The sequence below is a fragment of the Apteryx rowi genome, unplaced genomic scaffold, assembly GCF_003343035.1.
Source record: "Apteryx rowi isolate R43461 unplaced genomic scaffold, aptRow1 scaffold_241, whole genome shotgun sequence".
Classification (NCBI taxonomy): Eukaryota; Metazoa; Chordata; class Aves; order Apterygiformes; family Apterygidae; genus Apteryx; species Apteryx rowi.
In genome coordinates, this window is record NW_020448764.1 from 1,129,527 (window position 1) to 1,201,615 (window position 72,089).

Below are 72,089 nucleotides of genomic sequence, written 5' to 3' on the forward strand. Positions count from 1 at the left end.
ATAAAGATTATGAACAAGAGGGGAATGTACCTGGCTGCCCCGTTTACTGTTGTATTTACAAGCGAATAACTGCTGCTGTCATTTACTGATGATATGTAGTTGGTTCATAGATGAATAACTGCAATGTGCTGGTGTTTTGGATATGGAAAATCAGATACTTGCTAGACTGACAGATGTACTGAGAGATTGTACTTCATCTAGTACTTTGAGCCCAAAAGCAGCGTAGCAGAAACATAGGGTGAAAGAATCTAACCACAAGGGAAGATCATCATTATAACTTTCTTACTCCACATTGCTTCACCTGAACAAGAATACAGTAAAAGGATAAACTGAAGAGGGGGAAAGGCATTTAAGAAGAGCCTGAAAGCCATAAGAGGAGACACTAGTACTCAAGAATAAAGAAACAAATAAAAAGAAAAGTTAAAAAAAGGAAACTGAAAAGAAGGAGTGAAACAGGAATTATGCAAGCTGTTGTAATGTAAGAGCAGCAGAGCTGTTACTTCAACAGAGTTGGAGAAAGATGAAGTAACTCTGTGTCTTGGCACTTCTCATGGATGCTGAATAATGAAGAAGTTTGACTTACTTGCAGGGATAGTTTTCAGGAGTGCGACCATGTTTGTGAGGAGACTGAGCACTCCAGTGCTGACAGGTATTTCCCGATTCTGTAACAGATATCTTGCCTTGGTAGTCTTCTCCTCTTCCTGATAGACACTGACGCCCTGGTTTAGGAATTGGTGGGGGTGTAGCTATGCCAGAAAAAGGAACTGAAATTAAGTAGTGTCTTCAAGACATATAAGAAAAAACAAATTACTTTGACTTTTATAGTTAAATTGGAATTTCTTTGCAGGTAAGATATAAGGACTAAAATATTTGGAAAGTCTGAAATGTAGAGAAAATATCTAAACATATCTTCTTAACTCTTCTTACTCCCAGTTTAACATTTTCACAATCAGACTGCCAGAAGGGCATTTCCATCCACTTTTTTACAGCAGCCAGGAAACAACACAACCAAGTGCCCATCAGCCCATCAGAACAAAGCTGAAAAGTGAGCAAATGGCAATATTGTGAAGAAAACTGGGATGAAAGTGGTGGGCTCATCAGCAATAGATACAGGTTATAGGTACAGATATAAAAGAGATGTACTCTAGCTGGTGAGAGCTAGAGTCAGTGACGATGAGGCCTGGAGGAAAGTTCCAAGGAAAAGTATTGCAGCAAGGACAGGACTTGAGGGAAAAAGAAAATCTAAAATGGGAGAACTGAACTGGAAGAGCAGAACAAAGATCAGAAGATTTTTCAGGAAGAGTGATATGGTTTGGCATCAAATGAGGAACACAGAAGAAAGATAAGAACCACTGAGACAGCTGGTCATGGAGCAACACACGGAGAAAGAGAGATGTGTTCCAGGCAAAACCACTAGAAATGCCTATGACAGAAACCTCTATCACCAAAAGAGCTACCAGAGGTTCATTTTAAGGTTTTTGTTTTTTCCTTTAAGATCAAGGTTAGCACAATCTTTTATTCTGTCTTTTATGTTTGGGGCCTTTTTTATTTGTTCTAGCTCTTTGCAAAATGGCCTCTCTGTGCCTAGATCTCTAAAAGGCAGACTCACTGCAGCGAGGAATGTCACAATATTCCCAGCGTTTAGTGGAGCTGGTAGTGAAACACCAGGGTCGAGGTTCGCCATCAGGATTACGGCAATAATTCATTTTCAGATCCTTCTCTGGGAAACTGAACAGAAAAAATTAAAAATAGAAGTCATTGATGACTGACTGTAATGATTAGCCTGTCTGTGGCAGAGTGGTCTTCCAGCCACCCTGACAACAAATCATTCAGCACCGAGTCTGACTCACTTTTCAGGGAGGTATCCGTGAGAGTGAGGTTTCTGGGAATCCCAGCGCTGGCACTCAATCCCAGATACTGTTGTTGCAATTACTCCGTGATAGTTTTCTCCACTGCAGTGCATGCACTCCACTGTATAAACAAGGCAGAATGAAGCCCCAAAAGACAGAAAATCACTATGGAACTGGGCCGTAAACATTCACATTGATCTCACCTGAACATCAAGAGTCTGAACAAAGTGCAGGGCTGAAGGACAAGCCTTCTTTGGCAAGTAAAAGCTTTTTTTCTCAGTAAGATGACTTTAACTAGTTGAATACATCTATAGTATTCTACTTAACAAAAAAAGACTATATTTTTAAAAGGAGCTAAATTATAAGTATTAAACTATAACTGAAAATCTGTGCCTTGATGCTAACATGTTTTTGACTTTTGCACTTACAACTGTCATTTGGTCCAATTTTAGGATGATGGTAAGAAAATAAACTAATATACCATCCTTTATCAAGGAAAAAACTTGTATAGCTATTTGGGATTTTTGGGGGTATCTTTCTTGTTTGTACTGAAAACCTCTGAAAAGTTCTAGGTTGAACTAAACTCAGGTTTGGAATAAATCCTCACTTAAAACCAAAAATAAGAATAAGTTCACATTCTTAAACACATCTTCCAAAAAGAGGGAAAAAAAGGTATATGTATCCTGACCTTCACACTCTGGAATGTTACAATAATCAAATCTGGTAGCAGGATCTGTTGTGTAACACCAGGGTCCCTTTAGATCTTTATCGGGATTTCTGCAGTAGTTTTCCTCCAACCCTGCATTGGGATGGTTTTCAGGTGTGTAACTGTAATAGAATTAAAATGGGATTAGACGATAAGGGAAATGTCCTGGCTGTTCAGCTGAGTTTGAACTCTATAAATGAAATCTCTGTCTGAGGACCATTTTGTAGATGTCATTCATTAGAAGTCTCCTTATTGCTACTGAGTGCCACTGGTGACAAGTTAGAAGTGTCATAGCTACAGATTTCAAGAAATTTATTGTCTCAAAGGCTAGTTATGTCTCTAATATTTGCATTTACACCAGTTGTTCAGCTTCCAGTAACTTTTGTTCAGCTGAGGTATTTTTTTAACACAGAGAAAAGTCTCTGTTATCACGTGCAGGATGTTCCCTGGGAGATGCAGTGAGAGGATGTTCACTGAACATGTGAGAGCTCTCTGTAATCTGAATGTTATGTTATGTCAATAGGAGGTTACTAAGTAAACCCTGTTGGTTGTTGTTCATCAAATACCAGAAATACCGCCCTGTTAATAGTCCATGGGTTCACTGATAAAATGATGTACCTCTATCTCATCTGCCACATTTTATACCTTAAACCAGAGATGAAATTCTTGCCCCGGTGAGATTAATGAAAAAGTCTTATTTCACTTCAACAGAACCGGGTGCCTCCCTATCCAGTGTTTTGCTTGTTTAAGGACCAGCAAATTTAAACACAACATGGCAAAACTGACAGTGTCCCCTTTGATCATGTAATCTCAACTGCAGTTCTCTGAGTTATGAGTTAGATTAGAGAAAGATAAACATGGAAAAGTATTTCATAAGAAGAACTTGAACACCAAACAATTTGCCTATAAAATTACTTACTACATGCAAACTACTTAGAAAAAATTCAGAAAAATATATAAGCAAATATGAAAAGGCCATACTTTGGTTTATGGGGTACATTATCAGCCCACTTCTGGCATTGCACACCCTTCTGAGTTTTGGCTTCTGTTCCTCTGTAATCCACCCCATTTCCCTTCTTGCATTCTAGAAGATAAACTGAAATGATACACGTTTGATTAATCAGTATCATCATGTTTCTGTTGGAACTAAGTATATACAAAATCCATTTTCATGCTAATACGTTAAATACATTTGGCCATACTCTGGGTCTCTTATGTCCTTAGAAATAGAGAAGTGACATTGTAAAAACATGCTTGTTATCTGATGTCATTGTTGAATTCATTAGTATTGAAAAATTTATGCAAAAGCCCAAAGCTCCTAAATGAGAATTCTTAGAGAAACAGATGCAACAAAGCATGRCTATTTTTGATTTAAATCAAAATAGATTTTGATTTAAATCAGTAGATTTAAATATGTTTTTTATAGGCGCCATAACAAAATATAAAAACATTCTTTTTGTTGCCTCCAATGATATTATTATAATTATGCCTAGTAATTAAAATTAAGCCTTAAAATAGAGTTGTTCAAACGAAGAAGATAACAGTACAAAGTCAGAGATGCATACACACAGCATTTTACCAGTTTAAAAATTTAGTATTTTTAACTTGATCCCACTTGTTACCTTCGTATAAATACAGATGACAATGTTTCATTAAGGTTCACCTTGTCATGAATGAAATTTAATCAATTCACGATATTATGCTAAAACAATGACTCTTCACTGTACAAGATAATATTGATAGCTGGTTGAAGGTACATATTATATATACTTTGAGAGTTCTTAGCTTTTGGAACTTAATAGTGCCTCCACAAAAAAAAAGGAAAAGAAAGGGAGAAAGAATTAACAATGAAACTATGTCTTTATAGAAGTTAAGGGGAGTTCTTACTGCTGACCTAAGCCTGGATTTGTATAGCCTTGTATTGTAGTATTGTATATAGTATAGTATTGTATAGTATAGTATTGTATAGTATAGTATTGTATAGCCTTGAAAACATAAAATAATAACAAGATCTGAAAACTCTTCATGGTCACTTTTTCCTGGCTGGAGGAGGGAGCAACCATAATCGCATTGCAGCCTTTAAGATTGTCCTGGGAAGACTGAACAGTTGTCTTTCCCATCAAAGAGCTCATGGCTAAGACCGAGAGTAAGAATGCAAGGGTCAGCTCTGCCAAGGCAGAGCTGAAACAAATCAGATTTCCGCAAGTTACCTCAGATCTTAGATATCTGCGGTTTAGGAAGAGTCACTGCCTGGCAGTATGGCCTCTGGCTTTGAGAACTAATCAGCAGACTCATCTAATAGCTCCTTTGCCTAAAGTCGTGGGTTCACATCATGGTGCTCAGCAGCAATACTGGTTTCAAGTATTCCCAGCTCCCCACAGCTTCCTCTTTTCCCAGGGCTTCATCACATTGCTTTCACAGATGTATCTGCACAACTGTTGACAGGGTCATGCTGTTAACAAGATCTAGCTTGAAAGAAAACTTGAAAAAAGCCTCATGCCGTATTGCAAAACCGCAGCCTTAATCAAGCTATAGGGAACAAAATGTAAAATAGTGAGTGAGGAATGTCAAGCTTCCAAACCTAAAGCTGATGAAAACCAGCAGAACTTCAGACCCTTGTTCATGTGCCCTAACACAGATCACTTGTGCAAGTGTCACTCTGTGCAGGACCCATCAGTACAAAACATGTATATAAAGAAATGAATATATCACAAAAAAGTATCTATTGCAAGGCTGGTCCACAGTGCAGGTTTATGCAGTTACAAATTCATCATCTCTGAGTCAAGAGTTCTGTCATCTTTGCTTACTTTTCAAACAGCCAGTAAAAGTTAAATGATAAAATCAGTTGTTGCTGTAGGCCCACAATCCAAACACACTGGCCATAAGATTCACAAAACTTTCTTAGTGTCATTGTCTATTGTGTTTAGTAGCAGAGGTAAGGAATCGTTTTTGTCAGTCCCTTATTCGGTCACTTAAGACAGGCTTCACCATTCTTTTTTTTTTCTTAAAAAATATAGATCAAATTGAAGAAATAACCTGATTTTACTTTTTTCAGAAACATTCAGAAACCTTTATTTCTCCCCTCCACTCAAAATTTCCCTATGCACAGCGCATATTTCAACGGCCATTTCCTCCCTTCTAGTGGCAATCTAGAAAGAAATCTCTCTTCTAGGTTGTGACAAACAGATCTATCTTGACAAAAGTGAAAAGAATTAATGCTTGAATCTGAAATTACTTCCAGATCTTCTGTAGGCTGATAGGTAGTTTAGATCTGTATTTCTAGGTCTATCTTTAGGACCACCTTTATTTCAATGTATATATGGGCAAATGTGCAGTTTACTGTAGAAATTTTAGCTGGAAGCCATTTGGATCCCTCAACAGTTTTGCAATAAATTAACATTAAAAACTCTGAATAAATGAACATTGAATCGGTCAAGTGCTGACTCTTTTTGTTTGCATAAACTTTTGACCGTTTATATAACCTTTAGGTTTCTTTCGGTCTGATGACAAATAACCAGCTTCGATCCCCAAACTCAACCCATGTCCACTTGGGTTAACTATTTACAAACAGGTATGTGGATAGCAATTTACAAATGCAATCTTTACTTCTTATTACTCTCTCTATAACACAGACAAGGTTAACCTTCTGTTATACCCACAATAGGATAAACAATTAAAAAAACCCTGATTTTTGTGCCAAATGGCATCCACTTCTTTGAAAGCAAAGATAAAAAGTAATTAGCTCTCAGATACTAATTGCTTCTGGTCAAAAAAAATAATGTTGGTTTCAGCAACAGTATTGCAAAAACATCTGAACATGTGATAGAAATTTCCTTGAAATATCAGGATAGTAGCAGCTGCTAGGAGCAATGAGTGATCTACCTAGGTAAATGCTACATTTTTTCTTGTGTTCTGTAATACAAGAAAATTAAATTGATGTTATCCTTAGAATGGATAAATGATTATTTTTTTCACTTAAGACTCTCTGAAAATGAAAAGAGGAGTAACAGAGAAATCCTTTGACACACACACACAATAGCTAGCTAGCTAGCTAGCTAGATAGTCAGTCAGAACTCTATCATGCTTTGTACTGGAATCTTGGAAATGTCACCCAGCTGTAATCAAAAAGCTCATAACCAGAAGAGAAAACAGAACGATTGAAATGAACTTCATTTTTGATGCTCTCAATATTTAGGTCAATCTTTTGACTTCTGTAGGCGGATATGAGGACAATTTTTGGATATTTAGGTTCAGTAAAACTAGTTTTTCACATCTTTACTGATGGGGTTGCTCTGCTTTCCAAGGAACTAAAATCTATCTGTGACCTCAAAAGGCTTAAAAGGATGCAGTAGCTAATTCTCACTGAAAGTTGCAGGACTGTCTTTCAGGTTCTAATCTCAGTAAATCCAAATGACATCTCAAAAATAACAGCATAAACCAGAACCACAGTCCAGCTTCTGATCACAGTACTGAAACAGAATCAGTAAGGAATATTTAAGTATAAGTAATTTGTTCAGTCTTTAAGTTTTTTTACTTGCCAATGCATCCATTCAGTTTTCATTCTACAATAGGAACTGCAGAAGATTTGCTTAGTACTATTTAATTATGAGTTAGGGAAACTCCTGCCAACTTCTGGCTATAATAAAAATATCTTATGTTCAAAATATTACATTATTTAGCAATGATTCATAAACCRAAAGGCAGCTGTCTATATACTTCAGAACATTAGCTCCAGCTGTTACAGATGGCTTATTCAGGTAGAACTAAATTCTCTGTCAGAAAAAATAATTCCGGTAGTGATCTGACCATTTAAAGCATCAAAGGCTTTTCAAGCCAGGCAGTGATAATAAATAATTAATAAAGGCAACTGATTACTATTTTTCTTTAATTATAATAGTTCTGGTGAATTAAGCAGTTAAAATTAAATTAAAGTTGATGTGAAAATCAGAGAAAAGTCAAGTATCTCCTGAAAGATTTTGTAAAAATACAAGAATCACACAGAATCATGAAAAAAATTAGGCTGGAAAGGACCCTTGGAGGTCTCTGGTCCAAACTCTCATTCAATGCTGATCTGGATGAGATTGCTCAGGGCTTTATCCAGTCAATATCTGCAAGGCTGAAGGCCCCACAGTCTTTCTGGGTGGTGTGGTCCAGTGCTTATGCATCTTCACTATGAAAAAGTCTTTTCCTTATATCTACAATGTCAGAACAAAATCTCATTTGGATGTTCATCTGCAGTTCAGCCAAAGCTATTAATTGATTACAAGAAAATGCTCTTGCAGGTGCAGTATACATAGCATCACCTTATCCAACAGGGCTTTCAAGGAAGTCAGTAGAGGAGTAAAGATGCATTTTGATGGGGCTCATTGATATTTACAGTCTAGTTGTTGTAATTCTTGACTTTCTGTAAGGATCTGGCCTATTGAAACCACTGAATGATTTGCACTAGCTGAGAACCTGGAGATGAACTCCATGGTTGCTACTACCATTTCCAATCTCTGAATATTTTCAAATGTATCAAAATTAAAAAAACTTTATAAATCAACACACGGTGGAAGGCAATGTTTACAATGTCATTTAACACAAAGCAGTACTGTTTCTATAAAAAAGCTGGCTAATTATCTTATATGGCCAAGTTATCAATAAGGAGATCTTTTCTCCCTGGTGTATTACTAAAGCCAGAGAATGATACAATGAAACTTACTTTACATTAAAAATGAAATACATTCCGTCTTTCTCATGGAAAGTAGGAGCTCAGTGCTTGATTATGCAATTCAAAAATTGTTGTAGAACCCAGTCATATGTCTGCATTTGGCATATGGTGATAGATTTTTCAAAAGATGATCAAGAACTTGGATATTTGACATTTCTTAAAGAAAGACTTACTATCTTCAGATAGAATATCATATCAAATACACTTCAATCAAATCATCCCCATTTACGACAAAACTGAGTGACCAGGAATAAAACACATATAAATGGAGAATCCAAAATATCACCACAGTCGTTAATTATATTCATTACAACATAGAATAGGATTAAAAATTCACCAAAGTTCATTAATTAAAGAATAAAAACATCATATAACAATATACAAATACTATAAAAATAGACCATTTTTAACTGAAGCACGGTTAATACCTCTAATCCTTCTGACAATGCATGAAACTAAAACAATGTTGGTTTGAGTCCCGCCCAAGCAAACCATGAATTTTCTTCAGAGATATATATGAAATCTTCTGGTAGTTTCCATCAGTTTTCCAGCGGGCAAAGGCCTATCACAGAAACCATTGCCAGCACAAGTTCCTAGTAACCTCAGCAGAGGCAGGAAGGATGCAGCTACAGGTTACCAGGCTGGTTTAAAAGAAGAAGGGAGTCTTATGCACCTCAGTTACTCTGAGCGCCATTCCCATTCCCAGAGCAGCAGTGCTCTTTTCTGCCTTGTGGATCCTGCTATCTACATTTAGGGAGAAGGAAAAATGCTAGACTACTGATCTGGGAAAAAAACTGGCACCACTGCTTTATCAGCAGTTGTGGCAAGAAACGGGGGCTAAGGAAGGGCTGACCTATCCTTTTGATGTGACCCAGGGAGGACTTAGCCCCCTGTTTTTACAACAGGGTTAYGTGAGTCCCACTGGAAAGCAAAGCTCAGTGAAGTGATACCAAAATACAGACATACTTCTTTTTTCATAAAGAACTGCGTTTGTTCTTCTGAATATTACTGCTGTTTTGGTGTTCTCAGCCAATGTTAAACACTGTTGGTCTTTACTGGTGAATAAGAAGGCCCTGTTGAAATTAAAAGGAGAGACCAATGTAAGAAACAGTAATTGAATGTGTACATTATTTTTGTGAACACCTTTTCTAGTATTCAGTTATAATTTTAACAAGCACTTCACTTCAGCAATGTTTAAGATTCAGTAATGTTTCCCAAATCACTGAGTATCCCAGTTCCCATTTTCAGTGGTGACTTTGACTCCTAAGTCTCTATATCAAACTTAGGTTGAAGGGGAGCTACACGAACAAATTACAGCAAGGGAAATAAAAGAGGATTTATAACATTTCAGAGACACCAGGGAACATGCTAAAGATGGCACCTGCACAAGGGACCTTGACCTTCTTTCAAAAAAATTAGTGGTCATTCAAGAAGCAAGGTATTCTGCAGTAAATTGAGGCATGTCAGCAGTTACCAAGGAGTAGGCAAAACACAACAAGCCAGCACCTTAAATTACCTTATGATAACTGTTCTATCTCTTCATACTCAAAGCAATGAAGGGCACTTTGGAAAATACTGCTGTTTGTCTAGTCAGTAAGTGCCCAGTTTATAAGACATCCTGTAAAACTAGAGTGGATGGTGTAACCTGTACATTATTATCTAAGGAAACCTCCTGACAGGCTAAGTAATTCTTATGTCTGCCATTTATGAATCAGTAATGAACAACAGCAATATGGTAGTCAGTGGCTAGGTCTATACCAAGGAACGAAATACTGACAGAGCCCGTTTTCTAGCCCTGAGGACAACTGACATGGTCTAGATGCATCCACACTTGTAAATTCCCATAGCCTCCAAACRAGAGTGAACACATCTGAACTTACTGTTGGGAATGCTAACTTCCAAAAGGTGTCTATGAGTTGTCTGGGGAGTGCTAGCTACTCTTGATCAAAGCCATGCTAGGGGCTGTTTTCACTGCTCTAAGCCCAGCTCTGGGTAGTGTCTATTTTACAAATATAGACATAGCTAACAAGGATGGTCGAACACACTGCTAAGGCCTGATGACAAGATTGGAACATTGACCTGATTTCATTGCTCTGAAGTACTGATATGACTGTCCTGCAGTGATGGCGTGATTTTGAAGCTCTGCCTACCATTCACATTTCCTTCAGATTCTTCCTTGCCAGATATCATCCATTCTTTACTGACTTTAAGAAATCTCACTGATATAGCAAATGCAATTAATTAGGGAGGCAAGGATGGAACACTCTGATGTTATTCCTGTGTTAGAATCTCATAAACTTTGGTGATGTTGGATCTGATCTGAGGCAGAGGCTGAGGAATGATGGTATGTCTGAACATGTTCCAATAGGAAGCAATAATCCTCTACAAAGTATAAATGTATTATCTGAATATAAAGTCCCAGCCTCTCTGTCTTCCTTCCTACCTGCCTGAGCTAAGTATTACTGAAGCAGTGCCTTCTCTGTGTGGTCTCCAGAATGGGGAGTCAGATCAAAGGGAGCAGGTGATACCTCACACACTCAGACAGAGTACCTCTGTGATCCTTTATTGTTACATCTCTTTAAAATAAGTGTAATTTCCCTTTTGGTGCTGTGTATTCCTCTTTTTTAGATTTAGAACACAAAGTTATAGAACATGTCAAAAACTCAGCAGCAGGGTATCCCTGCCTGGCATAAAAGCCCTGACAGGGAATCAAAGGCTGGAAACAATCCTGTGGACGATTTCTTTTCAGAGTTCAAAAAATGTCCCACAGAAGTGGTAGATCAAGAACTCACGAAGATTAGAGAAGAAAACCTCTCCAGCCTCATATGGGAGGAAAGCCTCCCACTGCATTAAAGATTATCCCTCTTCATTACTACTAATGCCTGAAGTTCAATGGGCTTCTAGGAACTAAGAATACAATAGGCTTCACTAAGATAGGAGCCTGAGCAAAGGACAATGGTATAGACTGGCCAACACCCTCTGTGATCCCTAACCTCCTGGGCCTGGTTAAATGCAGATGTAGAGAGAAAGCTTGGATGCAAATAGGATTTAGGACAGTCAAATAATTAAAGTTTAGATGGCTGCCTATTTCTCAAAGTGAACAGAAGTTACATAACTCTAGTAAAACTCAGAATAATGGATGCATTTGCAGGATAATTGTTAATGCAATGAACCTAAGCAATGTCATTATTGTTGTACTAATTTTCAAGCAATTATTTATGACTGTTTATGGCAAAAGAAGTGTAAAAGCATTAATCAAACCACATCAAGCTGGTTTTCAATGTGCCAAACTGTGCATCAAGATATCATAATGTTTTCCAATAAAAATCCAACATAATTTTTAAAATTTCCTTATTGTTTTTTGCTTTTTTCACCCAAATCTCCCAGGCATTCACTTTCTACACATCTTTTGTTTCTCTCACAAACCTCAGAAACACATACTTCTAAAAAAGTCCCTCAAAAGTTCAGTCAATAAATAAGGCCGAATACTTCATCATCTGTGATGAAACATATGGAAATCAGCAGAAATTACCTGCAAGTAAATTTATTTTCAGTTTCACATTGCTCCGCGCAGTTTTCTTCACTACTTGTCTTATAAGTTTGCTTCTTTGGGCTAAGCAGCCAAGCCCCCTCTGTTCTTACATAGCCATCTAGTATGTCTCCTAGTGCTAAAAAAGAAAAGAGAAAGAGTTAAAAATGACAATGCTGATGCTAATAAGGTTTATTTCAAATTTTCTTGTTAAATTCTACGTCACCTCAGTGAGTAACATCATTTAATTACAGTAATACTGGGTTAATGGTGACAAAATATGAGTAAAGCTTGCTTCCCCTAGTATGGTAAAGGGTAGTGCCATTGAAGCAGATGAAACACAATGGAAAGCAGGACAGAGATGTGGCTTGAACAGTGTTTTGTACCATTTTGAAAGTCATAAAAAGTAGCACAAACCTAATGCATAGAGTGGTGGGAACAGAGAAGAGGACCCAAGGAGTGAAAAAAGCGACACAGTTTCAATGACAAAAAGAACTAACTAATAGTCCATATTTTGGATAAAGTGGAGAAATGGGACTCAGAGAGGATGTGAAACAATGACTGTCCATTTCTGATAACCACCCACATGAAATACGTAATCATTTCAGTTTTATCAGTCACATCATGGTTGCCTCTCTTCAAAGGCTTTTGCAAGAAACAAGCCAGACTCAATCACTGGGGTTACCACTGCACTCATGTTCAATTGTAACTCATGTTCTTGTAATAACTCCATACTTGAGCTCACATAATAATCAAAGCAGTGGATGTTGCCCTCCATTGGAATGAATTAACACAAGACAATAAATTAGTAAATAAATTAATCAGACAGCCTCTGAGCTACAGCTGCACATGAAATATATTAGATGAACATGCTAAAAAGTACAACTATGTGAACCAAGTAACTCCCAAAATGTTCAACTACCATCCTTCTTATAAAGGAATTTGCCATCTTTTTCTATTACACCTATTCAAATTCTGAATATTAAGCTATAGTTCACAGAACTATGACTTTAATGATTCCAGCAACAGGGTCATGGAGTTGAATGAGTCTTGTGATTTTTACAGTTTCTCTATCAGATGAAGATATGACTGTACTAACATTTGTCTCTGAGAGTTCCCCATTCTGAATGGTTTCAATCCCAAACACATACTTGGCCCACGGTCTTTGCAACACATCACAACCCTGCTTTGTGCACTGTTCTTGTGCTTTGCTTTTACACAACTGCTGGACAAAAGTCATACTGGGGAGGAATGAGACCCCCCCGGCTCCTCTCATGGGTGACAGCTTACCAAGGAAAGCTGCAGAGATAGACTTCTTCTTCCTTTGTCTTCTTCTGACCCTTTTCTTTCTCAGCAGTAGCCCAATACCAGCAGAAGGGACAAAAAGCAGCCTCATCCCAGCCTGACCTGTAGCCTGTGATTAGGGGACTCCCCAGGGCCATTCGGTTAAATGTCTTTTAGGTTGAGGAAGGCTTAGCAACTACTACACTTTCCTGTGGTGCAATACATAGGCACAAATGCTTCCTGATCCCATTAAATTCCTTCCCCTGTGTGCTACTTCAGCCTGCAAATTAGTACTGTTCTCGATCATTTTGCATCGACAAGACAGAACTAATAAAGTAGACACAAGGGCCAAATTATGCTTCCTCTCATACCGTTGCAAACCCAGAGAAGTTACTGGAGTGTTTTTTCTGGATGTATGCTGTTGTAGGATAGGGCGGAGTTTGGCCTTGGGTCCCTAACCCTAAGGGTTGGTACTTTAACAGTATGCAGGAAAGAAAAGAATAGCTAAGAAAAAGAAGATACATTGGAAAAGGATACAATAAAAGTTCATGTGACAGGCACAAGACTCACTGATTCCACTAGTTATTTCAAGCCAAAAATGAAATCAGAATGAAATTAGATATGAAATTAGAATGAAATCAGTTTTGGAAGAAATCATTAAACTAAGGTAGAACAATATTATAGGGATGCTGCAGTTCTCTCCCAAAAGGACAAGAAATTAAAGAATTCCTAATATATCAAAGTGTGGCTTCCATGCAACCTTAATTTTGTTCTGATCTGACACTTTGACTTGACCTTATCGTTATAATTAGAGCACTTAACTTTTAAAACATCAGTTTGGTTTGGATCATAAAAATATATATTTTCCCCTTTTCTCTTATGATTACATGGCAGGGCATAATACTTTCAGAAAAAAAAAGAAAATAGATGTAATAAAAACTCAGTAAGTTTTCTTGCTGCCATTTTTTTTGAAGCGTATGCAGTTCTTCAGTGTTAAAGAGATGTATTACTGCCTTATTCAGAAATACAAATATTTACAGGAATTTGACGAAGGATTTGCAGATAAAAGCAGACAACAACAGACAAAAGCCCAAATCCCATAAATTCCTGCCCACATACATAATTATTACTTATTCAAGAAGTCTCTTTTGATTTGAATGAGCCTGTTCACCTGAGAAAACACAGCTTATAAACTAGAATTTAAATTCTGGTGATCTCTCTTTAACATTAAATAATGTCTATAATATGTTATTCTGGGGCATGTCTGTAATATTTCTATTTCTAAAGCTAACTCATTGTCTAGATACTGAAGTCTATCCATGCATTTTACTAACATCTCTGACCTCTTTTATATTTTACAACTACACATGTCAAATTTGTATTTTATTGTTATTTTTTGCATATGTGCTGGCATACTTGTAACTATATATTTAACTGTAATTGCAGCTGGCCATTTCATTATACAGAATGCCTAAATGAAGACATGTCATCCGAATTCCCTAGTAAGTTTAATGTTTTCAGTACCTAGAATACCTACTTGAACTTTCTGTAAGAGTCACAATCTACTAAAATCCAAAATATATATTTAAAGAGCTTTACTTAGTTCTTAGCACTTTATGGATGATTGTATACCAGCTTTCACAAAAATGTTCTTAAAGCATCTAGATTACTGCAGGTATTAATACTGACCAGATTTTGGCCCCCCCTACTGAAATGAAATGAAAAATTTTCCCATAAGATTTTGGCTATGAAAAAGACTGAAACTTTAGTGCATAACGGAATTTTTCATTTTCTTTTTGATTTTGTTTTAAATGCTGCATTTAAAAAATTGTAAACTTCTGCCATAATGGATCAAAATCAGGATCACAGTGTTTGGCAATGCTTGGCAGGAAGAACAGCTCTGGGATACGATCCCAAGCTGGCTGGAATTAGAGGCAGCCAACTCAGGGACTGCGGTGGGCTTTGTTGCAGGCTTTTGGGCTACTTTCCGAGGGCGCCCCCAGTCCTGGCCCTCGGCCCACGGTTGGAGGAAGCCATTTGCTCTCCACGCAGATGCTGAGGACTGGGCCGCTGCTCTTCCGCTGCCTCTAACAAACGCGACCCTGCTGAGCCCTTGCCTTTCAGGGGACGCCACAACCACAGCTCTCGCTTTGCTCGACAGCAACCCTCACCGGCCAGCCACCCCGACGTCCAGCCTCATCCGGGGACGTGGAGACACATGGATTTTGGGACCTACCTTCACGACGTGGAGCTTGCAAGTGTTTGGTCCCCATCTCCCCTACTCAAGCGGAAGGCCAAGGACTCTTACCTGAGCTGAGCAAGAAAAGAAGGAGAAAGGCAGCTTTACTAATCCCCATTTTGGCCCAGCTGGCGGGTGTTGGAAGTTGCGTGTGTCAGTGCACAAAGTTTTATTGACTCGCACTGGAGTGAGGCGGCATGAAACAAACACAGCAGTCAAGTTAATCATTCTCCCACTCTGTGACCCCCTTTACCGTAGTATGGATGTTCAACCAACCTTGAATCGGATATATTACCAAATAGGACTCAATCATTTGTACTGGATGCTGTGAAATATGAAGGTACTCTCTTGGTTTTTGGGGGCCAAAATCTGATCAGTATTAATACCTGCAGTAGTCTAGATGCTTTAAGACCATTTTTGTGAAAGTTGGTTTGAAATCATTCATAAAATGCTAAGAACTAAAACAAGACAGATGAACAAACTTGTTCTGAAGTTGTCAGGCCTCACTTTGCTAAAAAATAGACAGGAATAATGTTGGTGAAAAGCATGGGAAATCATGTTTCCAGGCAGAACTTAAATTTCTCCTGACACTGTGCTTACTTCTAAGGTCCCGAAGATAATTTCAGTCATGCACATTTGTACTGATTTAGATGGACCAATTTCTTGTTTTCCTGTTTAATCTCAGGGTAAGCACTGTTATCAGATCCAAATAATATTAACTCTCTAAGATAGTTTAATTTTATTTTTTCATCAAATAATTCCTTCTCTCCCATGTTTCCTAGATCTAGGCTTTTTTTTTGTTCATTTTGGAAGTAAGACTTAAAGTTCATTTTGGTTCAATGTCTAGTATGCCATAACTTTAGGCTTAAGAGTCATAGATAGCTATTTAGTGCTTTCCTTCCCAGACACTTAACCTCATGCCTCATGTTTAAACTCATCTAGTGAGGGTGTCAGACTTTGCTCATCCATGTGTTATCCTGATTTCAACATCAGCTCACTCTGCATTTCCCAAGTGGCCTTTGCCTTGGAAAAGTTGCACTGCAGAACCATTGTGTGGATTCTCTAGCATGTTAGGTCACTGATGGAGCTTCAAAACAAGTTGTTGAATCAAATATGCAAGTGACTCACCAGAGTCAGATGGGGATTGCATACTGGATAAAAAAAACAGGCCTGAAAAGGCACTTATGCGTCATGAAGTTTAGTCCCATGCAACTGAAGGCAAAAAGTTCATAGAATTGTGAGCTCTATCTTAAAACTAGTGATGTTATTCATGTCCCTGTTGTCCCACCTATTTTAAGTAGAAATGACAATGTACTGTGACATGGGATAAGGCTAGGAGTGAAGGAGTAAACATGTAAGAGAAGGATTCCAGTATGGGTGCCAGATTAGTTGCCGTTTTACACATTATCCAAAAAATCTAGAGCTGATCCTGCTTGTAGTCTTGTGATATTTTTCTCCTGTAGGATGCTGTAATACCATGTTATCTAGTTTTCTTCTGCACCTGAACCCATTTTAATGCAACTTGTGAAGTACAGCAAAGTGTAGGATATCTGTAGAGGCTCTAAAAACTGCTAATGGTAAACTAGGGCAACAAAGCAGATAGGCCTAAATGAGGAGCTGAGGGGAGCTGGAGACAGCTCAGGGAAAATTTTAAAGGGTGAGAGAGAGAGGGTGTTAATGCCAACTCCTTTCCCTCTTTTTTGAAATGCCAGAGGCAACTGTGCTTAGTTTGATACTGTGCAATTACATGTGGGAAAGAAGCATAAAATGAAGGAGCAGAATACAAAGTAAGCTTCACTAGCAAGCAGACTTTTGAGAGCTATTCAAATCTGGTTTAGTCCCACATGGTCTTAACAGTCTTAACCCCATTTTCAATACTGTCAGAGCCAGCAGGGCTAGTGATCCCTCACTCCAGGCTTTTGCGATGGTTTTGAAAYGGCCCCTGGCTGTTAGGCAGAGAAGAGGCGGTCAGGATTCCTGAGCAGCATCCAGCATGAGCGTCTGCTCTACTACCCTCAGGACCAGRTTTTTGTTTTCAAAAAGCCCACAGCAGAGGTAGGCAACCTGGCTCTCTCCCTTACTGGGCTGTCCAGGCTATCACGGCAGTACTAGGGTGCTCCCCAGAAAGCAAACTCAGAGCAGCAGGCTGGATAGCCCAGGGCAAGGCTCTTATCAGAGTATACTTACAGGCAGAGCTATGATGGAGACTGGAGTCCACTTCATCCTAGAAAGTATGAGCAGAAAGCTGTTTCCTTAGTTGCAGCCTCTTCTCCCTTCAGGTCTGATCCAGCCAGCCAAGCAACCTCAATCAGGAAAGCGCTTACTCACCTCCTGTGTTCCCTGTCACCCACTCCACACAGACCTATGCTCAACCACCATTTTCTACCTTGGCATTTACAGTCCACAGCCACAGCCAGCGCATGGTCTCCCATTCCCRTGCCTCCTTCCTGTCAGCTCTTATGGGCTAGCCTGGGCAGATATGTCATTTTTGAACAGGTATCAGCACTGCCTGGGCCAGTATGCAAGAATACACACATGCAAACAGCAACAGAAAAACAAAAGAAACATGCTCTGTTTTTTCCTAACTCCCACACAGCATTTATGTCTCGCTGTGCTGAACTGCTAGCTTGCCTATCCCCTCCCGGCACACTGGAGGGGTAGCCAATGTCTGGTATATGCACAGCTGCCCCATTTGCAGCGCAGGCCTGAAGCACTGTCAGGGCACTGGGGGCAACCACAGAGGGACCTGCTGCCCCCAAGGTGGACATGGTGGCTCATGGACAGCCCACCTCTCCTTCCTCCTCATCACAGCCCTGTCCTCCTCGGTACTGCATGGCACCGTCCCCACCACAGCCCCTGCTCTCCCTGTTTCCCTCCTGTTTCCTCGCAAGTATCCGCTGGGTTACCACATTATCATACATCTCTGGTGGCTAAAGTATAAGAAAAAAGCTGCATATTCAATCTACATGCAGCTGGTTTTTCTGTGATGTCTGGCTCCAGTCTCTCTTCCTTCAGAGTCTTCTTAGTAGGGCACTGGGGGCCATCCTCAGTCCTAATTTTCACTGCCAGGGACCACCTGGACTCACCATCACTGCACGCTGCAGAGAGCCATGGCTGGCCATGCTAGCCTGGCCTAACCTCCCAGATGAGTTCCTCTTGTGASAGGGAAGGTGTAAAATCTTGGGAGAAAGCCTTGGCTTTCGGAGTAATGCAGGAATGGGCTCCTTCTGCCTAGATGAGGTCAGAGCATTCATTCCCCCAGCTTGGCCATGGAGGATGGCCTCTCCTAATACTGTCCCACACCTTCTCCAAAGCCAGCTCCAGCACAGGGAAATCAAGTCAGAAATACTGAGGAATGTGTGAGTTACTTTGGATTTTATTTGGGGTTTCACATTTATGTGGGGGTTGTTCTATGCTGCTCAGCTGCCTATGTGCCAGGGCAGTGTTTGGGAGGCCAGGGGAAAAGGAGTCACAAGTGTCTGTGGGATCAGTGACATGCCTGAAATACTCTGTACTGCTTCTTTTGGGCCTGATGTGTGGCTGCAGATGGAGCACTCTACCTGAAGGCATTTTTCCCACATGGCCCTCCAGATCAGTGTAATAAAACCATGAAGATCTGGTTCTGCCCTAGACTTTGCTAGTGGTGACACTGGTGCTCTCAGGAGCAAGTTATTTATCCCATCTGTGGCTCAGTTTCCGCTGGTTACAAATTAAAAATAATTTCTCAGGGACAAGCGGGAAGGATTTCAAAAAGCCCCCAGTTAAGTTTACAAAACTCTTTGATAAACATGATACTTTACAGATTTTAAACAGATGAGCTTTTTCTACAGGCTTTCAAAACCAAAGTAGTTATCTGGAGTAGCCAAAGTCATGTTAACATGTCGCTCTGTCCAGGATCATTTGGAAACATCTGCATGTATCATGTAAGTAAGTAATCTTTTGTTGTCTTTCTTCATGTTAAAGGTCCACATATACTCCTTCAGGTCTGTAGTATTTTCTTCTTTTATATTTGGATCTGGTTCTCCTCTCAACCTTGTTGCCTTTAATCTGGTTAAAACCCATTTACTTCAGTGCAGTTGCTCCTGATTTATTTCTGAGAAAAGTAAAGAAAAGCTGGGTTTCCATTTCTTTCAAGGATGGTAATGCAGATTTGGAGAAACATTATCTACCTCTGTCTTAATGGATCAAACCCTGGAGACCTGGACATGGGGATATTATCACCAATTGGTCCTGATATAACAATGCACATTCTATAAGTTTTCCACCTGAAAACGTCAAAAAAGGAGAAGTATCATTCATCTCCTAGGCCGATACTCCTCGCTGCTATCTCTTGACAAGCATGTGACCTCTCAAGGCATAGTGTTTAAAATGTGCTGTTGATTTCTTTGTCTCATATTGTGTCTTTCCTCCTCCTCCCTTTTCTCTCATAAGATCCATATACTGTCTGAATTTTTCCCCAGTTTTGATCTGGTAGTGTTTGTTCTCTTTTATTTGACAACTGTGAGGCCTACCTTAGGTGGGAGTTTATCAGATCTTATTTCAGAGTCAGGGTACTTTAGTTAGCACAGTGGTTAAAATATAAACAACAGTAGAAGGCTTTTTAAATAGAAGTTGACCCTTGAAATTAGATTTACTGTAAACTGAGAAAAATCCCCTGCAAAAGAAATTGTCAACAGTGTCAGAACACAGGTCACAGTTTATGGAATAAATTTACATAAATATAATTTCCTTAAATTTTGAACTCAGAAAAAGAAAACGTTCACTTAGATACCAATTATTTGCTAAGAGAAAAAGGACCAAAGTCAAGATTCAGTTGTTTGTAGGGAGCGATCTCAAAAGGCAGCTATAAAGGAAGGGCACAGATGCTAAGACCGTGGTGAGTGTGAGCTAAAGGAGCTCTTATAAGAGTTCCAAAGGGTCATAGTGTGGCATAGATCCATGGACAGCTGGGAAATAAGGAGGATATTTTTACATTCATTTCAAAGACAACTAGAATATGTGACAAAAGAGAGATTTACATAGCCCTCATTAATGGAGCCTGAGTGTACTTGGGACAGAGAAGCCAGAGAGATAATGTGGATGGCTTCTAAAGGCAAGAACATGTATGTAAGGTGCGAAGTGGTTAAGGAATGAAAAAGTTAGCAAAGCTAAAAATAAAAGCTGTCCTTGCTCTAGACAAAGGAACACAGAGGGCAAAATAACTGCTGAATAATTTCATCTCCACAACTTGTGGCCATAGAAGCTAATGTATCTGCGAAAGGGAAAGTGACAGTCACAGTGAGGTGAGACAGAGAGGATGTCCATTCCGAAATAAAAGGGTTTAGTCCTTGAGACATTCCCTTTTTCTGGCTGTTAGTGGATGCCAGGAACCAGTAGAATAAATTCAGATAGACATATGAGAAGCAGAGAGGTTAGAAAGGGAACAAACTGAGTGTCATCTTTATGGCAAAAAGAGTCAAAGAACTAACAGCTGCGGTTTCTGTGTTGCAGAAAAACTATCTGGAAAAACAGGGACCCACAATTGCCTTTACTAGAGCTGTAAAGAGGAAGAGTGACATAGACAATCTGGCAGCAGTCTTTACTGGAGATAAGTAAGAGAAAATGCAATCCTCTTCCCTGCCTTAAAAGCAAGCAGCTGAAGAATAAACTCAGCTGTAAATATTTACTCAGAAATAATACCCAATCCAGTAGCAGTTGTATTTAGCACTCAGTGTGCTAGAACTCTTTGTAAATGGGGAGCAATTTCATCATATCACTGCTAAACAGGAGGGCAAAAGCAGTCTTCATTTTCTAGACAGACACTTTGGAGAAGCTGTGCCAAGGCTACAGGATGGTATACAGCAGAGTGGCCCAGGAGTCCTGTCCAAGTGTCCCAGCATGTAATGCCCAGCAGTAGCACTGCTTTGGGAAAATGGTTCAGTAAAACCATTGCAGCGATCTGTTGTGTGCTGCCTGCAATCTCATCCTTTCTTGTTTTTGTCACTCTCTTAGTATACTGCAATCACCTTGCCACCTGAAGGTGCTAGTCACTCTTTACATGTGGGGATGCACAACAGAAATGGAAAAGACATTTCTAATAGGGCCTGAACTTCAATCTGTATGTCTTGTTTTGTTTTGCTCTGTTTTCTTCTTGGAAATGTCTGTAAGAAAGTGAGGCCCTGTCTGTGTTCAGACTCCTCAAAGACTGGTGCCCAGAGAGGCTCATGGCTACACACTTCTCTGGGTTTAGCAGGCAGATAGTTCCTGCCTCTGCTGCCCCAAATCAAAGGACTCAGCTGTGACTGCTGTTCTGGAGGCTGTGCAGAGGGAGGGCTGCTGAACATTTATCAGTCCTTCTTCTCAAACATAACAGTGCAGCTTAACCCTTTAACCACTCCAGGAATTGCCCAAGTGCCTACAAAGGCCACAGCAAAACTCTGCTGTTTATGAGGGGTTATTTTGGTGTTTTTCTATGCACTTAACACAGCTATATACAGTGATCCCTGCAGTAGTGTTTTGTTTACTGATGGTTCCAGCATCTAAGGAGAGCTGGCACTCTAATCAACTGTTTACAAATGTCACTGAAATAGGATGAATGTTTACAGCTCCTTGCTTCTATGACAGTCTCACAAATGAGGGACAAGCCATCTCTATTTTCTGCATAATGTATATATTGAAATTGTCAGTGCAGTTTCTACTTGTCATTTAGATATAGGTTTATTCCCATGCTTATTCTTGACTCATTAACTTGCATAAAGGAAGTAAGGTCTAACCAGTTTAATCAAATCAAAATGAAATGCTAAAAGGGCAAGGAAGTACATGATGTTATATCCCACTCAGGACTGTTGAATGGGATCAGTTCAAGCCACTTGAGTCAATGAGATTTTTACCAATATTTCAGTGGGTAAAAATATCACCTTCATCATATCTAATTTAATACTTCAACTAGAAAAATGAACAGATTTTATATGTGTGTGTGTGTATGCATGTGTGTTTTTGTTTGTGTGTGTGTGTGTGTATACATGTATAAGAAAGAAAGTGATTTATGTCTAGGGTATTTGCACTGACACTGCCCACATTCTCAGTCTATGATGATAGTCTGGGTGGTTTTCATAGAATCACTCAGGTTGGTGGGGACCCCGGGTGGTCTCTAGTCCAACCTACTGCTCAAAGCAAGGTCAGCCATGATCACATTTTATACCAATATCTAATCATTTAGTGCTTGTTATTTAACAAAATGAACAATACCTTCATTTTACCACCCTTTTAGAGTAAGCCAGTCATCTGAGTTTCATACTCTTTGCATCTGTGGAAGTCAGAAGTCATTTTGCTTAAGTCCCCTGGACAAATTGCCCACCATTTGCTACCTTAAATTGATATGGTATTTTGCTAAATAGATATTGCATGGGCATCTTCGGGTGTTAACATTTGTGATTTTTGTGAGTTATATGAAAAATATTTAAAAAATAATATTCAAAAATATATTGGAATCAATAGAGAAAAAGGCAGTATTTATAATAAGCTTTTAGATTATTTGTGAAATTTCAGAATTTTCCCCACATTTCAAAAAGTGCTATAAGGTATAATAGGGTAGTAGAAACAGGACTTAATGCTCTAGATGCACTATAATGCTAATGCATCTGTGCTGCTTTTTTGGCCCAGAGTGAATATTTCCATATGCACCACTATCTGTTGAGCAAGGGCAGCCAATACCTCTGCAGCTTAATTGACCTCAGAGATTACTTCATGGAAAGGACAGAAGGAAAACTTCAGCCTCCATTTTCACAACACAGAGTGCATTTACCCAGGGCCTCCCTGCTAAAGTCCCTCCCTGACTGTGAATACTGAACCAAAGCCTCTGAATTCAATGTCAGTATCATCAAAATCACRAAAGATTTGGTAACACATCTTGTAGTTCATTTCAGTCAAAACCTTCATCCTGTCTCATCTAACCCTCTTTGTTTTTATGTTGAAAGCCCCTGCAGATCACTTAAATACAATTTCACAAGCAAATTTTCCTGCTTTTATTTCAATTCAGCTTCCCCACAGATTTTTTTGGTGGAGCTCAGGGAAACTGCAAAAGAGGAAGAATATACATTTTTCCAAAGCTAGCAATAACACCTTCTATGTTTGCAAGCAGTTTATAAAACTATTTATGACGGTTCCAATTTAATAAATTTTGTATAATAAGTCTGTTAATCATTTTTATGTTCCTAAAAAGCAAAAAAACCCAAACCCTTGCTGTTTAATTCCACAGCTTGCATTTGCCAGAGATAGCAATAGAAAAGGTAATTTTTTTTCCTGAGTCTCATGCAAACTCCTAAACTAAGATCAGGAAGCTTTACATGGAAACTTTTGCTGATCAGCTCTGTCATTTGCTCCAGCTCTGTTTTGGTGCAAAGTAAATTTCTGAAGGATACACAATTTATATATGCCATGTGTACAAAAGACTGTAGCATATCATATTCTATTTTTACCAAAGAAAGTGCAGAAATATAAGATCCAGCACAAACAAAGAGTTGGAAGGAGGATGAAAGCAGGGTGAAAAGTTAACCAGCATATACGATGAGCAACTGGAAATATTTTCCTAACTTCTTTTCAGAACTTGTTTTCAAAGTCTGCAACGTCTTCCCGAGTTACGAACTGTCCTGCAACCTTCCAACATCTTGTATAGAGTAATTTCCCAAAGCTAACACATTGTTAGCAGTCAAAAAGATTAGAAGTGCTGCAGTTGTCTACAACCTTAAGGTAAACAAAAATGTCCGGCAGTACATTTGCAGCTGTGAGACAGATTAAGAAGCTAGAGTGCACTGAAGGAGCCTCCAGGAAGCTCAGATGAAACAAAAAGGATGGCATGAATGATGTGCCAAGGATGGAGGGTGCCAGCTGATGACAAAGTTCTGGTGTTATTATCAAATTCAGGGTCCAAAACCTACCTTATGTGACAGTATATTGACAGACCATCCTAGCAAGTGATGACACTAACAAGCTGCACTGTAAATATAAAAATAGATTTACTACTTAAACATATCAGAAGAGTGGAAAATGCAAGAAGCTCTCTTAAAAGTAACGTACTACCATGTGCCAAAACCAGGACAGATGACAGAAAACAAGCCAAGAATCCCCATGCTGACAGGAAACAGCTAAAACCACCGTCATTTTCTCAGATAGAGAATATAATGCAGGATTTCCAGGCTGTATTCTCATAAAAGCCCCCCCCCCAAAAAACACCCAAAGTGCATTCTCAGACACCTACAGTAATCTTATCCAAAAAGAAAGACATCAAGAAAGAATTCACATACCTGCAGAACCAAGTCAAAGATCCAGAGAATATTGTAAAGTGAAGGGTGAAGAGTGTTCAGCCCCTGAAGAAGCCCTGTAGCAATAGGCTGTAGTGCTAATTGTAATGTATTGCATGGATTTCTGGAAAAGAAATATGACTTCCAAATGTTATGGATAGTCACATGAAAATTATCATATTTATTAGCGTGTTCAGGGAGAGCTACATCAACAATCACCCCAAATCTAACCAAATGGTATTAGGACAATACCGTTCTCTGACAAGAACATCATGGGAGAATGGCCTTTTCTAAACCTTGAAATTAAGAACAATAGCCTTTGGTTTGCATGAAACATCAGCAACATTTCAGTGACAACTGCACAGGATCCTTTGGTACTCTGTGGAATGTGCAGCTGCATACGTCTGTGATACTGTGAATGGCAGAAAAAACATACGAAATCTTTGCAGGCAAAGTCATTGCTTAGGGAGGCAGACCAACAGCTGGTGCAGTTCAGCATATATCAGCAAAAGATGATATCGAATACCTGAAATTTCCGTCAGGCAATGCCTGCAGGCACTGAGGAATGGCCTTACAGGCACCAAGAGACACAGGTAAGACCAATTTCTAGATCCGGTCAGTTATTAGAGAATTTATGCTGAAGTTTTTTGAAGGAATAGGCTACTGGCAAAGTTTACAAAAACAGCAGTTTCCTTGAGCCTTTCATACRCTCAAGGAAACACTGTACTAAACTAGTTGTAACAGTATCCAAGTTTACTAAGTGCATTTTGAGAGAACTAAGGAGGGAAGCAGCGAAAACTATACCTGAGCAGGAAACTCTTGCAAGCAGAGACTGCATGTTGAATTATAGTGGTGACAGAGCAAAAGGAACTGTTTCTGGGTGCACCACTTCAAGTTATTTTCCAACTATGTCTCACAACACTGGTTTGGTGAATGATAAATACTTCTCACTAGAGGTGAATGACAGGCTGCAGAAGTGGTCTCAGCGTGAAACATGTTCCCCTGTAACAGCCTGTAACATGTTCAGCTGACCGTCATACTGGGAAGTATGGAAGAGAGCACCACTATCTCTAACTCCTCTTGGTCAGAGGACAGAGATCTGTGATAGTTTCAGAAACTGCACACTAAGGGTCATGTCCTTTAAAAAGGTGGCCTCTTCCTATGGCCATGGAGGGAGTATACAGCCAAGGGCAGACTGGACATAAGGAGAACAGGAGCTCAGAGAAGGGGACAGTTTTCAGGATCTTGAATGAATCCAGGAAGAAGATGCTGTCAACAAAGACTGGGTTAGAGAAAGGCTATTCAAACAGTACCACAATGACCAAAGGAAATTGCTGAGTGGGACATCTATAGAAACCATAAAGATAGAGAAGGTCAAGGAGTGGGTAGGAAGTCTGCAAATACTTTTTTAACTCTAGGGTTTTTTTAAATCCAAAAGTGGGTTGGTAAAGCCTGATCTCTATAGAGTTCTTGCAATAAGGATGATGATGATGATGATGTTAATAAAGTATTTGAATAAAGTACTTAAATACTGGATATAGATTTATAATACACTTTAAATCAGGCATACAACTAGAAGACTGAAAAATATAGAAATCCTTGTTCAGATTACAGATTCATTATGAGGTATACACTTCTGCTGCTATTAGATTAGTACACTTCTTTTTTTAAGTGGTAAATTTTTAAGCAGTACACAGAAAATTAGAATAGCAACTGAAAATGCTGGAGCTCGCTTCAGTAACTGACTTGAAGTCAATGGAACAGTTTGTTTTCTGTTGATTTCTGATGCCACTGGAACATGTCCCACTCAGCAATTTCCTTTGGTCACCGTGGTAGTGTTTGAATAGCCTTTCTCTAACCCAGGTTTTCTTGACAGTGTCAGCAGCAGTCCTCGTCCATAGCTCTTCGAACCGACTGGCCCGCTTTTGTGGCTCTGTGAAGCTTGACCAATACAGGGATGCCATTTTTTTCTCCACCACCCTGCCACAGAGTGCAGAAGTGCGAGTTGCCAAGCCTGATGGGGCAAAGCCTGGCACCCCAGTGCCCTGCTTCCCTTGTCCTACTTTCTAGCGCTCTGAGGCATCCTTGCCTCTTCTGGAAACAAACTGAGAAAGGCAGTTTATTTTACTTCCCACATTCTATGTCAGGGCTGAACTGTTGGTGTCAGAGAGGACAGCAGGATTTTAGTACAAGTATCTCACAAATATGTTAACTGTACCAGAGCCCATCAGGCTCACTGCTTTGCCCATTGGAGCTGATGGCTGTTTTTCTCATGCAAAACTCTAACCTCTTTTTCCTTCCTATGCAGCTCAGCACAAAGCTTGGCTTGGGTGGTAACAGTGGGGGAATTAGACCCAAGAAGGAGCAACTTCACTATGCTTTTGTCCAGCTCCTGGCAGCATAGGTTTGCCTGGCCTCTCCTGTCCCACAGCAGAAGCTTATTCTGGTTGTTACTTCCCTTCTCCAGGAGCAGTGGCAGAAAGGGGGCAGATGCCAATGAGGGGGACAGGGACAGGCCTAATTTGGGAGAAAGTTTCTTGCACAAGTTTGTAGGAAGACCTTATATATACAGAAGGGCCAGTTGCTTGCATATACACAGGAGAAAGGGGGATGTCTGAACAGAAAAGGAAGTCACTTTCATGAGTTGGAGCACATGTCTCAAAAAAGAGAATTGAAGTAGGAACCTGACCTCTGCCACTGCTGAAGCAGCATGGTTGACTTATCCATGCACAACACAGACACATTTAACAACAGTAATAATTGGTCAGCTTGGCTATTGCTTCACAATAACTGCTCATTCTCTGCCAGTAATGATATTTATTTAAGATTCTTATGAATTATCTCAATTTTAAAACCGTACTTGGAATGCTGTTTCTCTGACAGAGAGACTGCTTTCCCAGTAAAGTCAGCTTGCATCCAGATTCAGTGGGCAACCATTATATTCTTGATCCAAGAAACAAAACTAGAAATTTGGACAAAAACAGTAGGCTTCGATGGCTGGGTACAGTCTAGTCCCCAAGAGGTCACTCCATATTGGACAAATCTGTCTTCATCTCGGCAAACCAGAGGTCCTCCAGCATCAGCCTAGGGAACAGAAGAGAGGAGTAGGTGACTCCTCTGGTGATGGCACTAGACATGCAAACAGCAAAACATTAGCAGGAATAATGTTGTGGTAACTCTGAAGGCCTCAAAATATAGCTGAGGCAAGAGCTGTAGAGAGGGGGAAAAATTTTTGTTAGACCAGATAATAGAGTTGGGAAAAAAGCTGTCTCCAAGCATACAGGCCATTCTTCTGGTCTAAAGAAGAGAGACTCAAGTACAAGTCACTGATGTGGGAATATCTTCAGATGACTGTGAGGCCAAGTACACATCAGAAGGAAGCTTCTTAATTTTCCACATCCTCTGACATACTTGATACCGGACAAAATGAACATAACTGTTAGAATGCTATTTCTTAAAATCCAGATGTGGCAGGGTGCAAATGCATATGTCCAGTGATTCATGTGCCTAGCAATGCAATGTCTTATGCTCTCAAAAATATCATTTTCACTAGCAGTCCTGAATATCTGCTCAGACAGACCAGCTTTCCRTCTCTGTCACCAAGTAGTCACCAGCTTTTTATTGAGAAACTCCCAACATGATCCCCTCCATTAAGAAAATAAAATAACATTTTAAAATATTTTCATATATTTGTGAAAACTGGAAATCCAGAAACACTTGAAGCATTAGCAAATTAAGGATAAAGTAAAGCGATACAACTATATAACTATGGACACTGTAAACATTCACTAGTTCCCCCTCTTTCTCTAGGAACAAAGGAAAGTCCAGGTAGTATATCACAGGCTTTATTTCAGGTGGGATGTGATATGCACAATACGGGGCTACTATGAGTAGAATACGTCAGCATGCAGTTACAACCAAAAAGAGAAAATGCACAATTTACCTGCTATTCCAATTGACTGTGTGAATGAAGAAAAGATGCTATGTATGACTCAGTTCTTATACTTCATGTGGAAGCCTTGATTTGCTGAAGCTATTTCTGAGCCTTGAAAGTACAAATTGTCTTTTGATTTACTTGTGCTCAGAACTAGATCGTTCTTACCTCACAGTAATCTATGCTTCCAAAAGTAAGTCCACCACAAAATTCATGATTTTTGACGCTTCCATTCAGAAATTCAGGGCGATTGCATACTCTGTTTTCAAGCACGGGGAATTCAATGTCCTTTAATCTATTATCTCCATCAGTATCTTTGCAAACAACCAAGAAAACATAACAGTTATAAATGGTAGCCTATCCACTGTGACCCAGTGAAGTCTGAGAAATAAAAGGACTGGGATCTGTCCCCAACTCTAATATAGACTCTGAGGTCCTGAAGTACTTGGTTAAATCTTTTAACTTCTCTGTACTTGGATTGTTCCCACTCTAGAATGGAGATAGCAATGATTATTCTCCTTTGCGAAGTGTTGCAAAATAAATAAAAAGCAGATGCTTAGTATTCAGGGCCACTCTCTTCCACCACTTAGACCCAGAAGTGGTCTATTGACTTTCCACCCTAATATACTTCCAGAAGAAATCTAGTGTGTACTGTTTTCTGACAGTGACTGACTAGAAGACAGGAAGCCTCTGCCACCTTGTGGCAGCCTAAATGGAAAAAAAAGCAGAGTAAGGAAAGGAAAAGGTGAGTGGAAAGCCAATAAAGGCTGTCTACTATGGAGAAAAGTGTTTCTTCATAATGCTAATGTGTTGGACTAATGGTATAACGACTACTCCTAAGCACTATTTGAGTAGCATCAATTTTGTAGCTAAATGACACAAGGGAGGGGGGAATTACTGTGAAACTCAGAGACAGGGGCACATTCTGTTCAGATTTTTTTGTTTTAGTTATGGGATACACACACAAAGAAGGGTCTATTGGCTTACTTTTAAAACTGGGGTCTTAACAAGGTGCTGTCTTACAAATGGAATGGGAACGACATCCCTCGTGTTTGGCTCAATGGGAGCAAATGTGCATGCGTGGGAGCAGAAACCAAACGATGACAGGCACCACCATCCCTACTGGAATCTGCAGGGATGAGAAACAGTCTCCTGCTACGGTAAGGACAGGTCAAAAAGGGCTGGGGTATGCTCCAACCCAAGCACTGGTGGAGAGAGAACCGGGCAGCAGGAAACCACTTAGATCAGTTTTTAAGGCTAGACGGTGAACAAAATTCAGGTAAGGGCTTTAGTGACATTAAAAGCCTTCAGCTTGTGCTCACTTTGCCTGTGCCACAAAGGTAGCTAGATCTGAGCAAAGGCTGACTCAAAGGCATCATGTTTTCGGGGATGTTGTCTTGTCTCAAATGCAAGGTCTTGGGGCTGGGGCTTGCCCAGGTACCCTATCTCTCTGACCTGAATGTAAGTCCCTACAGAAGTCTCTGAAGACAGTGATGTTTAGACTACAGGTAGCCAGCTGCAAACTTCACTCAGATGTTTAAAAATTGCCTATCTGAAGGTCAAAAGGGCATTATTTGACTATTGCTCATATTTATACAAATAGAGTATATGCAATGTATGTCTTAGCTGAGGAAAGACTAAAATAGAAATAAAAGATAAAAGTCTTAAGTCTCATTCTCCTCTTTCTTTTCACTTGTTTAATGAATTCAGTTTATGAGACTGATGAGGAAGAAAAATCAAACTCTAAGAGAAAGAAATAGAAAGAATAATGTTGCCTGATGACATCTGGCTTTGTTAAATCTTAAGTAAAAATCGTTTTTCAAGTCTCCTGAGTATTTATATTTCGGGACAGGATTTGAAAACTATCCTAAGCTTTCAACCACACTGAATATGTTTTACCTCTTGTTTTTCCCCAGGCAGTTAGAAAACATACTGTGTTTCTTTCCGCCACCAGACTTGTTTCAGGCAAACAAACTGGTTTCACATGGTCAGTAAGCATTACAGGACTGGAAAACAAACAGAGAAAAATAAAAAGATCCTTAGAAAATAATCATCAGCTTGTTTATTCCTCATACTCAGTTGATGTTTTAAAGAAAGGAGGGGGTTGGGGAGAGAGCAGAAGAAGATAGTGCCTTAAAACCATATAGATGTTTCTAAGCTGGTTCGTGGTCACTTACTGAAAAAGAGGTTACTTACCAGCAATTGAAAGTCTCTGAGAGGTGTTTGTGGACACAGTCACAGTGTTAGTGTGTTTGCAGCATAGTGCTAGAGCGTTGATCTCTTGTTACCCAAGCAGTGCTTGTAGGAATGTGCACCAGCCCAWGCCCAGTGCTAGCACCCCTTGCAGGTGGTGGCAGCCTGACTTCTCTCTGGTCCTCCCTGTCTCAGAGGTCATTGACACTTGCAAGGACTTCACAGGAGGAGGGAAAGATGGATGAATGAGTAAATAAGCGGATACAGCTACAGCTGCTGAAAATTCCTTTCTCCTCTGGTTACATGTCTATACAATTACACCGTGGATGATTTCATGCAGTATCTAACACATAACTAAGTCAAGCACCCTAGCATCCTCAATAAAATAAAGGCAAAAGTACAACTGTTCCTTATTGCAGCACCATGCCTAGAGGTGTCAGCAATGGTGTAAGAACTGATGCTGAGTGAATGGGGTCCTGGGAAGCAGTTCTGCAGAGGATGAAAATGTTGTATAGGGAGGTCACTGGCATTGCTTATGCTCAAGTGACATGTGTTCCCTCAGAGCAGGGTCTCCACTTTAGCAATTTCATGGCTGTATTTTATACAATGAATCATCCAGTGAAATAGTCTTCACCTGACTCATGAAATGAAGGCCTCTGCAATGAAAAGTTCTGAATGAAACATGAATGCAAGAGTCCAGGAGGTTAGGAAATGCTAACCAGCTCCTGTATTGAAGGTACAGTAGTCCCAGTGCCATCATCACTATTTTGAACTCTATTCTCCAGCTCTCTAAAGTCCAAGATGGGGATTTCCAACCTCAACTCTCACATGGTTCCAGGAAATTAAGGCTTCGTAACCCCTTATCCCTGTGTGGATGGAAATCAGTTCTGTAGCTTCCAAAACTGGTTATTCACCTCTCAATAAAGCACATGTTTATGGAAAGAACCCTGAAAATAGATGGGCAAGAGGAAGCTAAAGTGAGATTATCCAGAACCTCAGATTGGTGGTTTTTCAGTGCTATTCCTCTAATGTCTTTGCTTTCAAGGTAGTATTTAGCACCTCAGGTCTAATTCCACCATTAGTATGGTCCTCACAGCATCTCTGTTTTCTGTCTTGCCTGCTGTGGTAACAGTAGCCAAGAAAACATTTTTGAACTGAAGCAACTGGGCTTTGCACCTTCTGCTTCCCCAACTTCAAGAAGTTAACTTTATTTCTACCTATTCTGCACCAAGGAAATTCTAGGTCTGTCTTAAGGTGTGACCTCACCTCAGAAAGCCTGTTGGTACATAGGAAATGGGGCTTTGAGGAGCTTGAAACTAACATAGAGTGGTTACTGGCAACTCCTCAGAGGCCTCTGATGTTTGTTTAGGCAGGTGGGCAAGAGAGCAGGGAACAGGACCTGAGGATGTACCAGAATATGGATGATAGGACACTGAAGAAGAAGTATAAAGTCCCACAGAGCAGAGATCTGCTCAGGAGCATGGCACATAATTCACCTGGGACTAGAGTTGTTCCTCTACTGAAACCAGGGGTCCTCCTCATTCGATCAGCCCTCTTTTGGGATGTTTTTAGTCAAGATCTTCACAGACCCACATCCATTCCCTGACAAGTCTTGTCTATTGCCACAAAAGGCAGGTACATGAGTAGCAACCAGCCTTCTCACATCCTATTTTCTTGGGTGATCTGTTATTAGAATAGACATTGAAAAGTTGGAAATAATGGGATGCACAAAGAAAAAAAAAGACAAGTATAAAGGGGAATTTTAGGCAGCTAAAAACAAGCAAAGCTGATCTAAGCCAGAAACTGAGGGGTATGATGTCTACATCTGCTACTTATGGCATCTTGCATGTAGAATGTGTTCACATGGTGAATGCTACTGACGCAAAACTGACTCCAGTGCTGCTAGAGCACGCATGTATCTGCAGAGTAGAAGTCCATAGAGCACCCAGTGGAAGAGCGATTGGATGCAGCAGTTACATGCAGTAGCAACAGTAACACAGATGGATCATGAAGTCCTTCTACTCATCTGAACTCAGTGGGAATTGTTCTTGCATAGTATCTTCATTAATCAAGCACCATAGAAACTGGGCTGAAATTTAAGTAAAAAGTTTTCAAGTTGCTTTTTAAAGCTGAAAATAGTATGGTGAGAGAAATGTCGTTTCAGGTCAGACATGATCTTTTCATGATCTTTAATCTATGTGTGGTGAGTATAAGAGCAATAGAGAAAACCATGAGAGAGCAGAAAAGTTGTAGGAGCATTCCAAAGGGAACAAATTAGATTGAAATAACCGCACAGCTTTCAGAGCAGACTGCTTCGATGTCTAAGCATGACACAGAAGAGGGCTTCAGGCAATTACAAACATGCACAGGAATTTTCACTGCATCACAAGCAGGACTTGGTTTCACTGAGTTGTGGGCCAAGTCTGAAGCTCACGAAACAAGCATGTGGCRTGGCCCTGAGCACTGCCAGGAAACTGGACCTTTCCACTTGCTCCATGCAGAAGCTGTGGTCCCTCCTGGCCAGCACTGCAGCCATGGCTCAAGATGCTCAGGGCTGAGCAGTAAGAGCCTCTGAGCAGAAGATCCTCCAGCTACAACCCCACTTCAGTTTGCCTCCTCCTTCCCTGCTTCAGTGGAGCTGCTGCTTAGTGGGTGGTGAGTGGGAATCCTCCACAGCAATCCCTCCCATCCTAACTGGTCCTTGCCTTTCCTAAGCTGTGTAAGTAGCTCACATGGTTTCTGCCAGCAAGGTCACTCAGAAGGAGGGGAGCTCAGAGTTCGCCCTTAAATAGATGCCTAATCTAATACTCAAAGAGACTCTCACGCTTGTCCACACCATCCACAACCAACTCTCAGAGCCAAATCCAGAGAAAGCTAATTCATGACTTCACAATAAAAACATTGAGGGGGAGAACCTGGGCTGAAATTGTACCTGCTCATCTTCAGCAAGCCAATGTCTGCTCCATTGGGTTCCTTGAATAATTTCTGAACACTACGGATTTGCAAAGATGTCTCTGCTGCCTTCAGGTTCTGTAGCCCCAGAAAGACCCTGTAGGAAGAAGGCTCTGATGACCTGTAAGAAATGACAGTGGCAAGGTTATACATCCATACATATAATCAAGAATTTCACTCTTACAAAATTTGGTGATATCCCTGGAGAACTGTATTTAACAAGATGGCCAAGCTGCTGCTTTTGACAATAAACACACACATTAATCTTGGGGAGGAAGGGGAATTTTTTTTAACAGTTTGGTTTTAATGACTATGGAAAATCCCACAGGCTGTAAATAATGAGGCACCTTCTTACAGTGTTCACAGGTCCTAAAGCCCAGTGGGTCAGCTGCTACTTTTCCAAGCATAATTAGCACCAGCACAGCTGCTTTTCAGAAAGGGAGAAGGCAGACGAGAGAAGTTATCTCTATGGTGCTCTGCTGCTGTTTGACTGAGGCAGAAGCAGCAGAAAAGTCAGGACATGGATCTACTTGCTGGCAAGGAAGACAGAAAATAAGTAGGTTGGGAGCATATAACAAGCAGGTGGAAATTTCTTGACAAAAGACACAACTGACACAATTTTTGCTCTAGCCAGCCTCAAAAGAGAAAGCTTATTTCTCCTTAGATTACCAAAAAAAAAAAAAAAAAAAAAGACCGGGAAGAGCAAGGAGGTGAAGCAGTTAAACCACAACTTTTAAAAGCAGCATGAAGAAAAGAAAACTGGGACCCTGGATATGGGAGTGCGAAAACAAAATGCCAAGACTACTATGTTTGTAATGTCATTAACTGTGCAGTCAGGCAACTAAATCATGGGATATGGCTTTCCTCTTATAGACACTCTTCTGCTCTCTCACTAGAATTTAGGAAGAGACACTTTTCTTTTTTTAGTCATCAGCCATCATTGTTACATGGCTTTAATTTATTAAGTGATTTCCCAAGACACAGTGTTGTTCACTTCAGATGTTAGAGCGGCTCCTTGCATGTTTTAACATGGAAGAACTGTGCAGATGTTGCACAGGTCAAGCAACTGTCCTCCAAGAACAGCAAAGGAAATGCCTTATAAGGTACATCTTGCTTCTCTGTTGATTTTTTCACCCAGCTGTAGGAAACACCTGCTACTCATCCTAACAAATACTCACTGTTGCAAGCACTGAGCTGCAGTAAGAACCCACAGTGGATGTATCAGAGTGCCCACACAATGGTGCACATTGGTACTAGAATAGAGAAGACAGTAATCAGATTAACTTAAGACTGCATATGCAATTATCCATCATCTCTGCTGTGGACAATAAGAAATACTGCCAAACTATCACTATGGCCCTTATTCAAGTCTTTATTATTCAGACATTGTATTTTGTTGATGGCATGAGAAATCAAATACAGATTTCCAAGGGACAAACTATTTGCTCCAGAACATGAGACACATGAAAAGAAGTTTGATACCCAGGCAGAAGTTTTGCAACAATGTTCCAGTTCAACAGAGCACTATAGCTTCCCGAAGTATAATAAAAATAATGACATTTCCTAACAATTTCAGTTGTCATGTAATGGGTTTGTCCTGAGCTAATAAAAGGCTACATCCGGGTGATTTTTGGGGTGCTGGCTTGTACTAGTTCTCTAAATAAGCATGTCATTTATGCCTTGTTGTGGACTTTTAACTTTTCTTGGGATAAAATTTATTATGGTGACTGTCAAAAACTCTACAGAAAATTTCATAAGCCTTTCTGTTAGCACTTCTATATCCTCTGTTCAGCCATTCTCACTATGGTTGTGAAAACACTATGCATAATGGTGTTTTTATATTGAGAGATAATGGCCTTCATATGACCTCTAACACAATTAGGGCAGTCTCAAGACCAATCCACATTTGAACCGGATTGGATACCATGTAAGAAGGGATAAGCAAAATCCATTTGTACACATCGCAGGTTGGTGGTTCCATGCCTGGATTTAACTCCCCTACTGCAGGCTGCAATTAACTCTCATTATGCTCAGCAAGACTTATTCCCTTCCCATTTCAGTAAATCAAGGCATACTCAAGGTCTGCAGTTCAAGTCTGCCCTCTAGAGATTCAGCAGAAACTGGAGAGTTTTGGGATAACTACTCAATAGTAACTATCTGTGGCCATTATGATAAAAAAAAATTACATTTTAAGGTATTTTATATAGAGACCAAGGCCAGTCTCCAGAAGCCCATGTACTGTTTTGTCCCAGTCTTTCTAACGCCTGTTCCTTATGAAACCCTGCTGCTCACAGATGGTGATGCAGTCTGGAATATCAATACCTTGTCCTGAGACTGACGTGCCAAGGCCAAGACCCTGGAGATGCATAACACATGCCATATGGCTCACAGGCTCGCCCTCTTCTCATTGGGAATTTTCCACAGTCAGGGTGAGAAGAAGCTACAGAATAAAAGAAAGCCACAATGAATCTGAAAGCAATTCTGTAATGTCTTTCACAGGGCAATCAGATGAAAAGAGAAAGGAATAAGGCCTCTATGTCCTCTTTAGGCTTTCATTCTTTATGCAGGTTAATAGAAACTAAGGATAAAGAAACAAGCAGCACCCTTTGACTCCATTATATCATTATTACCATGAACACTTTAAGCTGGAGTTAATATATCACTTTTGACATGACAAGACATTGGCAAAAATTGTCAGCTATGTCAAGTATTTGGATGCCTGTGATCAGCTAATATAAGTAATATAATATAATCAATAAGTAAAACTATGATGAGCCAGGAAAAAAAGAACATCTGGGTGGAAAGCTGAAGGGAAAAGAGAGTGAAAGGAAGTACAAGAGTTTATGGCCCAGACCAATTAAACGTAATAACTCTCTAAATTCCTCAAAACCTTACAGGCTGCACCCTGGTTGAATTTAAACCAATCTGTAAATTACCGTAAATAAAATTGAGTCACTGTCTCCTCATCACAAAATATTACAGTTTTGTCTTCACATTGCTCACTCTGTTTTCTTGTTAGTCCAAATCTCTCTGAACTTCTTTAAATAAATGGAGCTTGGGTGCTGAGTAAGGACCCAAGCAACTCTTTCCAGAGCTGCATATGTTGCTGTGAACATGAAATTTGTTAGTTCCAGTAAGAGACAATTAATAAAGCAATCAAAGACAAAAGGCAAGGGACTTTAAAGTTCCCATACACTTGAAATTAAAAATCTAATATTCAAGGCTGCTTTGAAAAGAGATCAGATCTCAGAAGTAAAGATTCACCACAGCAGTTCCAGAGAGAGGATATTTTTACAGCTGTGATATGTGTTTTTGTATACTGTTCCTTATTCTTTTTGCTTGTGTAGTCTTAGGTCTGGCTGGCAAACTTAATATGTACAGTCATAATGCATTGCTGTTTAGAGGAACACATTAGGTGGTCAACATTAAGAATATTTTATACTGCTGGGAGAGAGACCTCTCTACTCAGTTTTATATTATTACACTGTCAAACAGAGTTGGAACATGGCTTCCAGATGTTATTGTAGTATAGTTAATATATAAAATAAAGAAATAGACTTTTCATCTTGCTGCCAGATATACCAAAAAACGTTTGTCAACATTCAGACAAGGCAGGGAAGAACAAAGCAAATGACGTGACTGACAAATACGCCAAGCAGCACTCCCAGTACATTACACCTCTTATTGACTCCCATTGCCAGGGCACCTTAGTAGCTAAAAATTCTTTTGCTGTTGAGTTTTTACACGAGGACTACACATGCATGGTATGCCAATTAGTATCCCAAAATAGAAGGAAGAAATAAGGAATCCTATATAAAACATCCAGGACTTAATCTACTCCCCACTCTAGAGGAAAGGCAAAATGCCTAGGGATGGATTACTTTAACATCCAGATCAGAACAAAAATTATTTCAGCAGAGGATGAAAAGGATATTCATGATGTCTCTGGTGCTCTCCACTAACAGAAAAAGTGTATGGTCAGGTTCTACAAGTGCTAGTTTTGCCACAAAGTGCATAGAAAGACTAGGATGAACATCAAGTAAATCCTCTCCTGTGCTTGAGGACTCCAGGGAATGAACACCTCTGTGCAGCTTTACCGAATATTTTGACTTCAGCTAGCAGCTCTGAGTGCTTAGCTTCACTGATGATAAAGAACACATGAATTGTTATCTACAAAATCATATAGATTATTCCTAGCACTGGGTTAACTAAACTTTGGCTGACTATTACAGGCACCTGTCTGTGTCAAGCTTCCATGCAAACCTAAATTCAAATCTCAAGCTACTACCTACTGCAGTTTTTTGTTGGTTAGATTGAATACATCTTGTAACTATCATAGCAGACTGTAGAAAGTGAAGACAGAAAAGTTTTAAAGATAATTACAGCAGCGCGGGATTTCACAGTACTCCCATTTTTTTTCTGGGTCTGTTGTGAAGCACCAAAGACCATTTACATCTCCATCAGGATTCCTGCAATACTGTAATAATTACAAAAACAGAGAATGAAGACTTCAAATATTAGCCACAGAATAAAAAATTCTAGTTGTGTATGTTTTAAAAAAATGTTAATCTAAAGCTTTGAAATATTTTCCCCAACTACTTTTCCACTGCCTTTCTGTTAAATGCTTTCTACTTCTGCTAACCACAAAATTCTTTGTTTCCTCTATCTCAAAACCATTAGATGAAATTATGGAAATGTGATAAATTCATATCATCTTCAGCCACCAAGAGTCAGTCTAGCTCTAGCACTTTTTAAGGCCTCATAAGAAATAAAGTTTGACATAGGATGGGATTTGCTTTAGTAAGCAGTTGGTGTTGGCCTAATCATTCTTCCGATTCAGTCAGTGAGAGCAAACAAGGTCAGCTCTGAGAATTTGCCAGAACCCTGCTCATTTTGTGACAAACAGCAAAAGGCATTGCTCTGATGTTTGCAGAAACCAAGCAAGCACTCTATGATCTCCTTTGCACTGCTTGCCTGTAAGCGTCAATGCCATGGTATACTTCAGTGCTCGAAATACCAACAACCTAGGTAATGTGCAAGGCATCTTTCCCTCTCCACCACCATTGTTAAGTCTGGGCTACCAATGTGATGACCTGCAGGTATGTTGAAGCTGGTCTATAAAGACCCAACACGAAATGTTTGCTGAGAGGTCATGGAGAAAAGAGAAAACGTTCAATGACAACAATGGCATGAACAGCTGTTTACATTTTTATCCAGGCCTGCTCTTGGATGAGTCACGGGAGTGAAATAGTTGTGGTTATGAGGTGTCTGAGAGCTCCATTCTTGGCAAGTCCTGCCCTTTCCAGTTTTTGCTATTGTGCCACGATAATCTTTACCGTTACCGTTAATACAGTCTGTGAAGAAAGAGGAAAAGGAAGTAATGTTAGCTGCTGAATTCATATGTTGTGGTGGTAAGTAGAAATAAGGTGGAATAAGTAATTCTAGGACTTGGATAGTCTGCAGTTACTATAGCAGACAGGAAGAGGAAAAGGTACCCTGGCGTGTGATTTCTTAGTTTGTCAAAATGGATGAGGTATTGGATGTACAGAACAACTGAACTGGAAAAAAATTCATGRAACTTCAGGCCAAATGCTTTCTGTAACGTATCACAAATATCTGAAAAGACTCCAAGATCCTTGCTGAATTAGTGTCAGCAAGCGCCTCTCATGAGAGAAGCATATTTCAGAGTTAGCAACCCATTAAACTGAGAGGACAGTTGTTGTTTTCAAGGGCATAGCTTCAGGTACTTCCTTCTGCCGAATGTGAGTAAGAGTACACAGCACCATTCAGGAATGAATCTTTTATCCAACCCTGCCACTTTCCTTTGCAAAGTAAATATCCAGTGGGATGCTCTGCTGTGTATTCAAAACAGTCACAGTGCTTTGACTAATGTGGGCTTTTCAATCAAAGGAGCAATAAAGCAGGATAGAGCAAAAACCAGCGTCTCTTGGTGCACATCTTTTGCAAAACACGTTTGCGTATGAACAAAACAACTCCACTCAAGCTAAGGGCAACATCCTAAAAACAAAACACAGCACCAGCAAAATTCCCCAAATACCGACACTCACTGTCATCATATTGCAACAGCACATGGCTACAAAAAAACTAGAAATTTTGTCTATGTTCCTCTTGTTTCCCTAAATGAAAAAGGTATCTTCCGGGATATGCTGTAAAATGATACAAGACGCAGGATATAAACTGACTACAGAACATCTGCTGCAAAATTCAAAGGTATGGTTCTGAAACCTGGAGAAGGGATGTGACTGTCTCTTGTGTTATAGCACTACTCAAGAGTAATTTTGATAGATTATCTGCTTTACCCACAGATGAAACAAGGAAGTGACACTTATAGCCAGCTTTACCAGATGTGGTGGGTGTAGTTGGGCCAAAGCTTTGTGCCGTCATTGCAGGAAGGTAGCTTGGTGCATGCTGTTGTATCTGATCATCACACCTCATTAGACTGCAATACTCCCATAACACGCTGGGGTCAGTGGTGAAACACCATGGATGTTCATCAGCATCTGGGTTTCTACAATAGTTCTCCCTCAAATCCCTGCAAAAAGAAGCCCAATATTCACATTGCATAGCACTGAAGGTAGTCATAGGAATATCTCACCAAAAAAATGTGGATATGTATGATGTAAAAATAAACATATTTATGTATTTTTTTACATATTGCCAGATATCTTACTACCACCATGCAAATTTATGGCTGTGATATGAGTGAAAAGTTTGGTTCACACACACATCAGAGGGGTGAATATATTTAAACCTAAGGAAACATAATCTGACTATTGACATAAATTCTGGCTGCAATATATCAATGTGCTGAGTGCCTGAAAAAATGACTAATATCACAGAATAGCTGGGGTTGGAAAGGACCTCTAGAGATCATCTGGTCCAACTCCCCTCCTCAAGCAGGGTCAGCTGGAGCAGGTAATATCACAATAATTTTATTTCTAAGCACATATGAATAAGCATACACAAGTATGTGAATGTGCGAATTATTTAGCAATAAATAAACAGCAACATCCATACTGTTGGTGGGCAATTACGCCTTAACAAAATCATTATTTTTAGATGTTAAAGGGTTCCTTCTCATATTCTGAAGAATGGCAAATAAATAATGATGTATACGAACCATTTTTCTGCAAATACACTTCCACTTAATTCAGTGGGAGCACTGCCATGCCTATGTTTGTTGGGGCATGGGGAAGTGGAATTCCTTTCTCTAATAATCTGCAAAGTTGCAGTGTTTCCCCATCCTGCATCATTGTAGTTACAGAATTAAAAAAATGAAATGCTTTTTTCCAAATATGGCATAACATGCTGCTTGCATGTTTTCACAACTTGCTTCCAATTTTTAAAATTATTTGTGAAAAACAACACCTTCTCTGAGTATGTTTGAGTTTCAATACATCAATATTTTTGATGCAAAAACGTGAGTGAAAATTTCCAACCAAATTTATTTAGGGTGAAATCATAAAGAAAGGGGAAAAAATAGAAAGGTATCAACCTTCCTGCTCGTACTTGTAACCAGCCAAGCAATGATGGATTTCCTAGCAATTGTCTCCTTGTTGCTTTCCTACCCTTGTTAACAACTGGCACATTAGCAACGATGATTAGCTCTGGAAGTCATCGCTGGTCCAATTTGTTAGTCCAAAAAAGAAAGTAAACAAAATAAGTGAGAAAACTCAATAAGTGTAATTCTGGGTGTCCAATTTAAACTGCAAGGAGCATTTAATTTGGTAATAATAATCATAATATAACTGACTATGTTTTGCAACATACATGTTGTGTTTGCCCCAGATGAAACAAGTAAAAATGCTTAAACAAAATGCATATTTCAGCAGATGCCCAGAATCTGGACACAAGTCTCCTGTTGTCAGTTACCAGCAGCTCAGGTTCCCACATGTAAAAGGACACATTTACATTTTGCTCAGAATTTAAATAATGGGAAGACACTTTTTTTTTTTTAATGAAACAAACAGAAAATAGTTTCACATCTTGAAAAAATGATGGTGAAAAATTCTCTTTTATTGCCAATATTTTAAATCACAGAAGTGTAAGGATAATGCAATCAATGTCATTTCCAGCAATGGCCATTGTCAGATAAACCGAAAAAGCTAAAATAAACGTACGCGTTTGGGAATTTGTCTGGGGTTTTTTCATGTCTGTGCGGGAACATGGAGTTCCAGGCTTGGCATTTCTTTCCTGACACAGTGAAGGAAGTTGTGCCACGGTAACTCAGGCCTTTGCCTCGATAGCAGTGCTCTGGTACAGGACTCTGTTCGGGCACATCAGTGCCTGCAGAGAACAACAGAAACCAATGCCTCACATCTTAATTTCATGTTCATATTCAGTAGGCACAAGAAAGCACCAAACACACAAAAGGATAAAAAGGATTGATTCACTTATACAGATGGCTTCCAGTAGCAGCATCTCAGTCAGCATGGAAAACAGAAGGACATTTCCAAAGATATTTAGATAACCTTCATAGATTTTCCTCATATGTCAGAAGCTGTTCACTGGAAGGGTCATCCTTCAGTTTCACTTTGGTATGTGTGAAAGTGTTTGTGTTACATATTCAGAAAGTTCACATGCAAAATTCCTCCAAGATAAGAGGTATTTGTGATTTTGCTTCTTTGATGCTTTGAAAATGCCCTACTTTAGGGAAAAAAAAGAATACAAAGAAATAAACCTCTTTCACCCTGTAGTTTTTCTAATGTATCACCTGGTGACTTATACCTTTCACTGCAGTTCCTCATCATTAAAAGTCCAACTTTCCAGAAATAATATTTGGCAGATTTTGCAACATGCCAAGCAGAACAACTGCATAACAATAGTGACAAAGTGACTGAGCAAAGATTTGACATATTTACAGTGAGAAATAAGTTTCTCGCTGCTTTAATGTCCTTGTCTCAAGTACACCCCATTACTCATACCAGCAATCTCTTGTTCTGTCCCATCACAGTGGGGAATTGCACAATATTCCCACCGAACAGCTCTGTTGATGGTGTAGCACCAAGGCCTTCTCTCTCCATCAGGGTTTCTACAGTAGTTTTCTTCTAAGTCCCTGAAACAGAAACACTGATTTAATGTTACTCATGGAAATCAAGAATGGGTTGTGTGGAAGACTAATAATTACTGCATGCAGAATTCAACTCAGTGATTACATTTATTCATATTACAGATGAATTATCTTGTGCACCACTATTCTGGGATGAGTYAACAGCTTTTGTAATTACAGTCTAGATGTTGATAACTTATGAATAGCTTTCCCAGTGTTACTTGTCCACTTTCTGCCTTTGTTTTGGAGGCCAAGATGGGGCTGTAAAAGCTGACAGGAAAACACAAGCCACTGGTGCACTGGACCCTCATTGTCAGACCAAAGGGAGGCTGGATGTCACACACTGCTTCTTGGAGGTCTGCATGTGCCAGTGCACACTGCTCTCTGCCCTACTGCAGAGGTGTTGGACAGGACTCCACATGCCCAAGAAAACTTACTGGATCCCTTTCACAGCCCGCAGGGTCCAGTTACAGAGCTAAAAGCCTTGTCAGTCCCAGCTACTCATGCTCTTTGATAGTGCTCCACAGGCCAAGCTTCTCTGACCTTGGAGCCTCAGAAGAGGGAATAAGAGTATGAAGAGTAATGCACTGAAAGCATGAAAAAGCCATGGGACCATTTGAGCCACAGAAATTTTTAATAGCGAAGCAGTAAATACTTACAACTGTGCAGCGGGATGAGCAGGAATACAAGTACAGGTGAGATAAGTACATGAGAATAAAGAAGCGGGTTAAAAAAAAAAAAAGAATCCAGGAAAAAAATGAAGAGCAAGACCTGAACAGCAATAATGAGAGTTGGAAAAGGGAGAGAAAATCACAACACAGTTGTAAGAAACCTGTGCTTCTCTTGCCTATGTATCTGGACTGGTTCTTTGGTACTTGTTAAAGTCACTGAAAAATGAAGAGGTTCAACATACTTGCAGGGATAGCTGTCAGGAATCCAGCCGTGTCTGTGAGGAAACTGTGTGTTCCAGTGTTGGCAGGCATTTCCCGATTCAGTGATGGCTATCCTGCCCCGATAGTCTTCTCCATTACCTGAAAGACACTGGGAGCTGGGTCCAGAAACTGGTGGGTGTGTAGCTGCAACAGGAGTTAAAAAAAAAAAAAAAGCTAAGCAGTGCTTTTAAATATATAAAAAACACCTAGTTTTTTGTAATGTAGAACATGTACATTCTTCTTTCTGCAGAGGTGACATTGGTCAAAGCCATGGCAAAGCCAGTGTACATTTTCACAAGCAGTCAGGCTACTGGACAGATGTTCTGTGTCTGCCCTTTTACAGCAGTCAGTAAACAACATTGCTGAATCACACGTGACTTTGCACCTGCAGTCCCATGAGAACAAAGCTGGAAAGGGAGTAAATAGCCCTTTACATTCTTGTAAAAAGATGTGGAATGAAGGGAGCACATTAAGATGACACATACAGGTAGGATGGAAGGGCAGAAAGAATAAGACAAGGCCCAAGAAGAAGTTGTGAGAGAAAGCACAGCAGTCTTTGGAGCAAAGGCTCCAGAGACAGTGAATTGGGRCAGTGGGGCAGGAGGAAGAACGAAAGCAAACCAATTGATCTGGCAGCAGAAAGTAAGAGTCATGTCAGAATCACAGAACCTGAAGAGGGCAAAGAGAAAATGAACATACTTTACATATGTGTTACACATACATCACATGTGTAGTTTCTTGAGGAGAGAAATATGAATTTTTCTCAAAGTGCAGTCCAGTTCTATAAATGGCAATGTTAAACTCATTATTCAGGCCTTGGGAATGTCCAGGCCTAGTATACTCAGCTTAATGAATTAAGCTCAGGTTTTCTCCTGAGGCCTGAACTTGTTTCACAGGATTTATCCCCCACTAAGAAAATGGGAGCATTTATCCTGTGTTAGCTAACACCAAGTGAAAACTCACACTGTGGCGATGGTGTTTATGTTTCCCACAAGTTAGCAGGTCAGGTGAAAGCTATAGCCTGAGATTAAAGCTGAGTGATATGCTTCTAGGGTTAATTGAAAAATAAGGTTGTTGAAGACAAATTAGGGCTTCCATAACATCTGTGGCAATGTTGTGCTTTGTGGCACCTGTGTCCTCACCGAACTTACGTGATTTAATGTAACAGAAAATYAGAGAATGATTCTGCTTACTGATGTCCACTTTCCCTGGTTCACAAGGATTTCCTCAGGATGCTTGAAGCTGTGATTTTTGTCTTTCCCCTCCCTGCATCATTTTGATGAGAAGGGCTACCCTATGGAGTGATATCTATGTCAGACTCACTGCAGCGAGGAATGTCACAATATTCCCAGCGTTTAGTGGTGCTGGTAGTGAAACACCAGGGTCGAAGTTCACCATCAGGATTACGGCAAAAATTCATCGTCAGATCCTTCTCTGGAAAACTGAATATTAGAATGTAAGTTAAGCTTGTGAGTCAGTTATGGTTGGCTGTAACAATCAGGCTGTCTGGAGGCAGTGTCTCCCAAGCACTGTGGGTATGAGTGGGACAATTCAGCACTGACTGTGACTCACTTTTCCAAGGTATATCCATGCATATGAGGCTCTTGGGCATCCCAGTGCTGGCACTCAAACCCAGACTCTGTTCTGGAAACTTTTCCACGGTAGTCTTCACCATTACACTGCATGCACTCCACTGTAGGGCCAAGGCAGAAGGAAGACAAAATAAGGTTAGGACCAGCGCTTGAAATTTGATCCTGATCCATCAATAACAGAGAACACTGGAAGGCAAATATAATGATGAAAGAAATCCAGAAGTCCATGTGTTACAGTCTAACTAAATAAATGAAGCTTTAGGAATACATGTTATTTGCAGGGAGGACTTCGTCATGTATCTGTATGTACTGATGGCGATGGGGATTCTGAATTTAACACAGCATTGGGTCAATCTTTACTCTTGCTAGAATTAAAACATTTGTTAGGGTTTAGAGAAGGACAATATCAGCAAAAGATTAAAAATCTTTATTTCCTCTGTATTTACAAAATCACTTTGATAATCAGAGCCAGTTAGGAAAACAACCTTTGTGCTGAGAACTTCTTAAATTCCAACTTGATCTAAATTCACATCTCGAATCAATCTGCAGTAATCAAATAAGAAGAAAGCATGAATAATAACACCTACGTGAATACACCTTCCCCGAAAAATAAATATACCTTTTTCACTGTGTGTGTCCTGGCCTTCACACTCTGGGATGTTACAGTAATCATATCTGGTAGCAGGATCTGTTGTGTAACACCAGGGTCCATTTTCATCCACATCAGGATTTCTGCAGTAGTTTTCCTCCAACCCTGCACTGGGGTGTTTTTCAGGCGTAAAACTGTAACAGAATTAAAATGGCAGGAGAGCGGGAGGGAAATGTCCAACTTCCTCAGCTAACTTTGGCCTCTAGTCATTCACACTAAAAATGAGAGAAACATAACCCATAAATGGAATCTGAATACCATTCTGTAACTACCTTTATTAGTAGTCTCTTCCTAGACCCAAGCTGCCAATGACAAGTGAGCTCAGTCTGTAAGAATTATGACAGTCTCAAAGGACAATTACTAGCTTTAATACTTGCGTCCAGCTGATCTAGTTAGCTCCTTGCAACCTGTGGCTCTGTGACATAATTTTCTTAATGCTTCATCTACTTTAAAGATGGAGTATTTCAAGAGGCTATTGACCAAACACATCTGCATCCCAACTTGCAGAGTCTTTTAATCAAGTGACCCTATACGTCTTCCTACAGCAGTCCTTCCAGGGTCTCCTGAAAGGCTTTTAAACTAAAAAAACAAAACAAATGCATCCAAGTTTCATTAGAAAACAATCAAGAAAAAATAACTTTTCAAACAGTTAAACTCCACACAGATCAGAGAAAACAGAAATAGAAAGGGGTCATTATCCAGTTTTCCTCTTATCCCCAGTGTCCTTGCAGACAGGCCCCTGGCTTCCACACTTGTTTCAGCCAGCTCAGTGGCAGCCAGCTCTGAGAATCCCCGTGCCCAGATCCCTCTCAGCCTTAAATGCTTTACTGGATGTTTCTTCTTGACTGTTTCTGGAAGGCAGGCAAGGGGTTATAGAGCTGGACAGGTACCACTGCTCTTTCACTTGCTCTGTTTTACACCTCATATAAAAGAGACAATTCTGGCCCTGCTCCCACCAATGGCAAAATTTTCATCATGTTTTGGTGAAATCAGCATTTCACATTCTTAAGAGGCTCAACATCAGGTACAACTTCTCTAGCTGAAGATACACCCTTTTCTTATCCAGCACATTGCAGTTCTCTGCCAGTAGAGTCAAGAGTAACAACAGGAGAAATGAAAAGAAAGTTGTGTCTTTTGAAGTCAACTGAAAACCAAACAACTTGCTTTGATAACAGGCACTACAACGTTATTTGGATGCACTGAATAGGGGCAGCTTGGAAAAGATTCAGAACAACATAGAGACAAATATAAATAAGGCCCTACTTTGGTTTGTGGGGTACTTTTTCAGCCCACTTCTGGCATGGAATACCCCTCCGAGTTTTGGCTTCTGTTCCTCTGTAGTCCTTCCCATTTCCTCTTTTACACTGTAGGAGGTAAACTGAAATGGAATTGTCTTTGTTGGTTCAACAGTGTTACAACATTGCATCTCTTGGAACTGAGCATTTACAGATTCAACCATAAAGCTCATCAGTTTAGACACATTTACCCATGCTTTGACTTTCTTGAACATGCAAATACAGCGATATGATTCTATAAAGTATTTAAAACCAAATTAGTCAGCAACTACTAAGGAACTCCAGAGGAAAGTTTCTGAAGTATTTTTATAAAGGTAATAAAATCAAGTTAAGAAAATAGATATAACAAGATTATAGGTTTTTTGACTGTATGACATGCATGTTTATATTATCGTACTACTGGGATAAAAAGGAAGGTCTTTCACCAACAGCTGGAGATGCTTTGAAATGTGTTGTTCATAAGTGCATCTGTAGTATGGGTATTATGCAACTATCCGTTCAAGCCAGAGACTTTTTAGTTATCAGAATACGTGTCACATAAATGAACCCTACGCTTTCAATTCCTCTTAGCCTCAGACTCCCAGATACTTTCTAATGGTATTCCAAGGATAGGAAACACAAAGCACATTGATCTCAACTTTGTTATTAACAACACAGACTTATTTAAAAAACTCCAGTTATTGGGAGGTGACCTTCATTTCCCCTTCCAGTAATTTGTATCCAAAAGAAGGCTCTCCCTAAACCCCAAAAGGTCAAATGGAGATGTTAGAGCAGCGACAAAAGACCCATCTGATCTGAAGAACTGAGCCTCAATTTGACACCTTACAATAATTACTGCCATTGCCATGCACGGCTGAAACTACAAATTTCTGCTTTACATGTCTTATCAATAGGTACACTCCTCAGAGCTGCCACCTGGGTTGTCAGCATGCTCCTGGAGTGCCCAGAAGTCTTGTCACTGCCGCTTCAACACTGATACTCCAGTCCAGTAGTAGGCCCCAGCATGACCATCTCTGAGAAGCGTTAGCCTTGTCCATGGACTTTCTGCTTTTCCCACATACCTTCTAAATGATTTTAGCCTATCAGAATAAAAAGGTAAGACACATCTGATGCCCAGGATGATGGAGGTTCTGCATAGGCGGGTCAGGAAGGAAGGCAAGCAAGTAACTTTTTGAATCAAAAGGCATATGGAGACCACCACAGATTTAAGCCATGGTATTTGATCCTTCTTAAACAGCATTTTTAGTGGCAAGGCTTATTTTTGCATGGGCCCCAAAGTCTCTCTTACTTTTCTGACCTATATAGGACTTTGCTGTGGTGGCCTGTAATCACTGAAAGTCTATCATCTTCCTCAAAACAGTGATGAGATCAAAAGCCAAACTATAATATATACATCAAGACAAAATAAAGGTTCCACCAGGGAAACTGCTCCATAAAGAGGGGTAAATCTCTAATCATGTTATTAAGGAATTCTTTCCAGACCAAGTGCAAAAACTTTGAATAGTATTCCCACAAGGAGGTATACAACCCAGATGGCCACTGAGCTAATAAAAAGGACATGTTTTTTAAACTCTGAGAGGCAAATTAGGGTTAAAGGAGAAAGTACTCTTGAAGGTTGAGGAGGGAAGAAACATGACTGAACATCACGTAACAACCCTAGCCCACAATATATATTTGTGCCTTGTGAATTTTTCCTACTATTAACAAGGAGGTTGACATCAAAAGAGGGTTCCTCATACAGGGCTTTGCCACTAATATAGAAAAAGTGGAACTGGAACTACCAGACATATGTTCATGAAGTTTCTTTTGTAACTACAGACAGTCCAGAGTGTTGTCTGCATACAGATCACAAAATGTCTATGGTGGGGTGAAGTGTGAGTACATACCATTGTGTGGCCCAACACAGCCAGAAAAGCTCTTTTACTCACAGAGGGATGAACCTTTTGGTTTTGTAGTAGCTCTTTTGTACATGTCTTTTGCAGCCAGTCCCAAAGAAGATAAGGCAATACTCTGGCAAATACTGGTGCCAGAGTAGCTGTTAGGAGGTCTGAGGTCTAATTCAGGTGTAGTTGAGATTGTATAGTCACCATAAGCTGAAGAGAGTGGCAGAGTCACAAAATGTTCTGGAGGTTGCTTGTTCCAAGGTAAACAGATTTCATTTTATCTCAGCAGAAAGGAGTTTTGCCGTGGGTATTTCCCAGTACTGAGTCATGGGGGACAGAAAACCTTTCCAGGCTTAAGAAGACTGAACATCTTTATTTGCAAATTCGTTCAAGTTGTATGACCCTGGCAGTGATGATTAGGTTGCTTCAGGAAGGAGATTGGTTATAATCTCTTGGCCTTTAAGATTCTCACTTTTACAATGTACTTTAAAAGTCCTGTGAAATATATCTATAGTTGAGGTGGACTGGGACCATTGCTGATACAAAATGCTGCTATTTGGATTGTCCAGAGACTTCACTGAGATGTAGGCAGTGGTAGGTGTTAGTTTCAGATGGAATGAGGTATTTCTCTRTTCCTACTAAAGGAAGATAGAGGGAAGATGACTCTACATCCTTCATTCAAAAAACAAGCACTGTAAAAGTCTCCCCTGGAAAGAGAAAGGAGCCAATTCTCTGGGCTGCTAGAGCTAAAAGAATACTTATTTTCTGCTGAAGCAAACTCTCATGAAAAGATATCCCTATAAAAGCCAGAGGTAGAGTGTTGCTCAGTGACAGTACGGACAGCTGAACGGTATACCCATGGGACACTGTGAGTTACTCAGGTGTGGAAGGTGATTCTCTCCTAGAGTGCTTAGGAAGGTAGGAGTGGAAGATGAAAGCAGAGGTCAGGGCTACTTGGGCTTATCTTCAAAGATAAGTAGGTAGAAAAGAGAACACTTTCAGTCTCTGCTGTGGTAACACTATCTGATGTGGTGTTTTCTTTTTCAACTAGATGTGAAGACATCAAATGTGCATGGTCGTGCTTGGTCCACAGGGAAGTTCAGCAGATCTGTACACAGACCAAGGGTGACCTCCAAAATTCTTCACTGCCTTTTCTATCTCCTTTGAAGATCTCCATGACTGAGACCAGGATGTTCAAAGAGAAATGAAGCTGAGATAGGCCAGTCTGCTGTATCTGCTGCACTGGGTGTCTCCAGGAAATACGATCTACATGCCAAAGTTTTCAGAGAAAACTCTGAGCCTCTCTTGACACAGGCAGTCACCAAATTGCTGCAGATCCTGAGAAAGCTGGCTGATAAGCAAATGATGCCTGATAATTCATTAGCAGAAAATGAAGGGCCTGTGAGGCAGATGCCTTTTTTGCTGCTAATATCTAGCTGACTTGAGCCTCAGGCATATTGGTTGGGTTATTTCAGTACATTGCCACTTTTGAAACRTGGTGGCACAAAGATAAAATGAGGAAAGAGAAAATAAGTTACAAACAGAGGGATCTGGTAGCTGTGATCTGACTTTCAGACTGTGGCAGTACCTGTTGAATGTCAGCTTGTCTGGCTACTGAACTGCTGGCATAGCTGCTTTCAATGGTGTTGATAGCTGCTAAATATCAAGGAGATTTGGCTTCTGCTCAGTCTGCAGTGAGAGCTGAAGGGAGCTAGCCTCTACTCTTAGAAAGTCAGGAAAGGTCTCCCAGTCATTTAAAGTGACTAGCAACTCTGCAGAAGGGCTGCAGACAAAGGTGCCTGCTCTGAGAGCCTTTTGATAAAAATAACTCTAATAGTGCTTTTGCCTTTTAAACCATGAAGGAGTCTGACCATCATAATACTCAAGAACCAGGCTGTACATTGCAAAGCCCATCATTATTTTTCTATTTTTGGGGGGCTCTAGTAATTCATCTGAGCTAAGTTCAAGGAAATTCATGAGAAAATCCACTTGTCATTAGCACAGGAAGAAGATACCAAGGAACACGTATTGCATAGAATAAAATTTCACTGGTTGATAATCAGTTAAAAGCTAAGCTAGTAACTATTGAAGATATCTGTTACAATCTGAGTTCCACATGGTGCCAGGAACCCAGCAGAAGAACTAGCTGGTTAAAAAAAGCTGGTTAAATGTTAACATTCTAACTTTTTGTCATGTTTGGGCCAGATCTCCAGCAGAAATTAATGAATTCATCAGAATTATATAAATTTGTACAAGCTGGGAATCTGGACATGAACTGYTTTCACTTTAAAACTTTGACATGGTGAAAGGGACCTGCACCATGATTATTCACTCAGTTTAAGATTTCTGTATATTTTCAAACTCTTTGGAATTGTAAAGACCCTAAAAATCACTGTCTTCTCAAAGGGACTGAAATGTTCCTACATGAAATCTTCACTATCTATCTTACTTATTCTTACTTCTCTAAACAGTAATAGAAGCCTTCTTCCTCCTAGAACTCACTGAAGTTAGTGTTTGTGATTGGATTATATATGTTCCCACAAAACTTATGGAGATGGTCTCATTAAAAGAAATGTGTTTTTCCCACTACGTAGCATCTATTCAGAACATGGAAAATAATAATCAATTCCAAAAATACTCTTAAAACTAAAGCACTTATCTGAACCTGGCATGCAAGAATTGAGCGTAAATAACAAACTTATAAAACATGGATATTTCATTATTATTCTTAAAAATGAAATATAAGTAGATAAAATATTTCAGTCAAATAATTCTTGTTTGAATTATTACAAAATTAGGGAAGTAGCTACATAAAAGTGTGTAATCCTATAGTGTTGAAATTTCATATGACCAAGGATTCCACTAGCTCCATGAAGCAGTGGACTGCAAACACTTAAGGGGAAGAGAAACACATGATTTTTGCTTTGAGGTATGTTTATTCTGCCTGCTCCCAATAGTACATGACTAAAGGAGTCTGGACTGAATCTAGCCCAAGTTAAGCATAAGAATCCTTAATGCTATATGTGAAATTTTCTGGCAGTTTCAGGCCCATTCCTAATGAGTGAAGGCCCATCTCACTGAAACTGTGGCTATCTATCTGCATTGTTTTTCTCCAGCATTGCAGTAGAGAATTCAAGGATGTAGTAAACTACAGGCTTAACACATCTAATTGTGTAGCATCATACTATATACATACTTTTCTTTTCATAAAGAATTGCATCTGTGCTGTTGAACATCACTGTTGTTTTGGTATTTTCAGCCAATGTTAAACACTGTTGCTTTTTCCCAGTGAATAGGAAGGCCCTGTTGAAATTGAGAAGAACACATGAAGCAATGTTATTAAATCAGTTCATATTATTCAACTTGCAATTAATTTTCTGTAAGTTATTATTTTTCTAGCACTTCTCTGCATCCACTTAGATCTTTCAAATACTGCACTTTAGAGATACTCAGTAACATTTTCTATTGATCTGAAGTGGCTGACTTTGTCAGGAGGTATGACTACATGACTAAGTTACCAAGTAGGAAGCTAGGTACTGCATTTGCAAAATATTATCAACAGCAGTCTAGCTTCTCAAGTTAGTGCCTTTTCCTACAACAAATTAAAAACATCTTACAACTCTTTCATGAAACACAGCAACATCCAGCTAAAGAGGTGTAAGCAGCTTTCCTTGTAACATTAGATGAGAACAGAAACTTGGGCATTTACTATAGAGTGATTAATACACTTGTAAATCCATCCTCTCATTGACCTAGTGGTAATTTACAGGTGGAGATAAGCCATAAGCRAAGGCATAGGTGAAGCTGTTGCAGACAGGGCTGCAGCAGCCCCTTCACTGGGTCACTGATGGATGCAGATGGTGTCTCCAGCCCTTCAGGCAGCCTCAGTTGCCTGAACTGACACCTACTCTCTCCTCTGGAGAAGAAGGAGCTTTCCCAGGAGGCACTTCCCATGAGCTGGCATCTGGGTGACAGTGCCCCATGTTCGCCGGGGTGCTCTGAACTTGCTTTACCCAAATGTGTTCATGTAAAAACTTTGTGAAGCTCCCATCCTTGTTTCTGAACAGCATGTTTCTTAGTGGGGTGTTTAAAGCAGAAGGGCTGAGAAGCCTCAATACTGGTGTGTTACACTGTTTCCCAGGGAAAAAAGTGTGCTACTTCCCAACCAGTGCTGAAATTAAAAACAGTTTACTTGACTGCCTCTTCCATATCTTCTCTTTTTAACTACATATTCCAGCTATTCACCTTCTCTGTGTTTTTTGCTTTCCTTCCAAAATTGAGGCTGTGCTTACTTCTGAGCAACAGTAGGAAAATGTCATTGATCAGATATTTAATCATAGCCTGGGATTCAACAGAAATTACCTGCAATTAAAATTTCTTTCTTCTTCACATTTCTCTGCACATTCTTTTTCGCTATTTGTCTTATAAGACTGTTTATTTCGAGTAAGTATCCAAACACCATCTGTTCTTAAATAGTCATCTAGTATATCTCCTTTCACTACAAGGGAAGAAAAGAAAGCAGACATTAAAAATGAGAATGTGGCAGTTAAGATAATCTGTGACTTTAAATCCCATTTTCCATGTAGCATTGACAGGTGAAGTCACCATTTATTTTGTGTACTTCTGGGTAAATGGTGATAATCTCTGAGGAAATTTCAGTCTCCGGACACGATCACAGCTACATCACTGGAACACATGATAGCAAGAAACAATGAAAGAGAGGTGTAGAGAAGTAGCTCTGAATGGAATTATGTTTGGGTTTGAAGTGGAGAAAAAGAAATGTGAAAAAGAGTAAGCGACAGTGGAGAGAGCGACTTAGTGTCAAAAAAAGGGCAGACAGTGAAGCATGGGAACTGATATCAACATTAAAGTTTTGGAGAGACATGAGCTGAGAGGATGTGAGATTATGACCTCCCATGTGGAATGTACAGTCTCTACAGTTTTATTGGTCATGGGATGGTTTGGTTGTCCTCAGATGTCCTGCACTGGAGCAAGAAAATTCAATCATAATATGACTATATAATCTTTTACAATGACCACTGTTATGTTTGCTACACAGACTTAATAATAATAAATATGTCTGGCTGTATCACAGTTGCAACAAATTAACCCAAGATTATAAATTAGTAAATGATTAGTATGCATATCTCTGAAAGCTAGATGCACATAATATGCATCTGATGAAGATGCTAATACATTTAACATTTCTGTGAAAAAATTAGCTTCACAATGTTCTCATTCATAAAGGAGTTTGCCACCTGATTGATTTTTTTCCTCTTATGTCTGTAAAGATTCTATGTTTCTGCTCCTAATTTATACAACAGTTTATTTCTGTATCTAGCATCAGGTTACAGCAGTGTTACAGCAGTGATACAGTTTAATCATTGCTTTTTTCAGGCTACATTATTATTGACAGGCAGAGGAAATTCATTGCTGTTTTCTCTATAGAGCACCAACCCCAGCCTCAGAGTCAGCAACGGGCTTTGCATTACATAAATCCTTTTGCACTTTGTACAGCAACAATGAATTTAATTCTTACAGGTAGCATTATGAATCTTTCTTTTATGCAAACACCCATATTAGGTTCAACTCATTGCAACATCACTCCAGTGTAACGCTCACGAAATGGGGCCGGCCATCCATGCAGTTGCCTACCTCCACACAACACATAAAATAAAAGGCATTTGGGCCACTAATGAAAGTAAGAYGATTAGTAGCCTGAGGGCAATCTTCTATGGCTGTTAGCAGAGATTGCTCAATGCTATAAGAATACATGTCTGAAGAAATGCCTGACACGAAGGTCTCCCTTATCTAATCCTACCTATAGGCTGCATGGAGTACCAACAGCCTACCAGTTCCTCCTGGTTGACTCAGCAGACAAGTGTTCCTTCTCCTAGACTTTTCTCCAAGTTAACTGGGGCCATTGCTACAGAACTACAGGGGACCAGACTAGGAAAATGTTACTTTCTAAGCTTTTTTTGGCTCATCTTAAATGCTGTGTGTCAGTCCAAAGACTTCCACTTTGGATACCATTCCATTTCAGTGACCATAAGGAATACTTGTGTCAGCTGGTTTATGAACACAAGAGACTTTGGACGACATGCATAAGCTAACAGGCATCACAGACTGGCAGAAGCTTAGATAACAGAAAGGAAAATATGTGATGTAAATTGTCTTAAAAGGACTATAAAAATGCAAAAGAAAAAAGAATAAAATGAATTTCAAAATGCAACAGAGAATGTATTATTCTAGCCAAAATTTATATAGATGTATATTTATAAATATTTCTATAGATAAATCATGAGATAATATTACATATGTATATATTTATATATATATAAAGTCCAAGTCTTTATAAATTCACACATGACACATAAAAATTAAATAGAACATTCAAATATATGGGTGCAAACCAATTTGTTCTTTTACATATGTATCTCTTTGGAACTGACCAGTACTAAACAACAAGACATAAAAGATGGTTYTAATGCAGTTTTGTGGCCCATTACTTTGGAACAAGTTAGTTAGAACTGGCAGCAATGAACAAATACAAATAACTATACTAGCTGCCTTTTATAACCCAACAATCATACAATGATAATCCTTGTTATTCTATGTCATATTACATCACTGAGCTATCATAAAATCATACAGACTGTGTTCATATGTTTGTAACAATATTTTTAAAAGGCATTTAAGCACCGTATAATCACATGTAATGTTGAAGTACCAGCAGAATACAGTATCTAATTGAAATCTAATGTTTACTGCACATGGAATATTTATTTACAGAGTTTGCAGATGTGCTTGAAATCAATATATTATCTTTAGAGGGTCTCGTGTCTTCTCTGGGAATTGTAAAATGTATTCTCGACTTACCTGTGGAAAAAATGGTCTAGGTTACTGAAGACTAAATTTTCACCTATTGCCCCCAAGAAAACAAGAGAAAACTGTTTGGCAGTAGAAAATGTGAAATTGCTGGAATATAAAGGAGCTTTATCATTTTCTTTTTGATTTTGTTTTAAATGCTGCATTTAAAAAATTGTAAACTTCTGCCATAATGGATCAAAATCAGGATCACAGTGTTTGGCAATGCTTGGCAGGAAGAACAGCTCTGGGATACGATCCCAAGCTGGCTGGAATTAGAGGCAGCCAACTCAGGGACTGCGGTGGGCTTTGTTGCAGGCTTTTGGGCTACTTTCCGAGGGCGCCCCCAGTCCTGGCCCTYGGCCCACGGTTGGAGGAAGCCATTTGCTCTCCACGCAGATGCTGAGGACTGGGCCGCTGCTCTTCCGCTGCCTCTAACAAACGCGACCCTGCTGAGCCCTTGCCTTTCAGGGGACGCCACAACCACAGCTCTCGCTTTGCTCGACAGCAACCCTCACCGGCCAGCCACCCCGACGTCCAGCCTCATCCGGGGACGTGGAGACACATGGATTTTGGGACCTACCTTCACGACGTGGAGCTTGCAAGTGTTTGGTCCCCATCTCCCCTACTCAAGCGGAAGGCCAAGGACTCTTACCTGAGCTGAGCAAGAAAAGAAGGAGAAAGGCAGCTTTACTAATCCCCATTTTGGCCCAGCTGGCGGGTGTTGGAAGTTGCGTGTGTCAGTGCACAAAGTTTTATTGACTCGCACTGGAGTGAGGCGGCATGAAACAAACACAGCAGTCAAGTTAATCATTCTCCCACTCTGTGACCCCCTTTACCGTAGTATGGATGTTCAACCAACCTTGAATCGGATATATTACCAAATAGGACTCAATCATTTGTACTGGATGCCTGGAAACATGAAGGCATGCTCTCATTTTGCTGGGCATGCTTTCGTTCTCAGCTTGCTGGGCCTCACTTCGCTGAGGTGAAGATGGGCATAATATTGGTGGAAAGCATGGGAAATATCTTCAGGGAGAATTTGAATCTATGCCGTCCTGTCTATTCAGCTTAGGTCCCAAAGGTATTTCCAGGCACACCACTTTCGAGGTGGGAACTTCTGGTTTACGCTGTTGTGTGAGCCAGGCCCAAAAACCTGACCCAGCTAATGCTAACTCTGTCTCAGAGTTTCTTTTGACAGTCTCCAGTTTCCTCCCTGGGGAAAAGACGTATCCTTTTCTCAGGGGTTTCCTGTTTCTGCGCTGGACTTTGCCGCTCGTGAGAGGAGGTGCCAGGTGCGGCAGCCGCATTGCCCTAAACATGGCTGACCAGGTGGGGCAGCCGCGGCCAAAATGGCTGACAGGGGCCTGCTGGGCCTGGGGGGAACTGTGGCCTGGCCAGCGGGGGAGCTGTGGGGGTGACCCCTCCACCCGGGCTTGCAGGCGTCGTGGAGGGCTCTCAGGAGGCGGCCAGGCTGAGCGGGGATGAGACACCAGTGGGAAAACAGTTGGCTGTTCTCCCTTAACTGTTTTGGTGTCAGCCGTGTGCGTGCGCTGTCACCTCCGCAGCTCTTGGGGCCCCAGGAAGTGAGGCAGCACATATCCAGGCCTTCAGCACTGAGGACGTCCCCAGAGAGGACTGTGATGATAAATTCGACAAGAAGACCAGTGGCCTTCATAAGTGGGGACTATGAGCCTGCGCACCCCRCCGTCCTGGCGCCGTTACGCGGCCTGAGACCTCCGCTCACGCCTCCACGTGGCGCCGTGCCCTCCAGAGACAGCACCTCACTCCCAGCTGACCCAGAAACTCAGGAAATTACACACACGCTCTATTTTATAGGGCAGATGCACCTCCAGCAACATCTTTCATTGCAGAGAGCGAAGCGACTCTCTGAGCATGCGTTCCTGCTTTTAATGACAGATGGCTTCTTAAGCAAAACAAGACATGGATAATGCTGCCTTGTGTTTTCTGTGGTACTAATGAAACATGAATATGCTTCCTTGATACTCTTCCTATATTCTTCTTTACCTTGATTCTCATCCAATTTGCAACAGCATCTCTGAAGCAAGGGCTGAGTAAGAAACAAAACTAATCTGAAATGAAAGAAATACCCTACATTATCCTCCAATATAACATGACATCTTCAGTCTTGTTTTCGCTGTGTATCTCTGACCAAAAGGTATTGCTACACAACCTGCAGTCAAAATTCCCTTTACTATCTATTAAAAGAGCAGTAAAAGCAGGAAAAAAAAAACCCAAGTTTTCTATCAAAGACAGCACATGCACATAGCTAGCTGGATCAGGATACTTGGAGGATTTTCTCTTGATTACAGATACACAAATGCTACATCAAAACTTCTAAGTATAATGCATCACAATACCTTCAATTTGACAGCACTTTTAATCTAGGCCCATCCTGGTATCATGCTTTGCATAATTGCTGCTGGTCACCAAAATACAAAATCAGTTCAAGAATACAGTGCAGTAAGCAAAATTTACTTTGCCATTTCCGGTAGGGGAAAAAATGAAACTGCCTGGGGGAAATAAAGTGGATTTTTGCAAAGCAGTCAAAATGCATTTTTCATATTTTTGGCATGCAATTTGTAGAACTTGAATGGTGCACTTTCAATTCATTCAATATTTTGCAATGTTTGAGGGGGCCTGGATTCCTAAGGAAACAAGTCTTCCCAAGACCTCAAGTTGCCTGTTCCTTTCTCCACAATCACTTTTTGAACATATCATCCAATTTCAATCACATCTGGCAGATCTAGTTTACAAGATCTAGTCCTTACAAGATTTGAGAAAATCAGTGATCAGACAGAGAAAAGAAACCACAGGTAGTTCCCCCCAAGGAAACTCATAGTGGAAACAGCCATCACTCATCTCAGCTTGACCAGCAGCAGGTCTATACCCTGCCAACCAGCAGGACAGCAGGGGAATCCTGGCAACATCTGCCTTGTGCCTAATAAAAGCATACAAGGATGTAGAAGAGATGGGGTGTCCTAAAGGCAGCTGAGAGTACCCCATGGAAGGTCCATGTTTTGAAGAAGCAGGATTAGGGGACCATTTGGGGGGCGAGGAGGGCATGGGAGACCTGGAGATTTCCCAGTTTGGGGGTGACAGGGGATACAGGAGAGAGGTGAGGTCGGCAGAGGTGTAGGGGGAAAGGACTAGCAGGGATATGAACCTATGCATAGCAAAGCCTGGCTCATTTTGCCACTGACAGCACTACCTGCTCTGCTCTCAGACAGCAAAATGATGCATTTTTGGGCAAAAAACCCCTGTAGATGCAGGAGTGCTGCCTGAAACCACTCTAAATCTGCTGATAGATAGCACAGAAAATCCTTTTCTCTTGGGTCTTAGACAATCAAAGGTAGAGAGATCTCGTGTACATTTTCTAACAGAAACCATGGAAACTGCATCTTTGTTTATCAAAGCTATCCTCTAATCTTACCTGATTTTCTTTGGGAATTTCTGGAGAATGTGCTGTTCTGGTAGTGTCCAGAAGGGTGCAGCAGATGATACTTTTCTGACAAAGCAGGTGACACTAATACCCAGCATAGGCAAAGGTGTCACTAACTACTCATGACACATAGGCAGATATTTGTTCAGGAGCCTAGATAATTCCCAAGTGCTTTATTATTTCCTTGCTCAGCTCACAGTACAAGCTTATAAGGAAATTCGTGTTAAGCAAATGTGTTCTTGTTTTCTCCCTTTCCTTCCCTTCCCTTCCCTTCCCTTCCCTTCCCTATATATTGATGTAATAACAATAATAGCGTGAAAAGAAATCAGAAGGAAAAGAGGGTGATTCAAGACTGAAATTTCAGTTGCTGATAGAAGGAGAGCATGGAAGTGTGCAATAAGATTCAATAATCCGTCCCAGGGAGCAACTACAAACATAACCGCCTTCCACCCTGCCACATCACAGAAAAGCTACACAGATAATCCATCATTGTCCTTTACCTCCAGAGCTGGACCCCTCCAAGGAAACCAAGGRTCTGATGCTGGCCTTAGCCAACCTTCAACACTAGACTGGATGCCAATGAAAAGAGAGATACAGAGCATTGGTAAGACAATCTGAAGAATATTTTTATCTTGCAGAGTAAGAGTTACTATATCAATTAGTGCACTTTCTGTATTTCTGAAAAGGGTATTGATTGTTGAAATACAAGAGACTTAAAGTTCTTTGGTTTCAACTAATATCATATTAATAGGCTCAGAAGATGTATTTTGTCATAGCTATATTCCATCTAGGAAAGACAGCATTCAAGCATGAAATACAGAGAAAAAAAATAGAAGGAGAACAAGAAGGAAGAAAAAAGCCAAATGTAACATTTTCACTGTAAGATACTGCAAAATATGACAAAGATTAGGAGATGGTGACAAAAGGCACTTATTTGGAACAAAAAAACCCAAATTTTGAGAGAGCATAGGGCAGATTTTGTCTAAATTAGAAAAATGAGAAAGGATGGGAACACTCCCTTGAAAATGAAAATAAATATGGATAAAAATGAATAAAGGGGTTGTGAGCTCAAGCTATTTTTCTTTTTGAATTAATCTGGAAAAACATAACTATAGAGCTCTATAGAAATAATAAAAAGAAAGAATATGAATGCCAAGTGTCAGATTATAAAATATTTTCATCAAGCTTTCAGTTTGGAGAGAGAGAGAGAGGTTTGTACATGGTGGTTCACTTTACATCTTCACTGAGAAACATCATAGAGCTCTGCTCTGCTGACTTGGAATATGCATTTTCTTTTAATGATGCACAGGAAAGTTAAACAAGCAGATACTTCCAGYCACTGATTCAGTAAAGCCTGTCAGTGGAACAGAAATATTTTTCCTGACTTCAGAGGGCTTTTTGACAGACCTTGTATAATATGTAAGTCTTAAAATCAAGTTAAAGACACTTGGGAGGAAAACAAATCCAGGAACAGAAAAGAAAATGAATGCATCTCCAAACAAGTGAGTGGGAAATCAAATGTGCAGTGTCCCTCATCAAGGACAGTTCCTTCTGCAGGGAAAGAATAACAGAAAAATTCCTCTGAAACTCAGCTATTTAAACCTTCTTAAACAAAGTCATGTGAGTTACAACCTCCATGAAATACAGATAAGTTATCATTTTTCCATCAGACATAAATACATTCCAAAGAACTAGTTCCTAAACTACTTTGTACTTTATTTCTCTAATCCCCAATTGTTCTTTACTGGTGAAGATACAGTGACAGAAATAGAAAGTGAGAAATCAGCTGCAAGAAATGCTTTCATAATGATTGGCCAATCTGTTTGTTTTCCAGTTTCATGCTCAGCATTTCCCATGTTTATTCACAGTATTCCCAGCTGCAAGCCATATTCCAGAGTGAATGAGTGCACTGTCCTCTAACTCTCTCATTAATGGTTTCCTGGTGGATGGTAGATTTTGTCCACTGACACACCACCGAACTGAGTGGACTATTAGGGCACTGTTTAGATACACTGAGCACCAAACAGCACCTAGCTCCACTCATCAGTGAACTTTGAAAGCCATTTTTATAATGGGAGCTCCATTCCTGCTCGTTTGTTCTGATGGATACTTAACTTTTTTGCTACAGGATATCAGAGTTGATGATTATTAATATTATCAGAGCCTCCACCTGAAGTCAGGACTTAAGCACTAAGTGCTCCACACAGATATGAGACTGTCCCAGCTCTGAGCAGTTTATTCCACAAGCAGGCAAGGGATGAAGAAATGAAACAGCATGGTCAAGGCAGTGGCATGGTCAGAAACCCAAATCTCTCCTGCCCACTCCACAAATTGGTCCATATGGGCATTTGACTTCACACAGCCTGTTGCTTGCATTTCTAGCTAAGGGAGGGAGTGGCTGTAAGAAAGTTGATGAGAAAAAGGCAAGAAGCAAGTGCCTTCCTCAGGCACCCCGGAGAAATGGGCCTGCTTAACATGTTCCAGGAGCTTGGGACTGTGAATGAGGCTCCTACATGCTAATTCCTGCCCCTTGGATAATGTCTCCTGGACAAAACACTGCAACAGGTTTCCTACCTATAAAATAGAGGCAAAAAATACTTCACTGCCTTTCTGTTGTGAGGTTAGTAAGTTCAGGTTTACTTTGGAGAAAAAAGGCAAAGACTTCGTAGTGTCTAAGTGTAGCCCTTTAGCCAGGCTGGGACACAGATATGGTTCAAACTCTATAGGTATTTATTTAAAGCTTATAAGCAATACTGGCTTGAGGCCTCCCCACATGTCTGGGAAATCAAACGAGGCTGTCTGACAGATCAATGCCTTCCTTCTCCCAAGTTAAACAACTCAGCAAATCAGAGAGAACTTGCTGGGAAGCTGTGTGAGGAAGGCAGAGAAAGGAAGAAAGGATAAAAAAGAACGCTGGAGATGATATTACTAGGGAAATACATGAGAAAAATCTTCAAATACAGTCATTATATATATACATATATGTCTTTATATATATATATATATATATATATATATAATGGTTACTGCAAAGAAGAGTAGATAATCTATTCACCATAAATATGGCAGAAAGCACAACAGTATGGATTTAAGTTCAAAATTAGAAAAAAGATCTCTTTCACACTAAGGAGTATGAAGCACTTGAATTTTTGCCTGGGGAGGCTGTGGGATTTTCATCACTGGAAGTTTCAAGAAGAGGTTTGATAAAGAGCTCACAGATATTTTATATCCGTATATGTATATATATATATGTGTAGTCTGTATAGATATATATCTAGTTCAGAGGGCTGAAATAGATAACTCCTTTTGTTTTCCTTTTCCTCTAGTTCGGTGAATTAGATGGAGGAAACCTAAAAACTTCCCCAAAACAGCTGTACTGCCACTCTGCACAGACTGCTGGCAGTTATCCTGACCAGCAGTCCCCCTCTTTTCTCTGTGGAATGACTTTTGCACCTACCCAGCACCTTCCTTCTCCATTGATCCACTCCCACAACTTGTTGACTTGAAAAGAGGACATTGCATTTCCAGGAATCCACAGCATTTCCCAGCTTTATTTACTGTAATTGCTGCTGCTGCAGTCACCACTAACCACCTCAGGTRTTTCCACACACTCTGCTCTGTTGGTGGGCTGCAGTTCAGTGCTGTAGGTCATCCCTCAAGCATTTTGGTTTCCTTTGGGAAGAGCACAATAACACAGAATCCTTGCCACAGGAAAACTACCTGAGCAGAATAATACTCTTTAAAGAAAGAAAAAATCCCTTCTTTTCCAAACTGTCCTGGGAACACTCAGAAATCTCCTTTCTCAGAATTTCTCCAGTACAAGCCTACAAGTAATGTCATTTTACTCAAGTGACAGTTTCTCCTGCCCTGGGCACACTGAGCACAGTTGGTTTGCCCCTGCTTTTCACAACATAATTGCAACTTCTAGAGTTGCCTCACTTTGACAGATCAGTTGTTTTTAGCAGAAATGCCCTCCAGCTATGACAAGAAATACATGCAAGTCAGACTTGTTTAGGCCTGATTCCCTGGCCTCTGCCAGTTCTCCCACAGCTGGTGAGGGAGAATTTCTGCCCTCCCAGGCCCTGCCAAACTGGGACTCTGGCTCCAACCCAGCTGCTGTTCTCCTGCTTCAGGCTCGAATCCAGCCAGCCTCTCAGTGTGATCATCACAGGAGTTACCAGCAGGCTTTCAGCAGTGCTCTTATTGAAAGCTCTTTATTTGGAATAGTCAGATGCTGAATTATCAGATGATAAAAAGCTTCAGAAAAAATCTTGACCTAAACGACCTTGCAAAAGAAGAGACTGATAGTCCTTTTAAAACATAATCTAGCCTGTATGATCCTCCCCATATGGACATGCAGTTGAAACCCATCTAAAGGACAGAGAGTTCCAATGGAGTGTACTCAGAGGAACGATGCCCACATTAATAGTCAGAAACAGTTGGTTGTCCATGGCTAACTGCTCTCAGGATGGAAGGTCTCTATGGCTTGCTGTCTGTGAGGAAGCTTTGAGACATGGGCCTGGAGTCCCTTTCTTTCTGCTGTTGTTTGGCCCCATGTTTTTTCCTCCCGCAGGTGGCTATAAATAGTTGAACTTTTACTTTGAAATGCACTGTATACACCCAAAGTGTGAATTTGTGCCCTTTATTATAACAGTAGAAGGGCTGCAAAATGATGCCCAGAAACCGCCTAGTCCATCTCCATTCCCTCAAACAGAATCAACTGCACCATGTCCTTCCTGACTGCTGCTTGAACAACCAGCCATAAAAACTTCCTGGGATGGAGATCCCACACCATCCTTGGGAAAGTAGCTAACTTACAGTAAAGTATCCTTACACTTAAGGTTTTCTTGATGTCTAACCTAAAGTTTTTTGCTGTAATTTAATTATTTCCCTTCTTAGAGTAAATGAAAAATTAACAAACTACTAAGTAGAATAACAGAACTGTAAAAATAACCCAAGATAGTAAAAACCTAGTAGAATATCCTCTGCATGAATAGATTATGTTTACATAACTAATGTAACAGCAGGGTTTTTAGAAATGCATTCAGACAACACTCAATGTGAGATTTGAACTACATGCAGAATACCTCAAGCAAAACACATATAACTAATACATACAAGATATTCATGATAAATTTCAGTATTGCTAAAGCAAGTAGGTATATGACAGTAATGTCTCAACCTGCTTCAGATGTTTGCAAGCAAACGTCTGAGTTGACATTACTGAGATGACTAACATCTCTCATTGTGCTCTGTAGAGTAAGTTTTACAGCCACCTCCAATGCCGTGTGGCCCCAGACTTCACTTTTCCAGCAGTGTRTTTGCTAGCCAAGGCTGCTTCTTATCAGAGCAATGTTTAGACACAGGCAAGGCAAGAAGGGCTACATCCCTGTTGTTTCCGATGTTGCACATGTTTATTCTCCTACAGGTGGTCCTAGAGTGCCTTCATTGTAGCTGTGCCAAGCTAGACCTTCTGGTAGTCTGCATCTGCTCTGAAATATGTCAGGTGATAAATACCCTCTTGGTAGACTAAACATTGGGCTAAGAGTACTATTTCAGATCTTTCTCTCAGGAAAAATGCTGTCTCAGGATATCTTCACATGAGGGCATCTAGCTTGCTCCTGCTGTGAAATAAGCTTATGCAGGCCTGGAGATGGTGTTCTTGCCATGGACTTCCTCATAGCAAGAACTACAGGGAAAGCCTTTCTGCTTTCAGTAGGCTACTCCACTCATACAGTTTTATTACTCGAAAGAGGAAATATGTTCGGGGCAAAGGTTTGATCAGAATTCCTCCATGTTGTGCCAGTAGGTACTTGATTTCATAGGTGAAGGTGATCATTTAAGTCAGAAGCTACAAGCTAGGGACATGAGAAGTTTAGTTCCCTGTCTGGCACATGTCATAACTAAGAAAGAAGTCCCTCCTCTCTACATAATGCAAAGTTTCTTTAGTTATAAATGTCTATCTGTCCAGAAGAAGCCCTTTCAGTTTCATGTGCTTTAAAATTCCTTCCTGTTCTTTCCACAGAATCACAGAATTGTTGAAGTTGGAAGGCACCTCCGGAGAACATCTAGTCTAACTCCCCTGCTCAAGCTGGATCACCTAGAGCCCAGGTGCCCAGGACTCTATCCAGATGGCTTTTGAACATCTCCAAGGATAGACACTCCACAACTTCTCTAGACAATCTGTTCCAGTGCTCAGTCACCCTCACAGTAAAGAAGTTTTTCCTCATGTTCAGACAGAACTTCCTGTGTTTCAGTTTGTGTTCGTAGCCTCTCCTCCTCACTGGGCACCACTGAAAAGAGTCTGGTCCCATCTTCTTTACACCCTCCCTTCAGATATTTATACACATTGATAAGATCCCTCCTCAGTCTTCTCTTCTCCGGGCTGAACAGTACCAGCTCTCTCAGTCTTCTTCATGTGAGAGATGCTCCTGTCCCTTCAGTATCTTGGTAACCCTTCTCCGGACTCACTTCAGTAGGTCTATGTCTCTCTTTTACTGGGGAGCCCAGATCTGGACACTGTACTCACCAGGGCTGAGTAGAGGGGAAGGACAGGGTCCCTTGACCTGCTGTCAATGCTCTTCCTGATGCAACCTAGGATACCATTGGCCTTCTTGGCCACAAGGGCATATTGCTGGCTCATGGTCAACTTGTTGCCCACCAGGACTCCCAGTCCTTATATACAGCGTAAAATGCCAGCAGGCCTTGAATTAATCTATGGTTCATCTGATATTACTGCTTTCTTTAAAAATCTCCTTTAGTTTGCAATCAAAGTCCCATTTCAGGGGCTTTTTTGATGTAATATTTTGCAGAGAAACAATTCATCACACAATCTATGTGAGCATACGTAGCTGCCCAAGTTGGCACTCAGCACCACAGGAAAGAATCCAAGGTAATGRGCATCTTTGTAGCAAAAAATCTGCAAAAGCAGCTTCTTTCAATGGAGAAATTTAATGTTCATGATACTTGGCTATCTGTCATCCTTCCCCCTGCAGATGCACAAATGTAGCACTAATAAAGACCTTTTGCATGATCTTTTCCATGTTTACAACCATTGTGACTTTTCGCACACAGTGCAGGGCTGGAAGATGGACTGGCAAAGAGATTACTGTTGCAATCACTTTTTACAACCCTTTGGAAGAACTTACTTGTTTTGCTTAGACATTTCACTAAGCAAAGAGATAATAATCTTCTATGACATTTATTAATACATGTTTTACTGGGTTTAAAGAAAATGGCAAAACTATACATGAGAACACAGCGAGCTACAACACAGGCCAATGTTTTATGAACACAATGTCTGGACTACCTTAGTCCTATGTTTGTTTTAGTCCTCTATACCTTCCTGCCAGTCTCAGGTGTTATGTTGTCATTTATTTTTCTGTCATAAGCTGGGCCTCCCTTTAAGGAGAATCTTGTTCAGTCTCATCTGAGGGAAACCATTTCCCACATATACCTCTCCTCTCCCCCTAATAGAAGTGACTGTGGTCAGCTGGATATCCTGTCATGGGTCACTTGTCAGTGACTGAAATTCACTAGCATAAAATAAATGCCAAACAATTCAGATGACTGCATACGTTTACATACATTACAATGTTAGCAGTCAGCTCATGAACACAAATAAGAGCTAACTTTGTCCAGTAAAATGAAAACAATATATTGTTTGTCTGGATATAACATTAAGCCTAACATGATCTCAGACACCCTCAGCTCCTCCTATCCAGCAGACTTTAAACTTAGCTAGTGTCATTGGCAACTGGGCTTTCTAGTGACAGCAGCTTATTGCTCTCCTTTCCTGTAAAGGATGCTATTTTAGGAAATCACTAGAGCTGTAACTCTTCCATCTCTAAAAACACTTTAGAATATGTGCTTTTGGATAAAGTCCCTTTTAATCACAATTTTATTTTCTTTGGAAACAACTTGACATTAAATTGCTACAGGCAGAAGGTACTGGCCTTTATATTAGGACACATTAGCAATCCCATGCTGTAATGAACTATTTTTATTCTCCTCCCTTTTCTGATGTGAGATCATGCCACTTTCTTGCCTGGTGAGTCAGCAAACTGCTCGGAACCATGAACTTTTATTCTCTATACAGTAGTTGTTCAGGTTCTCCTCTGGCCTCTGCCCTGCTTCTGGAGTTTCAGACTGTCAAGTTATGTAGATATCCTTCTTGAGGGATTACATTTTTTTCATCGAGGAGATTGAAACAATAAAACTTTTATCTCTGTTTCTTCTTGGCTCGAGGCCTTAGGAGGAGGTATTTCTGTATAAAAAGGACTTGGCTGCCTAAGGTGAGAGGGAGAAAAGCCCTGTCTCTCCAAAGGTAGGACAGTTGTAGAAAATGCCCTTTTCCTCTTCCCCTGTGCCCGTGCCTCCATGTGTGGGAACAAACCTAGGGCACAAAGCATTCAGGCAAGAATAAAGAAAGCAGAAGCTCTACAGTGTGATCCCTTAATCATCTGCAAACCTGCAGGCATCTTGTCCCAGTACAATGCAGAACTTGCAGATTCGGGGTTTTGCAAGTGCTTTCTTAATAAGGTTTAGCCCTACATTTGAAGATTAAATGCATACTTAGGTACCCTGGGAAAGAGACCTCAATGTTCAGAGATGTTGAGCACCTGCAGTTCTTATTCTTTTCCTGGACCTCACATTAACAATGCAAAACAAGCCCACTTGATTTAGTGGGCTAGAGATGGATTTAGCTGTCCATCTTGGGAATTCTTCCAGAAAGCATATTAGCTTTAATCACCCTTCACACAGATAGTTAAATTATTATTTATGTTTGAAAAATGTCTTTTCTTTCAATAGCCTTATCTGATGCAAAAAAAGAGAAGGAAAGAAAGAAGGGAAGGAGGGACGCAGGCAGGCAGGCAGGCAGGTAGGCTGAGGCCTGATATGTTAGGAGAGTTGCTACTAAAGCAGCATCCAGGCTTTTGTTCATAGCCAACGATCTTGGGTATTGCCATAATAATATGCTCGGCAAATAGAGCATACGGCTGGATCAGAAAAGTATCCAAAATTCAACAACTCAACTGTGTAGCTTCTTCAAAAAATTGCTCCTGGCACTGAGCAAAGACTGAGCTTTTTCATCCACCGAACTGGCTCCTCTCTTAGTAGTCAGAATAGGGATTTATCCATGTGCATCTTAAGCAAAAAATCCCAGGTAAGCTATGGCTAGGCCTACTCTAGAAAGTTCAACTAGCAAAGCCATATCAGTAAAAACTTTCATGAAGTTAGAGATATGAGTAAAAGATGGACATAGAAGTGTAGCTTATGCTGGGTAGGGCACAGCCAGAATCTATGTTAGTATGAACCCTTCCATAACTACATCCACTTCTGGGTATTTTGTCAGTTTAACTACATCAGAACAATTAAAGCAGAAAAGTTTTTCAGTCCACTTATCTTCTAGAGGTGGGAATCATTTCACAGACTGAGAATCCCTGGGAAAAAAGTACCATTCCATACAAATAAAGGTAGAAAAGGCTTTCTGTTTGTTTGCTTTTGCTGTGATGTATGTACAACAGACAAGCCTTATAGGTAGAGTCAATATCTTTGGTTAGACCAACCAATGTAGTTGAAAATATTAGACAAGTTTTTGTGCACACAAGCTCTTCTTTGTGCCTCAAGGACTGTCTTTTTCCAGTCATGAAAGCTGGGCTGATAAAAGATATCACTTCTACTTAGGAACAGTAATGGTGATAGCTAGAGAATCAAGAGATACACAGGGGTGAGATAATGCAGATGGTTCACACACTTGCTGTAATAGCATATTTACTATTTTGAAGCAAGACTCTCTGTGGAGGTTGATCTACCTAACCAGTTCTGTTCTGTAATAAACATGGAGAGGTCAGGACTGTCAATATGATCCTGGAATTACACACCATCTAGAAGTATTTCAGTGTTGTTTTAACATTTTTTTCATTCATTTTCTGAGGAAAACAGAAATTGTGACAGATAATTACTTTCTCCCTAGTGGAAGTGATCTCATGCACAGAATACCAAACTGCTGAATGGATTTTATCCAAACTTTCCAAAAAGAAGAACAACTGGTTGACAGAGTTGGAAAATTTCTGTTTAAGCACAAAACAGTATTTTGAACAATTTTGTGACTAAATACAATGGCTATTGTAAGAAATCAGTCCGGTAATTTTTTGAATAGTTGTTATATTAAAACTCACCAGTGGCTTTTAAAAATCTTTATCAAAATGTTCACATATTTCACATTTATATTTAGAACCATGATAAACCAGAAAAGCTAGTTCACAGGCAAAGGTAAGGTTGACGATAAGTCAAGTAAATAAAATAATTAAGAAAACTGGTTAATGATGCTATAGTCTTCTTAACCCCACCATGGAGAAAGGGATTATGAGGTAGTTAGAAAATCCTTAATAGAACAGCTGCCATGTCAAATGTTTCTGCCTTTTACAGAAGATGAAAAACTATAGAGTTATGCAATGTACGTCTTCTAAACCAATACATAATGGAGAAATATATAAGCTATTAAAATATACTGAAGCGTTCCTAAAGGCAAAATAGAATGGAAAATTTACATAAAAAGAAAACAGATCAGTAATTTCAAATCAAACTAGTTCTCTACTGAATTGTGTCAGCTGATGCTATAARCTGCCTGGGTAAGGAAATCAACATTTGTTAAATTCTTCTGGTTTTCAAAGTAATTTCTGTTTATTTTAGCTGTTTTTCTCTCTCTCTCAATTTTATACGATTTTCATATGAGAAGAAAAAGGGAACAGTATCTAGCCACTGGCCCTCTACTTGTTATACAGATTAAGCCTTCTAGAAAAATGGCAAAGGAAGAATCAAAACAGAAACAAATTAGGTTTTTGAACGATCTAATTAGAAGTTGTATTAGTTCCTGTTACACACATGTAAGATTATTAAGCATAGCACAAGCAAGAACATAGATGTAAGTGCATAGGGGTTTAAGATAAAAGATGGGAGATCTTTTTAATGGAGTGATATCGGCAATTAAATTTGTAATGTCTTAGTGTGCTGGGTTTGAAGTTTGTAAGTCAAGTCATAGAGATGTTTTAGCCTTGTGTCCCTTTAAAATATTAATGAAGTTAAGACACTTACAAAACTCGTGTCTGACTACAGTTACTCTTCTAATTATATTAGTGATTAAAGTACAATATTATCCAATCAAATAAGATAGCCAAAGTATACTGGATATATCATGTAGTGCATATTGCTTACAAATACATATGTTAAGTGGATACTTTAAAGATAAGAACAGCAAGCTTGGCTGTTCAGTTAGAAAAGGAACTGTTGCTGTAATGTTCTTTCTGATATCTATCTGCTTTGCTCTTGCCAAGATAATGGGCATGGTAACAACTGCTAGGGTTTTACTTTGTTAGAAAAATACCTGTCTTAAGCCATTATTCTCCTTCTACTGTACAAACATGCATTTATTATAATAAATTTAATAACTTCAACACAACTTTTTTGAGAACAGATATGCAACTTCCCTATCTTTATTTGTACAGAATATTTGGTGTGGGAAATAACTGGATTATTTGCTCCAAAGTTTTCTCTGCTTTTCCGAGGCAGCGAAAGAAAACAGCAAGGACAGCAGATAACAGAAATAACTGGATAAAAGATAGCAACATTTTAACTGATAATATTATGCAGGTAAACCCACTTCAGGGCAGGAATGAAACAGCGTTCTTCCTGCCATATATGTCATTGTGAATAGTAAAGGATTTGTCACTGGAATTTAGAAGACAGATGCTGAAGAGGAAAAATAAAAGTCAGATTAGTCTTTATATCTGTATTGTCTCTGTGGGGAAATAAACAAAGTAAGCATTTAGAAAGAAGTAAATTCATGTGTCCAAAATCCACAGGCAGCAAGATTCACAGCTCAGAACAGGCTGAAATCCTTAAAAAAGATTTCTATCTAATCTTTGGTCTCCCAGGAGAGCAGGATGATGAAAGTCTTGTGTAATGTATACCTGAATCTAGTCCAGGGTGACTGTTATCTAAGCTCAGGGTTATTCCTGGGGCTRTGAGTGGCAGATGATTTTTTGCATGTACTGACATTTCTAAACAGCTTGACAGTTTTTTTCTTAAAGATGGTAGTTCATTATATTGTCCAAAAAACCCCAATGCTATTTATAACACAGGCTGGGAGACTTGTTTGGATGCTAGGGAGTACTGTGATGGAATGCACTACTGAAGAAAGAAGGCACTAGTGCAAAATGAAACATTAAAATACCCATATTGAGATCTGATGGTTCATCAGTTTAGTATTGTAAGGCATAATAAGAAGTAGGTTGTTCTTCTACAATGCATTAGAGCTTCTTTGTTTTCTTTTCCTCTGTTGCATCTCAAATTATCATCAAGCAGTAAGAGGTATTTATTTTAATAGGTCATGGCCATAACTTTGGTTAGCCACATTATGATATAAATCCTTTCCAATTAGGGAAAAAAATTACATCTAGGCTGGGACTTGTCTGAACAAAGCATCTAATGCCTTAGACTTCACAGAGAATCCTGTCTGGAATCCAGCTGCCACTGTGTCACCCTCAAATCCTACAATATTTCAGCCAGGCTCATTCACATGTCTCAAACAAACAAAGACTTCTAAAATGACACTAGCCATCCATTTATAGGTAGCCAAATTCCACCTATAATGTTTAC

At 40.0% G+C, this 72,089-nt stretch overlaps 3 protein-coding genes across 3 annotated transcripts in view; all 3 read right to left on the bottom strand.

The window, feature by feature from the left end:
* Positions 1 to 15,439, bottom strand: part of PLG (plasminogen) — a 27,013-nt gene extending 11,574 nt beyond the window's left edge. Inside the window, exons 1-8 of the mRNA XM_026066484.1 lie at positions 15,391 to 15,439; positions 11,802 to 11,937; positions 9,236 to 9,342; positions 3,538 to 3,652; positions 2,539 to 2,678; positions 1,851 to 1,971; positions 1,610 to 1,728; positions 584 to 746 (exon numbers count right to left, since the gene is read on the bottom strand). Coding sequence (XP_025922269.1) covers positions 584 to 746; positions 1,610 to 1,728; positions 1,851 to 1,971; positions 2,539 to 2,678; positions 3,538 to 3,652; positions 9,236 to 9,342; positions 11,802 to 11,937; positions 15,391 to 15,439 — 950 coding nt within the window. The remainder of the gene's footprint in view (positions 1 to 583; positions 747 to 1,609; positions 1,729 to 1,850; positions 1,972 to 2,538; positions 2,679 to 3,537; positions 3,653 to 9,235; positions 9,343 to 11,801; positions 11,938 to 15,390) is intronic.
* Positions 15,440 to 27,521: 12,082 nt separating this feature from the next.
* On the bottom strand, positions 27,522 to 56,670 carry LOC112966412 (plasminogen-like). Its single transcript, XM_026066483.1, has 19 exons — positions 56,622 to 56,670; positions 53,462 to 53,597; positions 52,296 to 52,402; positions 47,185 to 47,299; positions 45,916 to 46,055; positions 45,253 to 45,373; positions 45,004 to 45,122; positions 43,662 to 43,824; positions 42,624 to 42,754; positions 41,820 to 41,985; positions 40,041 to 40,231; positions 38,884 to 39,032; positions 38,062 to 38,155; positions 36,001 to 36,118; positions 34,857 to 34,931; positions 33,659 to 33,799; positions 30,433 to 30,539; positions 28,702 to 28,847; positions 27,522 to 27,683 (listed from the first exon to the last, which is right to left on the bottom strand). The coding sequence occupies exons 1-19, from the start codon at positions 56,668 to 56,670 to the stop codon at positions 27,522 to 27,524; spliced, it is 2,430 nt and encodes an 809-aa protein (XP_025922268.1).
* Positions 56,671 to 58,018: 1,348 nt separating this feature from the next.
* LOC112966414 (plasminogen-like) overlaps positions 58,019 to 72,089 on the bottom strand; it is a 67,257-nt gene continuing 53,186 nt past the window's right edge. The window contains exon 16 of the mRNA XM_026066496.1: positions 58,019 to 58,059. Coding sequence (XP_025922281.1) covers positions 58,055 to 58,059 — 5 coding nt within the window. The 3' untranslated portion in view covers positions 58,019 to 58,054. The remainder of the gene's footprint in view (positions 58,060 to 72,089) is intronic.

What these genes read in the sequence shown, in the direction of transcription:
- LOC112966412 (XM_026066483.1), bottom strand. Translation starts at nt 56,670, where the DNA reads ATGGGGATTAGTAAAGCTGCCTTTCTCCTTCTTTTCTTGCTCAGCTCA. An exon ending in AACTACACCCACCACATCTG is followed by an intron (nt 39,033 to 40,040) that starts GTAAAGCTGGCT and finishes CTTTCTTCACAG; the next exon opens with ACTGTATTAACGGTAACGGT. An exon ending in TGCCTGGGGAAAAACAAGAG is followed by an intron (nt 28,848 to 30,432) that starts GTAAAACATATT and finishes TTGTTTGCAAAG; the next exon opens with ATACTGATGGAGATAATAGA.